The following is a 52287-nucleotide window of genomic DNA, read 5'->3' as shown; positions in this document are numbered from 1 at the left end:
AAGCAGGAAGCAAACAGGATCCCGGCTGGCATTGTGAAAGCAAACACCATAAATCTGAGGAAGTGCTGTGATTGCTGTTTTAGGCACTGGGGAGCTTGGCTTCTGGTCCCCAAAGCTATTTTATTTTCTCTCTGAACAAAAAGAAAAAACCCCAAAAACCAAACCAAAACAAAACAAAACAAAAAAAACCAAAAAAAAACCCAAAACAAACAAAAAAAAAATCCACAACCCCAGTTTATCACTGGACAAAACTCCTTTGGTGCTGCAATGGACCCTGAAGCAGCTCTGGGATGTGGGCACTTTTCCTTGCCCAGCACCTTGAGGATGTTTCAAGCACCAGGGCAGGCGCAGGTAGATGCCGGCTCTGCGTGATGACCATGAATGCTCACTGCTCACTGTGAGCAGGGAGAGGTGAGCAGAGGGGTGAGGAAGAGATAGGCAGTCAGGAGCTGGGGAGGGAAGACAAAGAGCTAGCCAGCTGGTTCATGGCATCCTTCATCCCACAGCTGGCAAGCCAGATGGGACAGCTCACAGAGTCTGGAGTACAGCCCCACCAGCAATGAGACTGTTGCTCCAAAAAGGGGACAAAATAGAAAGGATGTGAGAAAAAAATTGATGTCACCTTACTCTGCAGACTGGCTGCCTGTGGGATGAAGCTCAGTGCCAGTGGAAAAGCATGGGCTGCAAGGCATGCTGGTATGCCTTGTGTCTTCCATGGGTGTTCCTGGCCTCAGCACCCTGACCCTCCTTGCAGGAAGAGTATTCTGACCCTAGAGGCTAGGCACAGCATTTCCCAGGGGGTCTACAACCCTGGTTGGAGGGGTTGTGTTGGTTCCCTGCCATGGGGCAGGACCTGCTGTGGGATGGTGTCTGCAGGTCCCCAGTCAATGGGTGGGCTCTTTGTCCTGGGCAGTCCCATGCTGGAGCTCACTCGGGCTCTCGTGCCCTCTTGCCCTCTCTCACATGGTCTCATCCTCCCTTGCTCATGCCCATGTTCCATTCCTTTGGGACTTTCCCAGGTCATTTGTCATAGCTCTGGCTGCTCTGCATCAGGCCAGGTTTTGGTATCAGTGAGTTTGCCACGCATTCCTGCTACCCTCAGCCCTGGCAGGGTGCTGGCACCTACCCTGGCTCTCCAGCACCCTGGGTATCCCAGCATGGGTGTGCTGCAGCCTGTGGCTCTGCCTGAGCTCCCCTCAAAGAAATGTGCCAGGAGGTCACGGGGTGTTTAGGAAAACAGGCCTTGGCACTTGCTGGCCATACCAGGAAAATAAAAACATCAGGGCAGGCAGCCGCACAGTGACTGCGAGAGGCCGGCACTCCATAAATCCCCTGGAGCAGGTGCTTTGTAGTCGGCACAAGGAAATGAGCATATTATTCAGCTTGGCTTAAACCCTGAAATGTTTCCTGCCCTGTGAGTCAGAAATAACCCTAGGAGATCATTCCTAGGCCACGCAGAAACCGCACCAGCCAAAAAATGCCAGGCAGTTGTTGGCCTGAGGACTTGCTGGGGAGGTCAATGGTCCAGGCCCCTCATTTTGGAGAAGACTTTGCCGTGGCAGTGTCATGGCACCAGCACTGACCTCAGCATATAAATGGCCTGGAACATGATGAGGATCCACAGGGGACTCCCAGACTGGTCCTGGGCACACAGCTTCATTGGGATGCAAGGGCGGGGAGAGCTCCAGCAGACCCTGAGGCTTTCTGTGTCCCAGGTGGATCCTGCAGATCTCTGGCCTCACTGTGGTATTCGAAAGAGGGATCCCCCTGCACAGTGCATTGGCTGTTTTACTGCCACCCACAGGGCCATGCTGTGGTGATACCCGGCTCTAGGGACACTCTACAGGAAAAGCCATGAATGGCTGGTGGCTTCATGGTGGAGGAAATTACCTAGGTATGGGACTGAGACCCCACATACTCAGCCTGGGGGTGCCAGAGAAGTTGGAGGGGAAAGCACTGTAGGAGCTGTCTCTGGCTTGGCACAGGCAGCACCCACCTGAAGGGGTTAATGGGTGACACTTCCTGTCCTGGTGCTCTGAAAGGACACTGCTAGGATCCTGTCATGGGTCTGGGGCACAGAGAGGTGTGGCTTCTAGGGACTCTCCCCACAGACACACAGTGACAACCCTTGTCCTCAACCAGGGAGGTGACACAGCTGTCACATTCATCCACAACTGTCCCTTTAAAATATTTGCCTTTGCTCTATTTTTTCCATTACTGGCACACAAACTTCAAATCTGAACAAGGAGCCCTTCAGGCTCTCTGGACAGCAGCTTCCTGCAGCACAGGAGGGCCATATGTGAAAAGGTCACCCCATATATCTGCACCAGTCCTGGGTGCTTTGTGCCCACCTGGTCAAAGCCTCTCTGACCTTCTGAAGGTGTTTCCCTCCCATCTGGGATGGGGTGGCAATGTGAGCCCTGGCAATAGAGACCCCATCAGAAGCCTCACCCGCACTCAAGTAGGAATGTGAGTCCTCGGCGGTGCCTTCTCCATCCCTGCCCTCTATCCACACAGCCTCCAGCAGGAAGGGGCTGTTGCCATCCCTGCCAGCCCTCGCCGTGCCCCAGCGCTGTTTGTGCCCTGGCACAGCAGTGTCTGCACGGCTCCTCCTGGCCCTGGCAGTGACAACTGTGCTGCAGGCACTCTCTTATGGTGCCTGCCACACTCTTTTCAGTCATCTCTTGAGGCTGGCAGGCTTCTGGCTCCACTTTCAGCACAGAGGTGAAGGAGCTTGGCAAGGCCCATGGCCATGTTCTGCTGCATGCCAGGAAGTGGAAAACAATTGTCATCTCTGGGGACCAGGGGCTTGGTTATGCTTGCCAGGGGAACATGGAAAAGAAGACTGGAATCTCAGGGGCATGAGCCCCCTAGGGCAGAGAAGTATAGCTGTGCCCTTGGTGCCCATCATGATCTGGTGCAGTCCTAGGACCAGCTGTATGTCAGGAACGTGTGTTTGAAATCACTGGCAAAAGTATCAGCAAAAACCAAATTTAATATTAAGTGGCAGCACATCAAAGTTCATTGGCAAGATTCATTTACTAGACAGTTAAGGCGCATTGAGGAGAAAAAAAAGGAACAACAAACAAAATCCAGGCAATCAAAACAGACATGAACCAAGAGCCATCTAGGGTTGTGTTTGTGCATATGTTTGTGTGTGTGTGTCTCTGTGTCTGTGTGTGTGTGTGTTTAGGTGTATGTGACAAAGGGCCAATGAGGGCAAGGAAAAAAAGAATATGCCCTAAAAGCTTTCACACTTAACACTACTTAACTTGTAACTTAACAATTTAAGAGAGGAATAACATTTAACAGCATCTAACCGATGTAACTTAACAATTTAGCAAAAGAACAACACTTTAGCAGCCTTTACCTTAGCTTATAACTTATGACTTAACCTTACTTACAGGCCTAAGTTACTTAGATCTGAGGTAGTTAAACAACTAAGAGAACAGCATTTCTCCCAGATTTGCTACAGTCTGTGCACAGGGGCATGCACACAGACAGAATGACGGTGCAAGCAAGGTACCTGTGAAAAATTCCCCTCAGAGGTCAGGGAAATGCTTGCTTTGGATGCCTTTGCATCCCCTCAACAGGCAAAGGGCTGAGCCTCATGGAGTGAGGGTATCAGCCCAGGATCCATCATCATTCAGTGATCCTCAAGTACAGCAGACTTGAGTTTGCTGGCTCTGGGAAGCCCCACTCAGAGAGAAGTGCTAGCCACAACCTGCTGTGGTCCAGGGCAGCTCAAAGGGTCTCATTTTGGACCACTGCTAATAGGTGGCAAGAGAGTGGGCTTTAGTTGTAACAATGTTTCATCCTTGTCACAGTTTCAGACTGCACTTTCTTTGGATATCTGAGAACCACGAGGTTCCCTGTTCAGGGAAGAAAAACAGTTGCCAACACCCAGGAGCTCTGTGAGACAGCGGTGGTTCCTGGAAGCAGGGCGTATTTCTGATAAGCTGAAGAGGAGCTGAGCCCAAGTGCTGTTTTTCAAGGCTCAGGCCTAAGGACCATTTATCAGATCGCAGTGCAGCCTGGAGAAAGGGGATGCATCACCACAGTGTGCCACCCTGGAGCGCCAGGGGTAGCCATGCACCACTGCAGGCCACCAGGAGCAGGGTGCTGGGTGCAGCCCGGTGCAAGGGAAGAATGTCATCCCAAGGTGTGGGATGCCAGTAAAATTAGTGTGAGACCATGGGACAGGGAATGGGCAATGGAGCTAGAAAAACTAAGGTATGGTAAGTCTGTGTGTATGGTGTGTGTATGGTGTGTGTATGGTGTGTGTACGGGGTGTGTATGGTGTTTGTATGGTGTCTGTACGGGGTGTATATGGTGCGTGTATGGGGTGTATATAGGGTGTGTACAGTGTGTGTACGGTGTGTGTATGGTGTGTGTATGGTCCGTGTGCGGTGTCGATGCTGTGTCCCCGCAGTGTCCCCGCGCTGTCCCCGCGGCGGTGGCCGGGCCCCCTCTGGTGGTTCACAAACGCACACCCGGGGTGTCGCCGCACCCACATTCCCCGTCACGGGCATCTCACGCACCCCATCGCTCCATAAGCGAATTCCCACCGGCTTCTCCCTGGTCCCCTCCACCCCCTCTGCTTTCCTCCCCCATATCTCTATTTCGTTTTACTATAATCGTTCCTCCGCTGGCGGCATCCCGCCTGCCGCAGGTCCTGCGGGAGCAGCACCACCTCCCGGAGAGGTCGCTACGGAGGTTTTTCCTACTCAGTCTGTCGTCAGCCCCGCTGTGTCCCCTTTGCCGCGGCCTGTGCCTCAGGACAGGAGCCACGGGGCTGCTCTGGGGGCACCTGCAGGGTACAAGGCCACCATCTGTGCCCCGTGAGCAGGGGTGATTTCACTGACACTGTGCTCTCCAGTGGGAGAGCACACCCCACCATGTCCAGCCCCACAATCCATGGGGAAGCTCTTCCAGATCTTTCCAGCTTCTCATTTCTGGGCAATATTTCTGGATGTAATTGCTGTCGGTTGGATTTCACTGTCCTTCGGCTCAGGCTCCGCTGACAGCTCTGTACCACACCGGACCAAGATATTTATAGCCGGCAATGCAATCTCTTTGTCTCGAGTTGTGCCGAGCTGGGGGAGCCGAGCTCTGTGACCCCACGATCATCTCTGTTGGCGGCGACACCTGCAGTGTGAATGGTAGGGACAGCGAGAGGGACTGTGATTCCCGGCAACCCCAGAGGTGGAAGCACCCATGAGGGGGCATCTGAACCACACAGGACCTTGAAGGGCCAGTGGCACCGGCAAGACCTGCGGGGCCACCGTGCAACCAGTGCGCTCCCCCGTGCTCCCACACACAAGCATCCCACCCCACACAGCTCTGAGCAGTGGGGAAGGGGCTGGCACCACCCCCAACACCCCCCTCCAGTTTCTATCGCCCCCCACCCCCGCCCGTTGGGAGCAAGCAGCAGGCTGGGAATGCCAGGAATGCACCACAGGCATGCTGCCTCCGCCGAGCCCCCCTTGCCCCACCGAAGCGCCTTGCAAACAAACGCACGGCACCTCTGTGTCCCCCCTGGCTAGACGGCCCCCCATGGCAGCTCATAACCCGTGACATCCCCTTAGGTCCTTCCCAAATCCCCGGGAGGACCGGCAGCCTCGCTTTTCCCGCGTTATCCCAGTCCCACGGCGCCGTGGGGGCTTGTGCATGATTCACTGTGCCCCGAGCGCTCCCCTATGTTCCACTCATATGCGTCCACCCTCCTACCCACCAGCCCACAGGCCTGTATCCCACAGCAGAGGGGCTGAAGACCGAAAAGCTGCAGTGACAGCTGCGGTGACATGCCTGTGGCATCCAGCCTCCTGCCATCCCCTGCCCTCAGCTCCCCCTGCCCTGTCAGAGCTCCTGTCGGCCAGATCCCTGTGGCACGAGTTCTAGTGCACCCTCCACTGCTGGGCAAACACACTGGGTCTTGGGGACGTCTGGTTCCCCAGGGCATCCCAGTTCTCAGGGTCCAACTCCCCAAGTGCCTCCCTGCATCTCAAATCCCCGAGGACATCTCCAACCTCCTACCCTTCCCCCAGTGGAGATACCCACGGCCAAAGCACTGTAAGCCCCCACAAGGGAGGCAGCCAGACCCCTGACAGCCCCTCCTCAGAGCCTGATTCCTCCTTTATCTGATAATTTAAGACCTCCAAAAAATCCCCTGTGAGGACACTCACACCCAGGATATTCCCTCCCCTTCCAGCTGGCTGTACCCCACAGCCGTGTATCCCATCACATCTTCACACCCCTCCCCAGAGTACCCCTTTGCCCCATCATGCACATCCCCCACCCCCCAATGACTTCCCCAAACCCTGGGGACCCCCAGCGTGAGACATCCCCTCCCCAGTCCCCAGACATTGGGGTACCCTAGAACCTGGATGCTCTCTCACTGCAGCTCCCCAAACCCAAGTACCTCTTTCTCAACCCCCCATCCGGTGAGGACACCCCAAACCCTAATGCTCCCTCCCCAATTCCCCTCACGGACCCTAGATCCCACGTACCCCTTCTTCAATCCCTGCCTTCTAAGAGCCGCCGGCTCTGGGGACTTCCCTCCCTTAATCCCCAGATGGGACTCTCGAGCCCGCCCCCAACCCCTCCACCAGAAGACGAGCACCCCAGTCCCTTGCCCCAAACCGATGCCCTCTTCTCCAATTCCCCCTCACTGCACCTCAGCAGAGCCAAAGCACACCTCCCTCGCTCCTCCACCCACTGGGGACACCCCGAACGCGAATGCCCCTCCCTGCCTCCCTCCCGGACCCCCTAAAACACGGGCACCCCCTCCCTCAGTCCCTGCCTTCTAGGGGACGCCGGACATGGGGGCCGCTGTCTGTAACCCCCCGCTGGGGATCCCGTAGCACTTCGCCAGCCTGGAAGCCAGAGACGCCGAACGCCCGGCCATCCCCCCGCCACCCCAACCAGCGCCCCGCTCCCCGCTGGCCCCACCCCTGGCCCCCCTCTCCGGGGACACCGCCCCCCGCCCCGTCGCGGTGCCGCCCATCCCCGTGCCCGTCCGGCCGGGCGGGGACCGGCGGCGCCGCCCCCCCGGGGGAGGGCGGTCGGTGGCGGTCGGCGGGGCGGGGGCGCGGCGGGGGCGCCGGAGCGGCGGGCGGCGGCCGGGGCGGAGGAGCCAGCGCGGCCCATGGCTCCGCCGCTGCCGCTGCCGCTGCTGGCGCTGCTGCTGCTGCCGGTACCGACGGGTGCGGGGCGGCGGGCGGCGACCCCCGACGGGGCGCCCGCCAACTTGACGGTGGCGGTGGTGCTGCCGGAGCGCAACGTGAGCTACGCGTGGGCTTGGCCGCGCGTGGGTCCGGCGCTCAGCCTGGCGCTGGAAGCGCTGGAGCGGGGCGAGCCGCCGCTGCTGCCGCGGCCCTTCTCGGTGCGCGTCGAGTTCATGAGCTCGGAGCTGGAGGGCGCCTGCTCCGAGTACGTGGCACCGCTCAACGCCGTGGACCTGAAGCTCTACCACGACCCCGACGTGCTGTTCGGGCCGGGCTGCGTGTACCCCGCCGCGTCCGTGGGGCGCTTCGCCTCTCACTGGCGGCTGCCCCTCATCACCGGCGGGGCGGTGGCCGCGGGTTTCAGCCGCAAACGGGAGCACTACAGCACGACGGTGCGCACCGGGCCCTCGGCACCCAAACTGGGCGCCTTCGTCTCCCACCTCCACGCGCACTTCAACTGGAGCGCCCGCGCCGTGCTCCTCTACGTGGACCGCAAGACCGACGACCGACCCTACTACTTCACCGTCGAGGGTGTCTACCAGGAGCTGCAGGATGGCAACAACCTCACCGTCACCGTCCACATCTACTCTCCCGAGGAGGGCGGCCCCGACACCGCCGTTCACTTCATCAAAGCCAACGGGCGCGGTGCGTGGGGTGGCGCGGCGTGGGGTGCGGGGGGGACGCCGTGACCACGGGCGGGATCGGGCTGAGTGCCCGCGGAGCGGGGGCGGCGGTGTGGGAGTGGGAGGAGGAAGAGAGAGCGGAGGGGGCTCCCCTCGGGAGATCTGCGTAGGGCTTCGAGGGGGGGAGTTAAAATCCTCCGCGGGGCACAGCGAGGGGCTGAGGATGAGATGGGATCTGTGGGGGGGACGGTGGGGGGCATTGGACCCATCTGGGGCACAGCAGGGGGAAGGATGGGGTGCAGCAAAGGCACTGGGGGACCATGGATGACATGTAGGGTACAGCAAGGGGTTAAGGGAGCAGCAGGACACATCTGGGGCACAGAGAGGGGATGGGGATACAGCGGGACCGCTGCAGGACACAGCAAAGGACTGGGAATACAGTGGGATGCATGTGTGGCAAAAAAGGGACCAGGGGTGTCAGTGGGACCTATTTGGGGCACACCAAGGGATTAAGGGGCAGTAGAGATCCACATAGAGCACAGCAAGTGTCCGAGAGGGCAGTGAGACAACATGAGGGGCGCAGAGAGAGGATAGGAACAGAGTGTGATCGTGTGGGGTGCAGCAACAGTCCAAGGAGACAGTGGCACTTTTGTGGGGCACCATGAGGATCTGAGGACACAGTGGGACTTGTGAGGGGTCAAGAGCAAAATGGCGCCCATGTGGGGCATGGCAAGGCAACAGGGACCTGGTGGGACTCATGTGGGGTGCAGTAGGGAGTGGGCAGAGTGACACCTATGGTAGGGCATGGCAATGGGCCAAAGGAAGAGTGGGACCCCTGTGGAGCACAAGAAGGGGTAGGAGGCACAGTGGGACCCATGTGGGACACAGGGAGGGGTGGGCAAAATGGTCGCTGTGTGGGATGCAGTGAGGATTGAGCACATTTTGTCACACTGGGGCTGGAGGAGCAGCAGGACCTGCACAGGAGGTGAGTTCACAGGGGACAAGACAGAACCTGAGCTCCCTCCCAGACCATACCCTGTGTCAGTGGAGGGGCCAGCATGCAGCAGGAGGAGGGGGCATAGTGTCTCCCTCCCAGACCCCCAGTCCAGTCAACCTCTGCCAGCAAGAGCTGGGACAGACCCCCAGCTCTTGGGACATGTGCTGCGAGGGGCACCCTGTGGGACCACCCCACCCTCTGTGTTAGCAGGATCGGGGTGACCCAGGCATGTCCTTGGAGGCTGAAGGTGATGGAGGGGATGTGGCTCTCTGGAGGACAGCATCAGCTGTGGTTACATACCTAGGTGGCTGTGCCGTGCTCAGGCAGAGCCCCCCAGAGTGACACCTAGGCACCCCAGGCTGTCTCTTGTCCCTGCTGCACCCGCAGGATGGGGCTGTGATTGCCCCACCCTGCTGATGGAGGGATAAATCAATTTGGTGCCTTGTGAGTGCCCCAGGAGAGCAGCTATATTGGGAGCAGGAGGAAATGGAGGGGCTTACAGAGGCAGCTGGAGAGCAAGGGCAGCCTGATGCTCTTTCATTATTGATGAGCAGGGTGTATCAATCCTAGAGTCAGCCACTCCGCAATGCTTCTTAATGGATTCTGAGATGCTGTGTCATTAGGAAGGACATCTAGCCCGGATAAGTGGAGCCAGATGGGCCAGCAGGACTTGTGTCCAAGGCTGGGCAGGACCAGGCTGCAGGGGGAGGTGCTTTGGGGTGCTGGACTGGGTTCCCATCAGGATTGAGACCAGTGAGGCTGAGTCCATGGAGTGAGCATCCCATGGCTGCCCCACTGGGATGGGAGCTCTTGCCTGTGCCATCACCAGCTATGGTGTTTGGAGCTTATTATGGGATGAAGGCAAAGGACTCTGCAGGGAGAAGGGCTGAAAACAGTGATTCCTGTCAACATTTCCATCTTGGTGCTGTAAATCACTCCAGTGGCAATCAATCCCTCCTGGTGCAGGCAGGGGGTCATGGCTGCTGGGGAAGAAGGCCAGGCATGGGCAGAGACCCAAGGGCTTTCTAAGCTGGGGTCATAGTAACACAGAACCATGGAAAGGCTTGGGTTGAAAGGGACATTAAAGATTATTTAGTTCCATTCCCCTGCCATGGGCAGGGATGTTGAGAAGGTCTGGGCCTCTCTGGCCATGGCTCGGAGATGGTGCCAGAGCGTGGGGCTGAGTGCTTAACCTCACAGAGGTGGGTGCTCAGGGCTGCAGAGCTGGTTGTAGGTCCTTTCCTAGCCCAGGTGTGTGGGACTGGGAATGGAGACTTGCGGGGCTGTCCCAGGGGTTGGGGCTCCTGCATGGAATGGTGGGGAGATAGAAGCAGGGTCTCCAGCTGCATCCATGTCCATCACCTGCAATAACACCATGTATCACTCCTCTTGGCATCACCTTCCTTCTCCCAAGTCATGGGCAGGAGTTTGGTGAACGTTTCCTAGAGAAAGCTGCGTCCCTGCCCCTCTGTGCATCACTAGCACTGCTGGTCTTGACATTCACAGGTCTAATGAACGGGCAGGAGGAGGGGTGGGATTTCCCCTCTCACCAGTGCCCGGGAGACGTGCAGAGGTCCACGTCTCTCCTGCCATTTGCAAAAGCACTGATATAATTAGAGCTGTGGTTGAGAGAATTACCGGAGCATCTGCTGCAAAAAGCTCAGGTGCCCTGCCTGGGGAGATGGCTGGGCGGTGCTGCTGGAGAGGAGTGCATTTGGTCTTCACCTCTACGCTCCCCCTGGGCCAGGGCCGTGGTCTCTGCTCTGCAGTGCCCTGTGCTGGTGGAACTGCTTGAAACTGGGATTTTCTGCCTGAACCTGGGATTTGCCCTCATTTCAGGGTTATTTTCCACCATACAGGGGCCAAGCAGTGTTCTGCCACCTCACCACAAGGGGCTTGTGGTCTTGCCCCTTCCCTGGGACCAGGCACTCTGCCCCTATGCCGGACACACCCCCTAAATAAATGCCAGGGGTCTGGGTGCACTCCAGCCTTGCAGAACTTCATTCCCCTTGTCCTGGGTGATCCTGAGGCTGCCTTTGGCCACTTGCCGGCCTCTGGGGGTGCCTGAGACCCCTAAGGCGCTGCTGGCCGTGCAGGAAGCTGCCAGCTGGAGGCAGCTGCCTGCCTCAGGGAGAGCCCCAAGCATTGACCCTTCCTTCTGCGCAGCTCATGCAGCCTGTCCCCAGGGAGCCATCTAGGCGCCGTCCATCCCCTTGCTTGGTGGCCTTTGACCAGGCAGGCTTTTGCTGCCGCCACAGGGGCTGGCTGCCTGCAGTGTCCCACCATCTGCCACCAGCTGTTGTGGCTCCCTAGCCCCTGTGGCTCCCTTTTCTTGGTGCCTGCAGTGGGATGGGGAGAGTCCCATCTATGTCCCTGGGGGGAACCCTTGGGCTCTGGGTGTTGGAGGGGTGCTGAGGTGTCAACCCTGGATGAGAAATCTGGGGACATTTCTTGATGCAGGACTAGCAAAGTGGAGAAGCCAAGAGTGATTATTTGAAGTATTGCAGCATTCAGAGGGAACCATTTCAAACCCTGAAGCAGGCTGTTGCTCCCACACAGCCCACGGTGCTGCGATTTCTCCCTCCCCCATGCCCAGAAGCATCTCCCCACATTGCTGTGGATTCCCTGTGCCCAAGGTGGCTGGGTTTCTTCTCCCACATGGGGGCTTCCTCACTGCCCCCCTGGGTGATGCTGCCAGCCCTACTGCCCACATGGCTGGGTGCCTGCGTGGCTGGGTGCCCTCCAGCAGCAGAGACCCATTATCGGAGTGCGGCCCTTCCTTGCTGTCCCCATCGCCGCCTCTCCCCGGGTCCAGGCGGGGCTCTGGGCCCCATGCAGAGGAGCTGTGTGTCGGGGCCAGCGCCCAAGCGTGACATTCCTCCAGCACCCGCTGCCGCCGCCTCCTCCGTTGCTCAATCCCGGGTTCCCAGCCAGACTGGCTGGAGCGGGGGCCCTGGTTTTCCGGGGGGAGGGAGGAGGCAGTGTCAGGATCCTCAGCAAGGGCACGGAGGGCCCCTGCTCGGGGGGTTCGGACGCTTTCAGGCGCCCATCCCCACAGTCTGAGATGCCCTGTGCCAACGGCATGCCGGCCCCACACAGCCCTTGGGTGGGCATCCCATGGGGGCTGACAGAGCCCCCGGCAGAGGGTGGGGGCAGGTGGGACGTCCTGACGGGGCCCGGGCACCCCCTTGCCGTGTGGGTCACACCGGCGAGATGCTCTGTTTCCAATTAGCGGCCGCGGAAGGTGCTGGAATCTGGGAACCTGCGCATTCCTGCCGCACAGACAGCCGGCCACGAACCCAAACATGGGTTTGTCCCATTCCACAGCCCGGGTTCCCCAGGGGCCTCCGGCGCACGGCTCCAGTGCCTCTCCCAGCCCCCCTGATTCCGTGGCTAGGGCCAGCATGGAGCAGCCTGGAAGCTGATGCAGGGGGGAGACATCCTCTGGCTGGTTTTTGCTGGATCAGGGTGTGTGGGGTCTGTGCCTGGGGCATCCACCTCCTGATTTCCAGCAAGTTTTTCCCTGTTCTCCTGTCTCCCTTCAGTCTGAGGTGATTGATGGAGCAGGAGTGGGTCTGTGCTAGCAGGGGCTATGGGTCTGGCCATGGGTCACAGGGAGGTGGTGAGCCAAGCACTGCCCCATGTGCCTGCTCCATGTCCCCCCCGCAGCCTCCCGGTGCTCCCGGGGCTGCTCTGCCCCTCCTGCCCCATCCCTGGCTGTGTGCCTGGGGTGCAGTGGGGTGTCCCTACCTCGCTGAAGCCCCTGCCTCTCTCTGGCAGTGGTGTATCTCTGTGGGCCGCCAGAGATGCTGCGGCAGATCATGCAGCTAGCGCAACAGGAGAACCTCACTAACGGCGACTACGTCTTCTTCTACCTGGATGTCTTCGGGGAGAGCCTGCGGGGTGACTCTGCCCGTGACCCCTTCAAGCCCTGGCAGGAGAGCCCAGGCCAGGACTCAAGACTGCGTGAGGCTTTCCAGGTGAGCTGTGCCCACCTGCCTGGGGACAGAAATGTCTCCAGCCTGGCCCCAGTGTGTGAACCAGGGCGCTGTGCTTGGTTGCAGATGGTGCTGGTGATCACCTACTACGAGCCCCAAAATCCTGAGTACCAGCATTTTCAAACCCAGCTCATCCTCCGAGCTAAGCAGAAATTTGGGGTGCAGCTCAACTACTCCCTGGTGAGTGAGTCCCCCTGTATGCTGGGGTGGTGGGGTCTGAGGCACCTCACCAGAATGCAGAGGGTGGGGCACAGCCACAGACAGTCCCAGAGGGATCATCCCTGGTGGGAACAGCCGCAGGCGCTGCTATCCCTGCAGGGTGCATGTTGGCCCCAGTGTGGATATGGGGCGGTGGGTGGGTGTGTGGTGCTGGTGTGAAGGTTCTGGGATGCTCCTGTGTGCGTGGCTGTGGGTGTGCTCAGATTCCCCCTGGCAGATGAACCTGGTGGCGGGGTGTTTCTATGATGGGATGCTGCTGTACGCCATGGTGCTGAATGAGACTCTGCGTGAGGGCGGCTCCAAGAAAAACGCCACCCACATCATCGAGAAGATGCGGGACCGCAAGTTCCAGGGTAACACTGGGATGGGGGCAGTGGGGTTGTAGGTGCTGTGGGGGTGGTGGAACTCAGTCCCCATCCCACCTGCATCTTAATTTTCCCACAGGTGTCACAGGGCTTGTGAGCATGGACAGCAACAATGACCGGGACACTGACTTCAACCTATGGGCCATGAGTGACCCCAAGACTGGGCAGTATGAGGTGGGGAGAGGTTCCCCCTGGCTGGGATTTGGGGATGGGATGGTGGGGTCTGGAGGTGGCCTCATCTCTCTCTGCCTGCCTTAGGTGGTGGGACACTACTCGGGTGTGGAGAAGCAAATCCACTGGCTGGGACGACCCATTCCCTGGGTGAAGGGGGCTCCCCCCTTGGACAACCCTCCCTGTGTCTTTGATGTGGACGACCCCTCCTGTGATAAAAGTGGGTGTCCTGGGTCCCCACATCCTTTGGACCCCAGCAAACTTTCATACGGGTGCATGTCAGGCTGGCTGTCATAGCCAGCTGGACCACCCTGACATATCCTCTCCTGCCTGCAGCCCCCCTCTCTATGCTGGCCATCGTGGCTTTGGGCACTGGCCTCACCTTTGTCATGTTTGGCATCTCCAGCTTCCTCATCTTCAGGTCAGGACTAGGGAACCTCTGTCTGATGGGTGGGCGGGCAGGCAGGGCAGAGGAAATGGGGGCCTGACCCCTTGTGTGTCCCCCCAGGAAGCTGATGCTGGAGAAGGAGCTTGCCAGCATGCTCTGGAGGATCCGCTGGGATGAGCTGCAGTTTGGAAGTCCCGAGCGGTACCACAAGACAGCGGGCAGCCGGCTCACCTTGTCCTTGGTAAGAGGAGCCATACCTGAGGCACCACCCCGCCCCTGTGCTGCCCTCCCTCCCTTTCTTCATGACACCCTTCCTGTTGATCCCTTTTGTGACCCTCTGTTTCCTACAGAGCCATAGCCCCACTGAATCTCTCCTCAACACAACCCTTCATCCTTATATAGCTCTCCATTCCCTCTGGAGACTTAATTCCATCCATCCCTGGCATGACTTTCCTTCCCCTGCAGAGCAACAGTAGATCCTTTCTCTACACAGCCCTGAATCTTCTATGTAGCACCATACTTCATGAAGCCCCTATGCTGCCCTCCATCCCCTATAGACATACCTTGTCAATGTCCTACACTGTGCAGTGCCTCATCCTGGAGCCTTCTCCTTTCCTACAGAGCATGCAGCGCTTGTCCTGACCCTTAGAGACCATCCTGCACCATCCCCTGCACACCTTGGATGTCCCTGCCCTGCTCCATTGGTGCAGGTCGTCCCTCCATCCCAGGGTTCCTTTCCCTAATCCCCTCCTTCCCACAGCGTGGCTCCAGCTATGGCTCCCTGATGACCACCCATGGCAAATACCAGATCTTCGCCAACACCGGCCACTTCAAGGTCAGTGCAGCAGGCAGGGAGCTGAGCCCTCCCCCTGAAATGCCCCAGCTCTGTTGTGCTCCCACTTGGCTGCACCCCCATCCCACAGGGTGTTGGCACTTTCCTCCCCTTCACAAATTCATCCAGTGGACATTGACCTTTTCCCCTTCCCAAACACCCCAGGGCAATGTTGTGGCCATTAAGCACATCAACAAGAAGCGCATCGAGTTGACGCGGCAGGTGCTCTTCGAGCTAAAGCATGTAGGTTTGGGGTCCGGGCTAGGGTAGGCAACCTGCTTGGGAGTGCAGGGATTGGTCCTGGGCATGTGGGAGGGTAGCAGGGGCAGCATCTCATGCCCTTTGACCTCAAGACTATCTTGGGTCCACTTCCACCTGCAGATGCGAGACATCCAGTTCAACCACCTGACCCGCTTCATCGGGGCGTGCATCGATCCCCCCAACATCTGCATCATCACGGAGTACTGCCCACGGGGCAGCTTGCAGGTAGCGGGCCTTGGGGACACTGCAGGTGACACTTAGACATTCCTGCTGACCCAGCTGGGCTGCGTGTTGTGGACAGGGCTGTGGATGCTGGTGGCCACCTGAGCCCTCCCAATAGTGCTCACAGCTGAGCTGCCCAAGCAGGTGTCAGAGGCCAGTGGAGGGGTGAGGGTGGGTGCTGCAGACCCCTGAGCTGGGGACTTGGTGAGGCTGCCATTACCATGACCTGGGTGCTTGGTGGGGTCCACTCAATGTGCTACTGCAGGATGTCCTGGAGAATGAGAGCATCAATCTGGACTGGATGTTTCGCTACTCCCTCATCAATGACATTGTCAAGGTATTCACCTGAGGGGTGTGAGGGGATGGGGAGAGATGCTTGAGAGATATGAGCTTCACCGTGTCCATCTGTCCCAGGGAATGGCCTTCCTGCACAACAGCATCATTGGCCATCACGGCAGCCTCAAATCATCCAACTGCGTGGTGGACAGCCGCTTCGTGCTGAAGATCACTGACTATGGCCTGGCCAGCTTCCGCTCACCCAGCGACAATGAGGACACACATGCACTCTATGCCAGTGAGTGCCTACCTGGGAGGACCAGGAGGATGAGGTGGCTCTGTCTCACTGCTCCATTTCTTTGTCCCATCAGAGAAGCTGTGGACAGCCCCAGAGTTGCTGCAGAAGGGACACCTCCCTACCCCGGGCATGCAGAAAGCTGACGTCTACAGCTTCGGCATCATTGTGCAGGAGGTTGCTTTGCGCAATGGCCCCTTCTACATCGAGGGCATGGACCTGAGCCCTAAAGGTGAGGATGGAGAGCATGTGTGTGGAGTTCCTGCCCCGCCATGCAAGTCTGGTGTTCACTGTTGGCCACACCCCGGCAGAGATCGTGCAGAAGGTGCGTAACAGCCAGAAGCCCTTCTTCCGCCCCTCCATCGACATCGGGGTGCACAGCGAGGAGCTGGCAGTGCTGATGGAACGCTGCTGGGCACAGGAGCCAGCCGAGCGCCCTGACTTCAGTCAGATCAAGATCTTCATCCGTAGATTCAACAAGTGGGTGGTTGGCACACGGGTATGGTGGCCCTGGGTGGAAGCGGGGACAGCCATGGTGGTGGTGGCTGGGGGGCACCTCTTCCCGCAGTGCCAACTGACTGCACCCTGCCAGGGAGGGAAGCACCAGCATCCTGGACAACCTGCTGTCACGCATGGAACAGTATGCCAACAACCTGGAGAAGTTGGTGGAAGAGAGGACACAGGCCTACCTGGAGGAGAAGCGCAAGGCAGAGAACCTCCTCTACCAGATTCTGCCCCAGTGAGAGGGGGACACAAGGGGGTGTGTGGGTCTGAGGGTTGGCGTGGGTTAGGCATGCACCTGCTGCTGTGCAAGTATGGGGTCCCTTGCCAGCTTTCCATGCTGGTGTGGGGCAAGGGTTGCAGGAGGAACAGTGGGTTTGGAGTGGAGCTCACCAGTATTCTTGCCAGTTCTGTGGCAGAGCAGCTGAAGCGTGGAGAGACAGTGCGGGCTGAGGCTTTCGACAGTGTCACCATCTACTTCAGTGACATCGTGGGCTTCACTGCCCTCTCGGCAGAGAGCACTCCCATGCAGGTGAGAGGAGGACTTGGGGGGCAGCACCTCTGTGGGGCTGGTGGAGATCTCACATCCTGGCAGTGCCGTCCCTGGGGTTGGGGGGACATGTCCTCTGCCTGATGCACACACACCCTTTTTCCATCCAGGTCGTGATGCTGCTGAATGATCTCTACACTTGCTTTGATGCCATTATCGATAATTTTGATGTCTACAAGGTGAGTGTTGTGGTGAGCAAGCACAGCCCCCAGAGTGAGGCAGACAGCAAGGAGTGTAGGTTGTACCTGCCCCCCCTGCCCCCACAGGTGGAGACCATCGGGGATGCCTACATGGTGGTCTCAGGGCTGCCGGTGCGCAATGGGAAGCTGCATGCTCGTGAGATTGTCCGTATGGCCCTGGCCCTGCTCGAGGCTGTCAAAACCTTCAAGATCCGTCACCGTCCCAATGACCAGCTCCACCTGCGCATCGGCATACACACCGGTGAGCCCCCATGCCAGCCAGCTGGGGGGTGCTTGCCCACCCATCTGCCAGCCCTGCAGCATCCCTGAATGCCTCTGTGCCTGCAGGTCCCGTGTGTGCCGGAGTGGTGGGTCTGAAGATGCCGCGGTACTGCCTCTTTGGGGACACGGTGAACACCGCATCCCGCATGGAGTCCAACGGCCAGGGTAAGCCAGAGCAGCTGAAGTCCAGAGCCACGAGATGTGTCCTGTTCCCGTGGCACCTAGCCATGTCTCTCTTGCTCCTCTGTGCTACTCAGCCCTGAAGATCCATGTCTCATCTGCCACCAAAGAAGTCCTGGATGAGTTTGGCTGCTTTGAGCTGGAGCTGCGTGGTGATGTAGAAATGAAGGTGAGGGCACAGCGATGCCGCTGGGATACCAGCCCTTCCAACCACAGGGAAATATGATGGGGAGGTGGGTTGAGGCTGGGACCCCTTGTTGCTATCAGTGCTGGGGATGACACCCAAGAAGCAGCTCCAGGGGCAGGCAAGGTCTAACTTGCTCACCTCTACCTCCAGGGCAAGGGAAAGATGCGGACATACTGGCTGCTGGGTGAGAGGAAAGACCCCTAAGTCATTTGAGCCCAGTGGCTGTGGCAGAGTCCCAAGCTCAAAGGGGTCACCAATGCTTTCCGGTGCCCCAGGATGCACCGGCACCCCCCCATCACTGCATCCACCTGACTCTGCAGCCCCCCGGCTTCAGCAAGGCCTGGGGAAGGTGGGGCAGCGGCCACAGCACCGTCTGCTCCCCTCCATCAGCACCAGCAAAGCCCACCTTCCCCACAGCCTCTGCTGGAGTGGGGTAACCAGCCCTCATTCAGCCCAAGAGACCTTGTATTCCCCCCACCCTCTGAGGTCTGCCACCCCTGCCCTCTCCTCTGTGGCTCAGCTGGCTCTGAGCTTCTCCGGGGCCTGGCTGCCCCGCAGGGCACTTTGCCGTCTCTTTTCAGTACCTGGCCCCCAGCAGAAGTTGTGCCCATGTCAACCCCTCCCTGGGGTGGGGGGAAATGGGGATTCCTGCCAAGACTGACTCCTTGGCCAGGTCAGGCTTCAATGCCGCAGCTCCCCCCCTCCCCAGTCTCCTCTTCCCCTGTATATAACCCCACTGGGTCATGTAAATACCCATCCCTCCTCCAGGTGTAAATATAGGACTCACTGCAACAACTTTGTTGAAATACAAACTTCCCCAGACCCATCTGTCCTGTGGCCTCTATTTCGCTCTGCCCCAGCATGCCAAGTGGGGAGGGAGGCCGGGGGAACGCCAGTATGGAACTCAGCCTGGGCTGGCGACAGCTGCCTGAAACATCCCAAGAGATCCTATCCCAGGGGTCTGTCTGCGGTACAGGGCAGGAGTGTGGGCATGGGGAGCCAGTGCTGGGCGGTCGCAGCAATGGCTGTTGAGGGCTTGGGCGGTGCTGGGAAGGCAGGGCTGCCGTGGGTTTGCTTTGGCGTGAGGGCTGCAGTGCGTTCCTCTGAGCTCATGCTCTGGCCGCCCCGCTGCCGCCTCTTACTGGAACACACCTGTGCCTGGGGACTGGAACAACGACTGCCTGTCACCCACTGCATGCACAAGGAGGGGACGTGTCCCAGGGGATGGGGCTGTGCCAGGGGCTCTGCCTCCATGCTTAAGGAGGAAGTCTTGGGACCACAGTGTGTTTTGGGTCAACAGTGACTTGCAACAGGGCTGAAGGGTTTTCCATTTTGCTTCATGCTCTCACAGGATTTGAGATCCCAGGGACACAGTGCTCCCCCTCCCAATATCCAGCTTGAGGACAGCCTTGGAGTAGGCAAGGATGCTGGGACCACCTATGTCCCCTTGTGTTTTATTACTTGTGGGACTGGAGCTGTCTGCTCAGGAGTCATAGGGGTCACAGAGGTTGAAGGGCTCGGGATGCCCTAAGTACATAGTAATGGGAGTGGAGAAGTCTGCATTCCTCTTGAAGGGAATGTTTCTGCCGAAGAGGGCAGTGACACCCTGAAGAGGAGAGAATTGGAGAGATCTCCTGTCAGCAGCTGAGACTCACAGAATACTGGCAGGACAGGGTGGTGCAGGCCTTACCGGCTGTCCACGGGCTTGCTCCAGCCAGAAGCTGGTTGGCTGCTCCGTTAAGTAATTGTGACGCTGGAGTGGAAACAAAATGTGAGCCGGAGGGGATGGCATGCTCAGCAGGACAAGAGGCTTGCTGCCTCCCTGGAGGCTGCTGCAAGCTTGTGGGGGATGCCTACTGCCTGTACCTGGGTGGTGGGTTGGGGTGTGGACTGGAAACCCATGGCACGGTAGTCGTGGTGCGTGGTGGAGATAGATTCCATGGGCCTTGGGCGGGGACGGATCTCTTCCTCTGTCTCCTTACTGCAGTCAGAGCAGACCCCGCACCTCTCAGCTCTGGCATCCCTGCCTCCCCAGGTCCCGCCTCTGGGGCATAGCCCCAAGGGTGGGTCTCATGAGGGAGTGCAGGCTTGCCTGTATTTCTCGTAGAGCATGGATGCCAATGTGGCCTTCCGCTGCCCTGCAGAGGGGAAGGTGCCATCAGCCTCCCAGCTAAGATTCCCCTGCGGCCTTTTCAGGGTGCACATGGCTTGTTGGGGTCAGCCTCACCTTGCCCCAGCAGCACAGCCCTGAGGGGTGGGCAGTCCTTTGGGGGGGAGCTGTCAGTGAGTGAGGAGAGAAACTGGTGGATTGGCAGTCCATCGTAGCCACGCTGTAAGTCCTCACTGCACAAATCCTTCCGTGGCCTAGAGTCCAGGGGATCCACGACTACCTAGGGATGGACAGTGGGGGCTGTGGAAGGAGGCAGGAGCCCATGCTGCCCTTCCCCACGCCCGCTCCTGGCTTTTAGACTTTTGATAGCCCTAGAGGCATAAGCTGTAAAGAGATGTTACCATCTTTCTGGCCAGAAGCCTGGGAAAACTGGAGCAGGGACACAGCTTGGGCAGGGCTGACCTGTACTGCCTGGTGGAGGTCAGCCAGCCTTGTATGGCAGTCCCAAGCACCTGGGTGCCCAGACTGACCCTGGGCAAGTGCTCTTTTGGCACTTAAACAACCCATGGAGTCCCCGGGCTGTGGCACAGATTGGTCCATCAGGTGCTCCCCAGCTTGGCTTGCCCAAGCAGGCATCCCCACATCACTGTGCTGAGCTGTGACACACAGTCCCTGCTTCCCAGCAGCGAGATTCCAGCTCCCCTCCTGCCTTACTGTTACTCCCCACATGCCTGCCTGCGCCTTTTGTGCTATTGAGTTTCATCCCTTTTCTATCCTGCTGGGCTCAAGGTCGTCCGGGTGGCTATTTAAAGAGATGTGTCTTGTGAAGCAGGGAGCTTCACAAGATCAGCATGTGGGACACGATGGGGCCAACTTTGAGGGGCATTTTCCCTTATGGAGTTACCTCCTTCTGCCAGTCATGGGTCATGCGGCTCTGCTGGGGCACCGACTGAATGGGCTTCTCTACTGGCGTGGGTGGGGTGGGGGGCAGCGCCGGCAGCGTGGTGAGGGACTCCTCCTCGGGGCTGGTCCCCCACTTTCCAAGCCAGGGAGGTAGCTTGGTCCCAGAGAGATCCTTCCGAGTCTCTGGGGATGGCACCCTGCTGGGCACGACTGGTAGGGCCACAGTAGGCTGCTCATCTGTGTCTGCTATCTCCTGGGGCGGCTTGGCTATCTCTGACATCTCCTGGAGCCTCTTGGCGGTGGTTGTAAGCGTCTCCTCGCGGCAGGAGGGCCTCTCCACGGGCACCTCAGGCAGGGGCTCATCACCCTGGACCCCGAACGGTGGCCTCTCCCCATGGCATCTGGGACCCACACGGCTTCTCAGAGCGCCCCTGCAGGTGGGAACAGACCCTCAAGAAAGGCAGCGCGGCGCATACGCCATTGCCAACCACGTCCCCAGCCCCCACCAGCACAGGCCGGGTCCTCTGCAGTGTCACCTCCACAGTGGGGCAAAGGATTCCTCTCCTTTTGGGGGACAGAAACAGTGCCTGCTGCTGGGCCTGTCATCTCGAGGCGTCTCCCCCTCCGTAACTCCCTTCTCTCCCCTTGACCTCCAGCACGCTTCCCACCCCCTGCTTGGGCTCAGCCCCCTCCCCGCGGCGACCTCCCCACAGACCGCACCCACCACCCTGTCATTCCCCCCTGGCCCGTAGTGCTCCACAGGCCCTGCCCCTGGCTCTCCCCGCCGGGGTTACCCCAGGGGGTCTCGCTGCCCGCAGCCTGGGCCGGGCTCCATTGCGCGTGCGCGCGGCCGGACGCGCCTCTCTCCATGGAGACAGTGCACGGCGGCCGCGAGCCCGGTGGGGGGGAGCCGGGCGCGTGCGCGCCTCCCATTGGCGGAGAGGCACGTAGGGGGCGTGGCCGTACCCCAAGACGGGCGGGTCAAGAGGAGTCGTTAAACGGATAATGGGCGTGGTCTCGAAGGAGTGGGCGGGGCGGGGCGCGGTCGGCGTAAGGGGGTGGGGTGAGGGGAGACGGGGCTGTGTGGGGCACAGGGATCAGGGACACGGGGGGACGGGGGTGCGGAGCACGGCAGCGCGGAGGGATGGCAATGTCGGGGGATGGGGGCGCGGGGCTGCAGGGACACAATGGTGCCTGCGCTGCACCACAGGATCAAGGCTGTCCCCACCTCTGGGGTGCATGTACCCCGTGCCGTCTTGTCCCAGCGCCCTGGGGCCACCGCTTAGGGCAAAGCTAGCCGCAGGGGCTCTCGGGGGTGCACTGTACCTGGGCAGAGCCAGCGCCACCCCACTGGGGCAGCAGGAGGGACATGCCCAGGGCTCCTGAGGACACACTGCTCCCCACGGCTTGACCCAAGTGACTGCCACACTGCTTGGGCCTAGCACTGGAATATGCCTGCCTGCCCCAGGGACACCCAGCTGCCCTAGGGTGATGGGGCGGGATGTGCCCGGCGCCTGGCTGGGTGCAGCCCGTGTCCGCTGGTGTGGAGCAGCAGCCTCCTCTCTCCACCAGCCCTCGATGGGCCCCTGGCCCCATCCCCGCAGAGGCCTAGCAGAAGAAGGGCCCTTTGATAGCAGGCGGGAGGCTCGGGAGCGAGGGCTGTTATTCCAGTGCTTTGTGGTGTGTGCCGATGGGGCACCGTGCGCTCCGCGCTGGGGCCTCTGTTTTTCCTGGCTGGGGATATGCTCGGTCCTTCTGGCCTCAGCAGGCCGGGGGGGCCCCCATTGGGGACTGCTCCTCCCTGCGGGCCCTCAGCCCCGTGACAAGCAGGGGCTCCTCCAAGCCCGTCTGTTGCACAGCTGTGGGGAGGAGGGAGAAATGGGAGACGTGTCCCAAGCTCATCTCATGGCTTCCCCGTGCTGGGGCCACATCAGCCCTGCTGCCCCTGGCGAGGGGTTGGTGCCAGGGTGCTCCCAGGGCTGGCAGCTTGCTGTGAGGGTTCTGACCTGCATGCTGCTGGTTGTGCCCCCATGCTCAGCTACAGGCCCTGTGGCTGTCCCTGAGGTGTACCCCTCTGCCAACTCATGCTGAAGGGATGGCAGCTTGGGGATCCTGCCCCAGCTTGCATCCCTTGGTGGTCTGCCTAGGAGCATCCCCAGATTCCCCACCAAACAACCTTAGGCTTACCCATGGCTAGGCACCATGGGTGCCCGAGGGATACTGAAGGGACACCAACAGCACCAAAGTGCACTGTGGGACAGGGAGCCTGGCGATGGCACCCTGGGTGTGTGCACCCACTGTGGGGCAAACCACCTTGGTGGGGTCTATAGGGCATCCCTGTGGGGCTGTGATCTGGCTGCAGCAGCTTGGGGCAGCAGCCCTGGAGCTGCTGGAGCACATCTGGCTGCCTCTCGCTGCCGGCTGACACATCCCTCGCAGCCCCCCCGCCCGGCTCTTTTGGGAACGTGCGTCATTTGTGATCCTCTCCGGCTGAGGAACCAAAACAGCCATTGGGCCCCGTTCCCCCCCCACCCCCGCCTCGGCCCCATGGGGCCGTGCCCACTGTCCTGCCCTGCCGCTGCTCGGGGACTGACAAAATAAACCTGGCACAGGAAGAAACACGATGGCAGGCGACTGGTCTTGACCTCGCGTGCCAGCCTGTGCCCTGTGCCTAGTACAGCACTCCCTGTGAGACTGCTCTGGGTGAGCCCTGGGGGATAATCTCCTGGGGATCCCTGGCACCTCTTTAGCGTCCCCACCACACCAGGGACACCCAACTCTCTTTGGGGTATATATCCCAAAGGCTGAACTCCGGGCTGTCCTGAGTTCAAGAGTGGCCTCAGCCCACACTGAGCCTCAGAGGCAGGAAGCAGCAGTATCAACAATTTTAAGGCTCATTTACACCCCGAAAACATTCCCCATACTATACTGGGTGTGTATGTGTGGGAAGTGACTGGGCTCTGCCACAGCCCCACACAGCTCCCAGGGGCCCCCCGCCGCCAGCGCCACCGAGCCGGGGGATGAACAGAGCCGTCATTCTCCCCGGCGGGCTGCGGTCCCCTGCGCGGCGGCTGGCGGGGGCCCAGGCGGTCCCGACGGCGGTGCCAGGTGGGCCGTGCACCGTGCCAGCACCGGCCCCTGCCACTAAATATAGCCAAGGCACCCGGCCACGGAGCAGCGGGCGCGGGAGGCACGCGGCAGGGAGCGGCGGCCGCATGCGCCGAGCCCCGCGTGTGCTCCCCTCACGGGGCCGGCGCCGACACGTGCGGGCCCGAGACCGGGTCAAGGTCTGTAAACAGCGCCGTGCTTGCTCAGAGCCGGCGGGGCTTTGTGTGCAGGGGGCTCCGGCGTGTGCATCTTCCCTCGGTGCTTCACGGTTGTGGGCTCCGGAGGAAAGGGTACAATGTGTTTTCCTCAGTGTGTGCTTGCGGGGGGGGAGGGGGCCGGGGTCATTAATACAATGAGTGTCCCTCGGAGGTGGGTAGCTGGGGGTTCTGGGGTGAGCAGTGCAGTTGAGTTTTGCATGGCCGTGCACACACAAGCAGTACAGTGGCTGCAGTACGGGGGAGTACACGGCTATGTGTACATGGAGGGGGCAGCTGGTCCACCCACCACACAGCCTGTCCTGCCCTGTGCTCTGCTCAGGGTTATGATCCTCCTGGGAGCTCCCAGAGAGGCCCGTCTGGGGTGGAGAAGAAGTACGCATGCAATCAACAAGCCTGCTCTGAGGGCATTTAGATAAATCTAGTGCAATTAACTGGTTTTGAAAAGCAGGGAAACATCAGTGTCCAGTGCAGGGCTCTGGTGGCAACACGGGGCTGGGGCTGGGGGGGGGCTGGCAGGGGGGCAACCTGAGGCAGAGCAGGGGCATTCAGGGATGCTGGGGCTGCGTGGTGGCAGGGGGGGCTGGGTGGGCAGCCCTGGACATGGTGCACTACTGACACCCCTAGGATGTTCCGCACCTTGGGGACAACCTTGTGGCACCCAGCCTGCTCTCCCAGCCTACCACCAAGATGAGTCTTTTGCCTGTGAGCAGCCCCACAAAACCCTTCTTCTTCAACTGTGGGGCTGGTACATGAGGAGCCCAGATCCTCTGCAAAAAGCAGGGTACCAAGTCTACTGCTCTGATAATGGAGGCCAGCCCTGCCCTGCTCAGGCCAGCCACCTCCACCCCCAAAAAAGCTACTCCGACGCAGAGCCACTGAAGTCACCACCAAGGAGATGCTTTATTGGGGAGCAAGTGGGTAGTGGGCATTAGCCAGGGGGCCAGCCCATCTGCCGCCCCCCCAGCACATGGAGGTGCAGGTGGTAGACAGACTGTGCGCCATGCTTCCCATCGTTGATTACTGTCAGGAGAGGTACAAGGGTCAGGCCACCCCCTTTGTCCCCAGCCCCCCACAACGACCAGTGAGGATCCTGCCCCACGGCACGGTAGGGGATACCAACTCACCAAGGCGGTAGCCATCAGCCAGCCCCTCTGCCTGTGCCGTGCGTGCCGCCACCACCATCAAGTGCCCCAGCAGCTGAAGGAGGGGGAAGTGGCAGGGTCAGCACTGTATGACCCCTGCCACCAATGTCCCAGGGACCTCTCTAGACTCACCTCAGTGTCCTGGGGACCCACACGGCTGATCCGGGGGATGGGGCGCTTGGGGATCACCAGGAAGTGCACGGGGGCTTGTGGGGCCACATCACGGAAGACAAGGCACTACCAGGGAGAGCAGGGTCAGCCCCACACCAGGGGGTTCTGCCCCCCTGCCCCAGTGGGGACATAGGTGCTGCTGTCCCAGCTACCTTGTCATCCTCATAGAGAATGGTGGCAGGGATGGTGCGGTCGATGATCTTGCTGAAGATGGTGGGCTGCCCTCCTGCCTCCTCGCCAGCCGCTGCTGCCTGCTGCGCCTTGCCCACCTCCCCGTCCTGCCTGCCGGGCGCTGACGCGTACCGCTGGGGCTGAGGGGCATACCTGGCTTACAGCCTGTGCCCGCGGGGACAAGGACACCGCCGTGGGGGTGGGTGGGGGCATGTGGGGGAACACGTGTGCAAGGTGATGGAGGGGAAGCACATCGTGGTAATGGTGGGAATCACGTGGGGAGATGCATGCACATGGGGCTGACATGGAGTGCAGGGTGGGATATGGTTAAGGGATACATGTGAGGGTGATGCAGGATACACCTGGGGGGATCAGACGAAAGCATGGGGTGATGGTGGATATGATGGGGGATGCATGTGGAAAGTGGTGGAATTCATACAGGGGTCCTGGGGGTGTCCACAGGGGTGATGGTGGGGTGCACACGGGAGTGATGCTTAGCTGTGACAGGGGGCACCACATGGGGCAACAGGGAGGTGCCCACGGGGGTAACACTCATAGGGGTAAGAGGGGCAGATGACCAGGGGACTGGTAGTGGACTGTGCTGACAGGGATGACAGGTGACTCTCCACAGCGTGGACAGCAGGCTGTGCTCACTAGGCTAACAGGGGACTGTCCACGGGCCTGACAGAGATTTGTGCCCACGGGGGCGCAGGCCGGGGTGGGAGTGGATACCCACGGGTGCTCCGAGGCCCCGGGCCGTGGCCTAGGGGTGCGCGGGCCGGCGCTCATGCCGGCCGCGGACTTTGCCCGAAGGCGGAAGTAATGGCGAGCATGGTGCGGACCCGTTCCGTTGCCCCTGTTACCCCGCACACCCCGGTGTGTCCCCCTTATCCCGGGGTCCCCCCATCCCCGCGTCTCCCCGCGTCCCCCCGCGCCCACCTGCGCCGGTCGCAGCGCGCACCGCACCAGCCCGCGCGCAAGCACCGCCGCCATGGCCGCCGCTCCCGCCCCCGTCACTTCACCCGCCCCACTCCACGCCCCCTTAAAGCGCCCGCCCGCCTGCCACCACGCCTGCCATGGGGGCAACCTTCGCTCTGGAGCATGCCGGCGGGGACCCTCCGACCGGGGAAGAAGGTCACTCCCATCCCGCGGGAGTTCCAACTCCGGGCGTTCCGCCCGACCTCCCCTGCCGCTAAGGGTGAGGCCAAACAATTGACCAAACAATTGAGGACCCCGGGAGGAAGGCTGTACCAGGCAGGTTTATTTACACTCAGAAGCCCATTCGAGGGCGCTTGCGGCGGGGCTGCGAGGCGGAGGACAGCTGGCTCTGTGAAGAAGGGAAGCACAGCTGGCTGGCCTGGCTGCCAGGGGGCTCTGGGGGCTCTGGGGGCCCATCGGCCCACACGGACAAGTAATCCCGCAGTGTTTTCCGCCTCTCCTTTGGGATGCCGCGGCAGCGCAGGCTCTGTGAAGACAGCAGAGCTTCATCGGGCGCTGGTGAGGGTGGGGGGCTACGAACTGGGGGGCTGCCTGCTGATGGTGAGCCCTCCTGGGAGAGAAGGGGTGGGCGGCCGGGGGAGAGCAGCGAGGGGCCCACATCACTCAGCTCAGACAGCTCAGACTGGTATGTGAGGGAGGAGGTGAAGCTGGCCGAAAGGCTGCGGCGGCCCTGGGCTCGCTTCTGCCGCCGCCGCCGCTCCCGCAGTGCCCGCTGTCTCTGAGCCACACTGAAGCTCGTCCTCTCCTCCCACCACTGGTCCCAGTCCCCAGCCCAAGCTGTTGTCAGACGGTTACTCAGGGCGTCCAGGCCCCCTGCCAGGTCCAGGGTCTGTGGCAGGGGAGGGGGCTGGAGGGCCAAAGGCTCCCAGCGCTGGATGCGGCCCCCATCCTGCATGGCTTGGCGCAGCCGCTGGTGCATCTGCTTCTGCAGGCTGCTGGGGCCTGCCCGCCCCTCCAGATCTCTGCGGGTGAAGAGGCGCCTCTGGCTGAGGCTGGGGGGCCAGGTGTGTTGGGGAGGCTCCCTCCAAGCCCTGGAAAGGGCCCTCAGCCAGCGGCGGTACCGCAGGGCTGCAGCTGGGCTGGGCACCACTGGGGAGGGCTGGGGGCTGTCACAGGGCTCCTGCAGTAGTTCAGCTTCCTCCAGAGCTGCTGGTGTGCCCATGTCCTCCTCCTCCTCCTCATGGATAATCACCTCCAGGTTGGGCAAGTAGAATGTTTGCTCTTCCTCCTCTTCTCCCACACTGCCCAAGCCATGTGGGCTGCTGGCTGGAGCGTCGAAGAGGGGGGAAGAGCCAGGGGCTGTTGTGGCCTCATCCCTCGATGGGGGTGCAGGGGGCTGTTCTGCTTTGTGGATCAGCCTCTGGCAGAAGACATCCCCAGCCTCAGAGAGCTGGAAAATCAACATGGACTTGTGTGGTCCATCCTCCTGCAGTGTGGCAGCCAGCCCTGCAGGAACAGGAAAGGCACTGTCACCAGGGTTCCAGTCCTAGGACTATTTCAGGGCCCTGGCCAGCAGTGGGGGCTGCCTCCACTCCTCAGTGGGCACCCTCACTGCTGGCTCCTGCCCTGCCTGTACATCTTTTGCTTTGTCATTAATCATTTCGGCAGCATTGTTCAAGACTTTGCTTTTGCTTTTTCAGCCACCCCACAGCGAGGCCACGACAAAGGCTACACTTCCACTGCATTCCACCTTCTCTCCCACCAGGACCTGCAGCCTTGGGCAGAGTGGGACACTCACCTGCTGCTGGGGCCGAGAGGCGCTGCTGGAGCAGGTGGTGGCGGTGTGGGAGCTGGGTGGGCAGGTGCTGCAGGCACCCTGCGATACTGTGCAGCTTCTGTGGAGTCCCTGCCAGCTGACAGGCCGATTGGCTGCCCCCTGAGAAAACACCCCAAAAACTGTCTGGTGAGCACAGATGCCAGAGCAGCAGCTGATCCCAGCAGCAAAGAGGCTAGGATGTGGGCACAGAGGAGCCCTGGCTCTGCAGCTTGGAGCTTGATGTCTTACCCCGGTATTGCAAAAGCAGCAGCTCCTGCGTGCGGGATGCACCAAGCAGCACCTTGTGGCTCCTCCCGGGTTTCCCTGGCATCAGGTGCGCAAAGAGTGGAGGAGCCTTCATCATGTGTGCCCACTTCAGAACAGGCACCAATGGCAATCGCTCGTCCAGCACATACATGGAGAACTAGGACAGAAGGTCTTGGCTCAGACAGGACACAGCCCAACATACCACAGCAACTCCCCTCAAATGGAAGATCCTCATGCCCCATAGGCACTGGGAGACACAGCTATGTGGCATGTCTTCCCCAGCTCCCAGCTGTGGTGGGACTCACCTGGGTGGTGACAAGGTACTGTGAGGGGTGAGCCCTGCCCAGGTACATGGGCAGCACCACACGCTCGCCCTGCTGGCAGCCAGCTTCCTCGCCCACCTTGAACAAGTCGAAGTGGCATCTCTTGGGGGCCTGCAGCAGTAGAACAGGGCACAGTCAGCACTTTGGGCCATGGAACCCTCTTCCCTGCCTGCCCCAAGCCCCATGCCCACTCTCCCAAGCTCACCCGGGCATCCAGGCACTGCAGGCCCGTGCGGTCAGCACAGCTGAGCACACGTGGGTGGGCAGTGAAGTCACTCCAGCGCCAGGGTGAATGGTCCCGAAAAAACATGGTCTGGGGGTCATGGCGCAGCTGCTGCAGCCTGTGGGGAGACAGTAGTATTGGCATGATGGAGGGCTATCCCAGTCACTTGGGCCTCCCACCCCCTGGGACTCCACTGTCTGCAAGAGTCCCTAGACAGTCCTGAGTGCCCTCTCTCACCCAGTCTCAACGCTCCAGAGGTAGACGGTCCCACTCTGGGTGCAGACAGACAGCTCCCCGGGAAGGTGAGGGCTGCAGGACAGGGGGCACAGCATCACCATGGGGCAACAGAACCCGCCACACACAGCAGGGCTGCACCAGCAGAGCTCCCTCCTCGCACAACCCCTTCCTCCTGCACCTACCTGACAGTGAGGCAGGAGGCAGGCATATCAGTGCGGATCACCTGCAGTGGGGTGGGAGCTGCCCCTGTCTTGCCCGGCACCTTCCAAACACCACAGTGATAGTCTGAGCGAACCCCAACAAAATCTGTCACAGGGAAGGAGGTGACATATGATCTGGCAGCATCCCAGGGGCCCCCTGTTGCCTCTCCTCCCTCCATTCTGTCTGCCTCAAGATGTGGATCCTGGGCATGGCTCACCTTGCCCATTCACACGGGCTGCAGCCACTTGCCGAATGCGCCCGCTGAGCTCAAACTGCGCTGGGGAGCCCCGGGTGTGGGGCAGCTCCTCCAGCACCACTTCCTGGAAATCTGAGGTGCTGACTAAGGGCAGTGCAACACAACCCCCACTTCCCGCCCCAGGAATACCCCATGGGGAAGGATACAGAGGTGGTTCATGGCCTGCCCTCCAGGGTGCACCAGGAGGCCCGCAGGTGTCTCCCCGTCTTCAGGGGGCAACCAGGCCAGTGCCCCTCCAGTGAGGCTGTCATCAAAGAGCAGGTTGGACCACTGCTGTGCCAGCTCCTCATGCAGGCAGTCTGCCAGCAGCCCCAGCGGCACCTCGAAGAGCCAGTCACGACAGAGGTGGGAGAACCAGCGCAGGCGGGAGGCCAAGTGCTGCCGGGGGCAGCCACTGAAGGGCATGGAGAGCATCAGGTGGAGGAACAGAGCAGGAGTCTCCCTAGACCTCTGCAGGGCAGGGGACAGAGGGACACTCACCGTCGGGCCTCCAGGCGGTTGATGTCCTCCACTAGGGCCGTCATCCGGATGGTGCTATTCCGGGCTGGTCTCTACAGGAGTAGGGGGCAGAGTTTGAGACTAGCAAGGGGAAGGGTGGGGAACAGCACTGTTATCCCTGGACAGTGACCTTCAGCTTGGCATTTCCCAGGTAGAAGTTCTTGTGCAGCAGACGCCCCAGGGAGCCAAAAGCATCTTCTGGGTGATCCACAAAGAAATGGCCTAGCTGTGTGGGAAAGGAAAGGGTCAGTGCATGCTAAGGTCACACACTACCCCCCAGGTCCTTGCCAGGATGCAATGCCTCAAATCCCACCTGCCTGGCGAAGTCCAGAGTAGCTCCAGACTTGCCTGCACGGAGCTTCCTGCACAGGCCGCTGCGGTACAGGATGTCCTGAGGAGCAGGCGAGGGGATCCAGCAGCCTGTGAGGAGAAGGCAGAGACGCTTGGCATCACACGAGCACAGAAACACCGCTCAGTACGGCGGGGCAGCGGCAGCGATAGAAGCGGAAGGCATGTTCCCCCCAGCCCCCGTGCAGCGAGCTCCCTCCCGCTCCCGCGGCTCTCACCCGCACTGGGCGGCAGCACCGGCACGGCCGCAGCGTCAGCGGCTTCCCACCTTTCGCCCGTCGCGCCGCGGCGGGGCACGAACGCCGGCTGCGCCTGTGGGGAGCGAAGGGGGAGAGTCAGAGCGTCCCCTGAGCGTCCTGCCGGTTCCCTCGGCCGGCCCGAACCCCCGGCAGGGTCTCACCTGGCGGCGGCCGGGGCCAGCCTCCAGCACCTGCCCGTGCTCGCCCCAGCCGGCGACCGGCGCGGGGCCACCCTCTTCCCGCGGCGGGCCGGCGGTGAAGTATGCGGGGAAGAGCGCGGCCGGGAACTCCATGGCCGCGGTACCGGACACAGCGGCAGCACGCGGCCACGCCGGCGCCCCCGCGACTGGTGGGCACGGCGCGGTCACCGCCAATGGCGTCACAGCCGCGCTGCTGCCGCTGGACACCAATCAGCGCCCGGGAACAGCGCGGGACGGAGCGCCGCCGGTGGCACAGCCACGCGGGGCCCTACCGCCCCCTAGCGGCCGGAGGGTAGAAGCGTACGGCCGGCGGGGGGAGAAGGACGGGATCTGGATGGGAACGGGAACGGGAACGGGAACGGGAACGGGAACGGGAACGGGAACGGGAACGGGAACGGGAACGGGAACGGGAACGGGAACGGGAACGGGAACGGGAAGGGAACGGGAACGGGAACGTGCGAAGAAAGCGGCGGGACCGGGATGGGAACGAGACGGGAACGGGAAGGGGAACGGGAAGCGATGGGAAAGGGATGGGAACAAGAACGGGAGGGGAAGTGGTGGGACCGGGATGAGAACGGGAACAGGAACGGGAACGGGAGGGGAAGCAGTGGGACCGAGATGGAAACGGAACGGGATGGGCAGGGGAAGCGGTGGAACTGGGACAGGACCGGGCACAGGGAACAGTGGGATAGGGCCGGACCAGGACCGGCCCTGGAGAATCATCAGGACAGGACCCCGCCGGGGCACGGGCAGGAGAATGGGCATTGTTTCCCTCTGCTCACCTCAAGAGCAGTGAAAGCCCCCTGTGAGTCCTGCCAAGGGCACACCTGGTTTTCCATGACTCCGGTTGTGTGGCCATGGGGCACCCCACACTCCAGTGGGGTGTGTGGGGTCATGGGACAGTCTCAAACATCTGGGGCTTGTAGAGTTGAAGTGCAGCTCCTGGCAGGCTGAGGATGTGCCAGTTCCCAGTCCCATCCTGCCCTTCCTTGCCCCTGCTTGACCTCAGTGAACCCATTCCCACCCCAGCTCTGTGCTCCTTCCTCCCCCAGGGTGGTTACTGGGTCCCCATGAGGGACCCACCTGGCCTCAGGCCCCCATGGAAACCCACACAGAGTTCAGGTTAGTCCCACGGGGCGCTGATGAAACCCTGGAGTTTTTGGAGAGTATCTGTAAGGGAGACAAGTTCCCCTGTCCATTTCCCAAGGAGAGCATGACCAGCTTTCTCCTCGATGGTCCTTGTACATCCCTGTGCCAGAGGCCACTGGCCCCAGAGCTGTGCCGATGTGGTCTGCACTGGAGAGGGAACCCCCAGCCATGCCTGGAGGGGGTCTGTGCTCTGGGAAGGGTTGCTGGGCAGTCGGGCTGGGACACCGTGGGATGGCTGCTCCTGCTGCAGCTCCCAGGGTGCCCTGTGGGGAGCACAGGATAGGAGAGGAACATTCCCATGAGTAGTAGCATTCCCTGCAGCCTCCATTATGGCCAAAGAGGATGGTGATGTCAGGGGAGTCTGGGGATGATGTCAGGGGAATTTGGAATTTGGGAAAGTGTGATGAGATCGTTTCCAGTCAAGTTGCCTTCATCCCTGCAGGCGGTGCCTAGACCACCTCTGAGGGACACCTCCTCCCTAAGATACATGTTACAATTTGCTTTAAGAAGGTGGTAGCCTCTGGTAGAAAACCACCTGACCCCCTTACACAGCCTCCTGGGACAGGTAGCCCTTACCACCTTCAGCTCCATAGGTAGCCCGCATTCCCTCCCATCCATTTCCCTGATTCCAGGGCATGCCAACAGCTCCAGGTCGCTCTCCATTGTATATTTCTGAGGCCAGGGCATATTCCTGTTCCCAGGCCCTTATCTCTATCCTCTAGACCTGCATCATTGCCCCCTGTCATTGTTTCTGTCCCAGCCCCATGTCCTTCTCCCCCAATCTATGTCCCTGCCTGCAGCCCCATGTTCCTGCCCCTCAGCCCCATTTCTCTGTTCCCAGCCTATTTCCTTGTCCCCAGCACCGTGTCCCTGTCCCAAGTCCTGTGACCCCATTCCTGGCCCATATCTCGGTTCTAGGGACATGTCCCTGCCCACAGCCCAGTGACCCCATTACTGGCCCGTATCTCAGTTCCAGCACCATGTTCCTGCCCTCAGCGCCTTGTTCCTGGCCTCAGCCCGTGTCCCTGCCCCAGACGGTGATTCTGTGCCCTGTGCCCCCGTTCCTGGCTCATATCTCCGTTCCAGCCCCATGTCCCTGTCCCCAGCACAGTGTCCCTGTCCCCAGCCCTGTGCCCCAATTCCCGGCCCATATCTCGCGTTCTAGCCCGGTGTCCCTTTCCCGCAGCCTCCCATGTCCATTCCCATGTAGCTGTCCCCCCGTGCCCCGGTCAGCGCCGGGTCCGTCCCGGGGGGAATGGGGGGGAGAATTGTCTCTCGGGGCAGGCGGGGCGTGGCGCGGGCGCCAGTGATTGACTTGACAAGGGGCCAATGGCTGCGCGGGAGGCTGTCCCAGTGGGCGGGGCGGGTGACGTCAGGGCCGCCGGTGCGCGGCGGGGCGGCCGGAGGCGCGCGCCCCACGGCAGCCGCGGCGGCGGCGGCGGCGATGGCCCGGCGGGGCGGCGGGGGCGGCGGGCAGCGCCTCCCGCTGCCGCTCCCGCTGCTGCTCCTGCCGCTCCTGCTCCTGCCGCCGCCCGCCGCCGGTGAGAGCCGCCGGGAGACCGGGGCGGGGGGCGCGGATGTGGGGCGGCGGGGCGAGCGCGGGACGGGGCGCGGGAGCGCACGTCGAGGGTGCCGGCGCGGCGGGGGCGAGGCGGTACCGCGGAGGACCCGTGTGCGGTGGGTGGGAGAGGCGGCGGAGCGGAGAGCGGGGCTCCGTGCGGCGGGACGCGGGGGATGAGCTCGGGATGGATGTGAGGTGCGGGAGCCGTGGGGTGTGGGGGGTGCGCGCAGTGGGGCGGGGGGCGGCTGTGGGCGGAACACGAGGCTGTGTGCGCCTGGGCAGGAGCTGTGGGGCGCGGGGGTGCGTGCGGCGGGACGCAGGGGATGAACTTGGGATGGGTGTGAGGTACGGGAGCCATGGGATGTGGGGTGTGCGCGCAGTGCGGGGGTGGGATTGGAGCGCGGGGATGTGTGCGGTGGGCAGGGATATGTAGGCACGGGGTACGGGGTCCGTGCGGCGGAGCACAGGACAGCGTGCCGTGGGGCAGCGGGATGAGCGTGTAGTGGGCATGAGGTAGACGAGCAATGGGATGTGGGGTGTGCACACAGTGGGGCGGGGGCCAGGTGGGAATGGAGCACGGGGGTGTGCGCGGTGGGCAGGAGGGCTGGAGGTGTGAGTCATGGGGCTCCGTGAGGAGCAGTGGGGCAGAGCGATGTGCTTGGGATGGGTGTGAAGTACACGAACAATGGGATGCGGGGTGTGCATGCAGTGGGGCAGGGAGTGGGTGAGATGCGGTGGGCAGAAGGGCTGCCGGTGTGGGTTTGGGGCGCCGTGTGGTGGGGGTGAGAAGATGCGCTTGGAATGCGTAGCTTGGGATGAGCTACATGAGCAATGGGATGTGAGGTTTGCATGCAGTGGGGCAGGGTGCGGGTGAGAATAGAGCCCAAGGGCACAGCTGTGGGGGGATGGCATCCTGGGATGTGGGGTGCACCTGTGATGGAACACGGTGAGTGTGGCACAAGGGATGGGGCCAGCATACAGTGGGGTTTGGGGCAGATATGCTGCAGAGTACAGAGGTGTCCCCAGTTGGGTGTGGGGTGTCATGGAACACAGGGTACACCTACACTGGGACATGAGGTGGGTGCGATGGGTGCAGAGATGTGTGTGCAGGGGGATGTTTGCATAATGGGCTACAGGGATGCCTGCGTAGAGGGTACTGGATGTCGGTGGAATGGGATGCATGGATGTGCGTGCAGTGGGGCAGGGTGTACCCATGCGATGGGGCGTGGAGACCGATGAGCGGTGGGGTGCAGAGTTGTAAGTGTGAGGAGGACGCAGGCAGTGCACAGGCAGTGGAACACCCTGGGACGGACGCGTGTGCGTGGGCAGTGAGTGGGCCCGGGGGGTTGCAGAGGCAGGGCAGAAGGCTTTGTGCGTGCAGGGGGCAGCGGAGATGGACAGCCTGCAGAAACAGGGGGGTGTGTCCAGCGGGGTGTCAGGATGTGCAGGGGATACATCAACGACAGTATGAGACCAGGAGCAGGCTGTGGGGCAGGGAGCTGGCTTAGTGACCGAGATGCAGAAGGATACTTGGAGGCTTCGACGGGGCATCCCCCGGGAAGGAGGGAAGCTGGCCGGGGGCTGCCGGTGCCGGGGTGCGGCGGTGTGGCGGCAGCGGGAGCTGTGCGCGGTGCTGACCGCCGGCCGCGGAGCTGTCCGCGGTGCTGACCGGCAGCTGCGACCTGAGGCTGTAGCAGTGGGGCTGCGGGGTTCAGGGGTCCTGCGGCTCAGGCCGCTTGCCGGCCTGAAGCAGAGGGGCCTTGGCTTTTCTCCTTCCATCCACTCCGCTTCCATGGATAGTAGTCCCGCTCCATCCTCCAGCACCTCTCCCGTGCTCTGGCTGCACTGCCATGCCACCTCAGACTGACCCTCTGCTTCAACCAGTTCCCTCACCTTGCCCTGGGTGAGGGAGCGTGGTGGGGGGGGGGTGTGCTCTGGGACTGGGTAGCTCCGGGTCCTTCCCCCAGTTCCCCTTCTGGAGTTGTTTTCAACACCCTCCCTGAGGTCCCCTGCCAGGTCACTGTCCCCACGTGCGGCTGTGGAGTGACCAGGTGGTTCCTGGTGGAGAAATTGGGATTGGATGCTCTTGCATTGAGGAGACAGGTGTTTCATGCCTGGCTTGTGCCGGCTGGGAGGGAAGGGGAGGGGGAGCTGCCTTTGTTCCAGACAAGGGAGCAGATGCATGTCAGTGTACAGCCTGCTGGGGCTGCACACACGCAGCACAAACACACGTGCATACAAGCACATGCGCACGCTCCCAGCCAAGAACATGTGGTGCAAAGCAGACCCTCTTCTCAGCTATCCCACTTCATGCTGGACAAGTCCTCCTGGGCACAGACCTGCTCCCAGCCCACCCTCTGCTGGCTTCCCCCTTTCCAGCAGCTTGTGAAGAGGGGTATCTCATTCTTGCTGTGCCTCTAGAGAAAAATGGATGGGTCTCCCAGGCTGGCACTGGTGTAGCGTGGTAATGGTAGGTGAAGTTATGGCTGCTGTCTCAAGTCCTTCTCTCCCTTGTGACAAAGAAGTGCCTGTCTCCCTGATGCTGGGGTTCCTGGAAACCCCTGAAAATCGACCTGTCAGGCAGTTGGTCAGGGGGAGGTGGCCCCCATCTGTGCCGTGGGCTTACGGGAAGTGTCTTTCAGACATAGGGCTGTGCAGAGGCACACACCCCCATGGGCGTGGGTTTGCAGGCCTCCACTCTGCCGTGCATGCAGACAGCACCCACGTGTGCATATGTGCACACATATGTGCACCGTTCCGCCTCCACAAACCATGGGAGAGCTGAGAGGCAGTGCAGGAAGTGCTCTGCTTGCTCCTTCTTCTTGTGGCTCGAGGATGAAACTCTGCACTTTATGATGGGCTCGGTGTTGAGCCTCCTCAGCAGGCAGATGAGGGGGAAGGTGTGTTCCTGTGGGAGCTTACCTGCTAGGGCATAGCTGAAGCTATGAAGAATGTCCCTTTACTATTACAGGTAAAATGCAGGGAGCAGAGCATGAGCAGCCAGGGCCATGGGCTCCTCAGGCTACTGGCCATCAGTGCCCCCAGCTTGGTGAACTGGACTTAAGGCTGTGCTGAACCAGGAATGATGCACTGTGCCAGGGCTGGGTGACACGGCTGGGGACCGCTGACATCAGCCCTGGGGATTCACTGAAATGGCACTGTCCCAGCCCCTCCTGCCTCCAGGCGGCTGGAAACTTGTGACATAATCAGAGCCTGGGTGGTGAACCTGCTCTGGGGGGGTGGTCCGCAACCCCCTCCCCAATCCTTTGCCCTACTGAGAGCCACTTGGGTGTCCTTTGCAGACGGGCTCTTTGTGACCGACTACTTCACCCGCACACCACGCAAGCTCAGCCCCTTCCGCTCCTTTGCCAGCATCGAGCTCTTCCACTTCCATATTCCCGAGGACACAGTCATCGCCGTCTGGAACCTCATCACCTTCAAGGAGCAAGGTGGCACCTTTGGGGATCAATGCCCAGACCGCAGCATCACCGTGTGAGTAAGCAGCCTAGCCTGCCTGTATCCTTCCTGCCTGCCTCTGCTGCTCCTGCCTTGATTTGCCCCACAGCTTGCCTGCTCTTGCCTTCTTCTTTCCTTGCACAAGCATGTGTACCTATAGAGTCAAAGAGTCATAGAACTGCAGAATCCTTTGGGTAGGAAAGGACATTAAAGATCATCCTGTTCCAACCTGCTACCATGGGACATGTTCCACTAGAGCAGGTTGCCAACTGAGTACCACGCAGCTGCTCGCTCATCCCCCTGCTGCTCCCCCAGTGGGGAGGAGAATCATGGAAAAAAAGTAAAACTCGTGGGTTGAGATAAAGACAGTTAACTAATCAAAATAAATATGCCAATATCACTAATTATAAAACAGCTACAAAAATAATAATAATAATAACAACAGTAACAAAAAGGAGAGACATAAATAAAACCCAAGAAAGATAAGTGATTCATCACACAGTTGCTCACCACATGCTGACTGATACCCAACCTGTCCCCCAGCAGTGATTGGTGGCTCCATGCCAACTCTCCCAAGTTTATACACTGGGCAGGAGGCTCTATATGGAGCAGAATGGTGTTCTGTATGGTATGGAATATTACTTTGGTCAGTTTGGGTCAGCTCTCCAGGCCATGCTCCCTTATAGCATCTTGTGCACCCGCTCTCTGGCGGCGCATGAGACGCTGAAAAGGGCTTTAGGGTAAGCGCTGCTGAGCAACAACTGAAACGTCAGTGTGTTTTCAACATTATTCTCATACTAAATCCAAAACACAGCGCTGTACCAGCCACTCAGAAGAAAATGAACCCTATCCCAGTCAAAACCCAGACAACATGTACGCTTTCTCCCCATGATTCATCTTCCCAGGACCAATGCAGGCTCCACTCTTCTGTGCATCTCATAGATGAACTGTTTTGCTTGAACACCCACTCAGGAAAGCTCAGTCTCCAGAAAGGTCCCAGCTTCCATGATGTCTTTAAGCATAGAAGAAGACACCCACATGTAGGACATACTGGCCCTGCCACGATGCCCAGCCTACACCCTGCTGACTGCTGTCTCTCCTGCAGGTATTTCCGCTCAGGGGCTCCCTCTGTCATTAACCCGCTGCACACGCACTTCCCCAGGGACACGGCGGTCCCTGGCTCCTTCGCACTGACCCTCACCTGGACCCTGCCCAACCGCACCACAGGCGTGTTCAATGTCACCAGCCCACTGCCCGGGGACTGGTTCCTGGCTGCCCACCTGCCCAAAGATGAGGGCAAGATCTCCGTTAAGGTGAAGGGCCTGGATGGGGGGGCATGGCTGTGGTCTGACTGCTCTGGGCTGACAGTGCCCAGGGCAGGTGTCCCAAGTGAGGGCAGTGCCCTGTGCCCCTTGCCCTGTGCTGACTCTCCTCTGCTGCAGGGGCTCTACGAGGAGTGCCAGTATCTCTTCCAGCCACAGCTCATCGTGCAGCGCCTGGTGAACATCGCTGTGCTGTACCCCGGTCATGTCACTGAGCAGAGCATGGCCCCCCACAACCGCTCCTGCCTCTACAAGTGAGTGTGAGAAGGTCACCTAAGGAGGGGGCATTCTCATGGTGGGGAGATTAGGGTGTCCCATCCCTCTGGCTTCCCTCCCCAGCCCTGTTAGTCCATAGTGATGGGCACAACCTGGCACTGCTGTCCCTCAGGGTCTTTGTGCCCAGCTACACATCGCGAGTGCTCGTGGAGGTGTTGCACTGCCGTAGCACTGAGGGCTGCCCACTCTGGCTGCGTGTACGTGCCAAGGCTCCCCCCCTGCACAACTCCACAACCCTGGACTGCCGGGAACACACTCCCTGCCAGCTGTCACAGGATCTGCCCTTCTGGCAGCACTGGTACTACGTGTTGGTGGAGAAACACCCTGGGGTGCCAGGCACTGTCTCCTTCCAGGTCACCGTGCAGCTCACAGGTGAGGGTGCATGGGGAGGTGTGGGTGGAGGCATGGTCTTGACTCTGCTTTGGTGTGGGGACTGAAGGATGCCCACAGGATCTGTCCACAGCTGGGCACGGGGTTATACCCACCTCTGCTGGGATGGGAATGCTGTGAGGTGTTGGGGCTGGGTTGCAAATGGAGATGAATGGCGGGCAAGAAGGGAAGGTGGGAACTAAGAGGGGGCTGGGGCTGTGTGGTGCCCAGGCTGATGGCTCTGTCCCTCCAGACTGTTCGCGACCCAGCCTGGCCCGGCCACCCTTCCTGCCCTCCAGCGCCTCCATGAACATGCCCCATTCCTTCGGATCGGCGGGTGGGCTGGCGCTGGGGGACAGCCCTCCGCCCACCAGCCCCAACGACACGAAGCACCCGGTCCCCATCCCTGTCACCTTGCACACCGAAGAGCGGTGCTGGCCCGTCCGGCCCACGCTGCGCAACGAGCTGGACACCTTCTCTGTCCACTTCTACATCTTCTTTGGGCCCAACGTGTCAGTGCCGCCTGACCGCCCCGCTGTCTTCGTCATCAACCTCCTGCCAGTGCTGGACAGTGGTGGGGTGCTCAACCTGGAGCTGCGGCTCAACGTGGTGAGGTGGCCATATACACCCTGAGTGGGACCAGGGTACCTTAGGATGGGGGGCAGGATGGGAGATGGGTGTTGTCAAGGCTGCAGCAGGGCAGAGAAGAGGATTTGGAGTCACAGACAGTGGTTGTGAAGTTTTTGGGTGATGGAGAATGGATTAGGGTGCTCCAAGGCTCAGGTTCGGGGTGTTCTTGGGTGAAGGACAGTGGGTTAGGGCACTGCTAGTTCGTGTGCTGTGATCCAAGTGCTGTCAGAGCAGGGGACATCCCTGGCACTGGTTTAAGGCCATCTCCTCTACCGTCAGAGCTCCCTGTGTGGTGAGAATGTGACAGTGTTTGGATGTCTAAACCATGGAGTCCCACTGACGTCTGGTGACAACACCTCGGTCACCTGTGAGACAGGTAGGCTGGGCTGTGCATGTCCATCCTGCCATGTCCATGGGGTCACAAGCCCTGTGTCTGGCAAGAGGCTGGGTGGGGGAAGGCTGCAGAGACCATGGGGGCATGTCGCCCTGGAGCCTGGCACAGGGTACTCTGTTCCAGCTCTGTCCAGGGCAGGGGGCTGCACCTTGCTCTGCTCACCCAGAGCTCTTCTGGCCCACAGAGTCTCTGGCAGGCTTCCTGCTCTCCGTTAATGCCACGGCCAGCCTCAGCCGCCTGCGGATCCCCTACCCTCAGACAGGCAGCTGGTACCTGAGCCTGCGCTCGCTCTGTGCCACGGAGCACGGGTAAGAGCCCCAGCACATCCCCCCTGTGCCCCGCGGGGGATGTCCTCACCGTGACCTGTGCCTGTGCGGTCTGTGGGTGCGCCCGTTCCCCGCGGCATATCTCCGCTCATTGTGTGCGCACGTGGCTTTGCGGGCCGTGTGTCACCGTGTGAGTGCTGCGTGGGCACGGATGGCTCCAGCTCGCGTCTGCCTGACCATCTGCGGGTCCCCGCGGCTCTTCCCTCTGTCTCGCGGTTAGGAAGTGCTTGTCAGCTCGCGAACGCCGGGCATCTGTCAGTGCCTCTCCGCCCCCGCGGGAGGGCCCATCTGTACCCGTGCCTGGGAAGGGACGGGGCTGTTGCTGGGAGGACAGGGCTCTGCTCTGCTAGTGAGGGGGCATCTCTGGTCAGGCTGGGGCTCTGCTCAGCATCTCCAGGGACTGCTGTGGCTCTGTTCCTGGTCTCTGTGTCTGCCTGGAGCCTTGTGGAAGAGTGAGGCTGTTGTGTGTGTATGTGTGTGCGTCTGTATGTGCAAGGATACACGACTGTGGATGGTGCTGAATGCATTGGGTGCATATGTGCAGCCAGCTCTGTGTGCATATTCTGGTTTGCACAAGCAGTCAGGGCTTTGCTGAAGCAGCCAGGGCTGTGTATGTTCTGCACACACACATGTGCAGATTAGGCTGTGTGAGGACATAGTCAGTGGAGAGTAGACACACATGCAGCTGGCACTGTGTGCATACCTGTGCATGTTGGGGTGCCTGTGTGTGTGCCCAGCCAGCAGCTGGTACATGCTGTTGGTCTGTGGAGCTGCCTGTTCTCCTGGTGTGCTGGAGCTGAGGAGGTGCTGGCAGTGCCCAGAGTCTTGTGCAGCGGCAGTCCAGGGCAGTGGGGGTGGTGTGCCTGCTCTGACTCCTCCTCTGTGTTTCTAATTCACGCTGAGTTGCCAGTCACAGTCAGTCCTTCCCTGATGGGTTCACACATGGCCATTGCAGGGCCGGGCATAGAGTTTGCACAGCAAAATCCAATGAAATAGGAACCAGATGAGTATGCTGCTAAAGGCAGAGGGGCTTTAAGCGTGGCCACGTTCCTCCTGCTCACTTAGGCTGGCACAAACAATTGAAGCACACAGGATCCTTGGGGACCAGCTCTCAGCTACCCGTGCAGCACCAAAGAATCTCATTCTTAAGCTTGCCCAGTCTCTGGGTCTCCCATAACCTGCCAAGTCTGGGTGAGACAGGTGGCTCTGGTAGAGGCAGGAGCTCTTTGAGGGCACAGGGTGAGGGCTGACCCCTTTCTCCCACCCCACAGGTTTGAGCCCTGCACCAACGTGACAGCTGAGGTATACCTGCGCGCCTACCTCTCACCCTGCATCAACGACTGCGGCATCTACGGCCAGTGCAAGCTGCTGCGCACCAACAACTACCTGTACGCTGCCTGCGAGTGCAAGGCTGGTGAGAGCTGAGCCCGGCACCCACGGACCCCTGCCTCCTTCCCCTTCCCCTTGGATACCACTTGTGTCCCAGTAGTCCATTCATGCCAGGTCTCTGCAGGGTGTTGGGAAAGGGGGTTCCCTGCTCACCCCCCCAGACCCTGTGAGGGCTGCAGTGGTGATGGCAGCTCTCCCTGGTCACAGGCTGGAACGGCTGGGGCTGCACGGACAACGCTGAGGCTTTCTCCTACGGCTTCCAACTCCTCTCCACGCTGCTGCTGTGCCTCAGCAATGTCATGTTTGTGCCTCCCGTGGCCATTGCTGTCCGCAGCCACTACCTCCTAGAAGCTGCTGTCTACATCTTCACCATGTTCTTCTCCACTGTGAGTGTGCGTGGGGCAGCTGAGGGGCAGGTGAAGGGCTGGGGCTGTGCAGGGCAGCTCTCACACCCTTTCCCTGCTACCCCAGTTTTACCATGCCTGTGACCAGCCTGGCATCGTGGTATTCTGCATCATGGAGTATGATGTGCTGCAGTTTTGTGACTTCTTGGGCTCTCTCATGTCTGTCTGGGTCACTGTCATCGCCATGGCCCGGCTCCAGCCCATAGTCAAGCAGGCAAGTGTGGGGAGGGAACATGCAGGGCGGGCATGGAAGAGATTTATCCTGATGAGTGCCCCACTGCCCCACAGGTGCTGTACCTGCTGGGGGCCATGCTCCTGTCCATGGCTCTGCAGATGGACCGTCACGGGCTCTGGAACCTTCTGGGGCCCAGCCTTTTCGCTTTGGGGATAATGGCCGTCGCCTGGGTAAGATGATGTCCCTTATGTCCCCATCCTGGCTACGCTCAGCATCCTGCCCCTGCCAGCACCTCCCCTCTGCTGCCCTCACCCTTCCCCATGAACCCCTCTCCCTGGCTCCTGAGGGGTGTGTCACCATGGCACAGAGGTCGTGCCGGTCCCAGGCTGGGTTCCAGCCTGTCCTTTTCCCACCACAGACGGCTCGCACCATCCGTCGCCGCCACTGCTACCCTCCGACCTGGAAGCGCTGGGCTTTCTACCTGTGCCCGGGAGCGCTGATCGCAGCGGCGGCCGTGCTGCTCTACGCCTTCGTGGAGACAGAGGAGAACTACTTCTACATCCACAGCATCTGGCACCTGCTCATTGCTGGCAGCGTTGGCTTTCTGCTGCCGCCCCGTGCCAAGCCCAGCCGGCGCCTGGGGCCCCTGCCCCGGCGCAAGGGATGTGGGTACCAGCTCTGTGTCAATGAGCAGGAGGAGCTGGGGCTCGTTGACCCAGCTGTGGCCTCCATCAACAGTATTTGTACCAGCTGATGGTGACGCCAGCTCAGACTCCTCTGTCGTGGACAGCAGCCCTGTGGGGCTTGGCACCCACTCTCTTTGCTGGCCACCCATCTCTGGGGGTGCCAGGACTCCTCTGGACAGGCACACAGTCACCTGTGCCAACCTGTTCTTCCAATTACAGCCTGATTGAACTTGTCTCCAGGGGTTGCTGTAGCTCAGTCTGGGGCAGAGCTGTGGGGTCTCAAGGCTGACCTAGGTCACATTCCTCTCTTTGCCAGGCCATGGAGTTGCCGAGGGGATATGGTTCGGTGTAGAGGGGAGGAATGGCAACAGTCTCAGCAATCAGCTCAGTCAGAGCTGCCACTTTGTGGTGGCTGCTCTAGAGCTGATGCAGCTCCAACAGAGCAAAGTGGCTGGCAGGAGGTTGGGAGCAGAGACTGTAGTGTTTTGGCTCCTGTCATGACAGGTTGCAAGGCTGGGATGTCTTTGTTGGGGCACTGTGCTCTCACAGGATGGCTGTCCAATGGGGCCTGGTACAGCAAAGCTGCTCCTGGCCCCACAGCACAGGAGCAGCTGTGCTGTACCAGGGCATCCAGGATCCTCTCCAAGCCTGCAGGACTGTGGTGAGCCCATAGCTGTGGGGGTAGTTGCCATTGGGTGCTGCTGCTGCCTGCCATGGCAATGCTGAGCTCTGAGAGGCCTCTGCCTTCAAAGGCCACATCCCCAGGAGCCCACAGCCTGTTAGTGTCACCCCACTGCCTGGGACAGCCTGCCTCAACACCCCACATGTCACTATCACCCAGACTAGTGACCCTGTGTCCCTGCTGTTGCCACCAGCGCTGTCTCTGCAGGGCACTGGGCTCCAGTGGGAGGGGAATTGCATGGGCTGCACTCTGTCACCCGGCTGGGACAGCCCTTTCTCAGCCTGCACCCTTTCTCAGCCCTTTCTCAGCCCTGCTCCTTGTCTGGCTTACGGTCAGACCTGTGGGCTCAGCACCTACTGCAGCCACTGGGGACCATGGTGTGGTGACAGACACTTGGGCTGTGTGTGTACCTCAAGGACAGGGGGGTTTCACTCTGCTTCAGCAGCTCAGAGGGTCCAGGGAGGATAGGGAAAGTTTCACTGACACTTCTCACCCCTCTGGGAACTTCCCCAATCTCCTGAGAATTTCTCAGCCCTGCAGGGGTCTTCATGGTGGAATCCTGAGGCAAAGCTCTGCATCCTACCAGCCACATCCTAGCTGAGCAGAGCCCACCCGCCAGCAGCCCCCCTCCCTGTACCCCTGGGGACAGAGCCCGGCACAGGGAGATTTACTGGATGCTTAACAGGATTAGCAACTGCAGGCAGGCAGGCAGCTATGTAATAGGATTGCAATCTAATTAAAACTGCTTCTTGGGAGCTGGGCCCCAGCTGGCCAGAGCAGGGTGGGCTTGGGGGTTTGTGGGGGCAGCTGGGGAGGACTGTGGGTATGGGATTGGCCGAGCAGGAGGAGGGATGAGCTGGTGATGACCATGGCAGTGCTGGTGAGTTCAGGGGTTTGCTGCCTCTGTCTCTGGGCCTTGGTGTGGGCTATGCCCATGGGGACCCAGCCTGGTGTAGAAGTGTGCTGGGCAGCCTGGGCAGGAGCCCCAGTCTTTGTACAAGGACTGGGGAACCTGCATCTGCCACTTTCCTTCCCCCCCTGAGCTCACCCTCCAGCCCTCTCTCTGCCATACAGAATGTCCTGTCTGGCCAGGTGACAGATAAAGGATTAATTTTTTAATTAAGTCCAATTGCACCCCACTGGCAGTAGCAGCCCCAAGAGGATGAGGAGCTCAGCTTTAGCTTTCACATCAGCAAGAGGGTGGAGTGGAGTGCACACTGGGCACAAGCTTGTCCTACACCAATGCACCCCAGTTTCATGGAGGCATCAGGGCTGCATGCAGCACCCTTACCCATCCCTCATCCCTTGTCTCACTGCTGCAGGGCTGAAGTGCAAACCTGCTGCTTGTCAAATTTGTGAAGACTCTACAATAACAGAGCCAGTGGTGGGATGAACTATCCCTGTGCAAGCAGCTGCCCCTGGCCTGCCCTGCATCATACACCATGGGGGTGACACATGTGGGACTGGACCCTTGAGGAGTCCTGGAAGAGGTGGGCAAGGACTTTAGCCAGGAGAGCTGCCCAGGGAAGCCTGGAGGATCCACATGCCAGCTCTGCTAGACTCTGCTTTTCTGGGCAGCTGGTGCAGCTCAGAGCTCCCTCTCCTTTTAATTAAACCAGCAACTGCATTTTTCATCTCAAGGACAGGCCACGCATCTGACCGCACTGCCCAGGAGGGAGCTCAGCCAAGCAGCACTGGAGGGAATCCAGGCACTCTTTGCCAGCCCAGCTCGTCCCTAGGGGCCCATGGGCTGCCTGCTGAGAGCTGGGAATCCCCATTCTCACCTCATCTCCCAGTCCCAGGGTGGGCGAAACCCATTCCCCTGCCTAGCTCAGGATGCACCTCAGTGCATTGCAAGTGCAGAACACACAGTACTGCTGGACAGGAAGGGGTTTTGCTCACTGCTCCAGGCACCAAGCACGGAGAAGCAGGTCTCTCCTGTGGGACACCCAGCACAAGGGGTGTGTGTGCCTCTCCCGCCTCTCCCTGGGACACACCATGAAGGACTCCAGCTCCCCTCAGTCACCTCCCTTTTGTTGCAAGGTCAAGAGCACCAGTGTGTCCATGCCTGTGGGTCTAGTGCACTTTTCTGTCACAGTTCCCCATAGCCTCCAGCCCCTGCCCCATAAGGATGCACTTGGGGTGAAGGCTGGATTCTTCCACCTTCCCTCCATGCTCAGAGAGTTGGGGTCTCTGTAAGTCCCACCCTCCCAGTGTAAACAGCTTTCCCGATGTTCCATCCCTGCCTCTGCCAGGCACAGCAACCACATAACCATGGCAACAGTATCCCTATAACAGCCAGGTACATCTGACATCCCCATGGCAACCAACTCTCGGAACAGCCGATGAAGAGCTTTGCTTCCTCAGTGCTGGAGAGGGATGGGGGGGATTCGAGCCATACCAGGTCAGGTGATGGCAGGGACCTGGGGACAGACACAGCTGGGTAGAGTTTTTGACTCGTGTGTGTGGCTGCATAAATCTCTACAGCCTCTGTCCTGACAGGTAGGGTGCAGTGGACACAGGGGATGCATAAGAAGGCGGCAGCCCCGGGAGCAGTATCACCCTGATTGCTGCATCCCTGCTCCATCCTGCCTGGGCTGTCAGCGCCATTGGGCCAGCGTTCCCTGCTCCAACACAAGTTTCTTGGAAATGTGCATCTCAAACACCGGTATTGTGCTGCCTGCCACAACCTCCTCCCACCCCAGACCCCACTAAAGAGGTGCTCCGCCTGTTGCCCTCACTCTGCCCTCCTCGGGGGCTGCTGGACCCTCCCACCACTGCCCGCCCAATGACTCCTGTCCAAGCTCACCCAGCAGCCCTGACGCAGTCTGTCGTTGCAGATGGCAATTGCATGCCATGCAACTTTAATGTGTCAGGCCTGAATTATTGAGCCCTGCAGCAGACTGCGTGCACGCAGGCAGCACCCAGCATCCCTCCTCCTCTCCCTGCCCACGTGTGCCTGACCAGGAAGCAGCGGGTGGGGGCTGGTGAGAGATCCAAGGTTTTGGGGTCTGTCTGGATGCACAAGGGTGCTGTGCCCCTTGCTAACCACCGTGGCTGGGAGGTGTGAATGGAAGGGCGGCTGGACGTGTCACCAGGTTGGTCACCTGGGGTTGGTGAGTCCCCAGGCAGGTCCAGGGAGGGACGTATAACCCTGCTGTCCCCGCCTCAGCATTTTCTCCCTGCATCCTCATGAAACCCTGGGTCAAGAGGCACAGATCTCCTAGAGCTGCCCTGGGAGTCCTCAGCCCTCCTGCTCACTGTGCTGCCAGATCCAGGGAGGCAAAGCCTTTCCACCCCAGTCAATGTAAATCCCATGGTGGATACAGACAGAGCTTGCTCCCTGGCTGGACATGGTTGTCACTGTGCTACTCTGGGGATGATGAAGGGCTCAGAGAATGCCCTGGCTGCTCTCTTATTTTTGCAGTTTGCCTGAAGCACCCTGCAGCCACTCGATGATTTTCTCATCAGAGTAGCAAGGCTTGACTGCCCTCCCCACACAGACCCATCCATCACCCATGGCTGGCACCACCGTGCAGCTCACAGGCACTGGACCTGCCTGCCCTACTCGGTCCCTGGCTGTCCCTCAGCCCTGTAGGCAGTGCCTGCACCATGGGCAGCCTGAGGGAGCAGCTCTGTCCATGCAAAGGGACCCTGTTTTCCCTGGGGCAACCTAGGGTGAGCCTGCTTGCTCACCCCTCCTTCTCCCCAGTGCCCTAGCTCCAGGTCTCATCCTCCCTGCTGCCATCCCCACCCTTCAGGGGGAGATCAGGGACCCCTCAAAGCTTCAGCCCCAGTCTGCTGCATGCTGGGTGAAGAGCAGCTGGGAGCCAGGCACTCACGGGTGGGAGATAGCTACATTTGGAGAAAGCCCAGCTCCAGTGCCATGGGGCAGCTCCCTAGGGCCCTGTTCCTGGGAAACACCCTGCCATAGGTACCGTCCCACAGAACTGAGACAGAGCTGAGCATGACAAAGTCAGCCCAGAGCAGGGACAAGGGGGTATCAGGGGGACCCAGGGCACCAAGAGCCAGCACTGTCCCAGCAGCACATCATGTCACAACACCTGAAGAAGTGAGGAAACACAAGGGTGGCGTGGCATACCCAGTTTGGCATGAGGGTAGGGGTGCGTAGGCATGAGGGGAGAGGAGGGACAAAAGGCTTGGCTGTACCCACAGGGACCAGAGCATTGCAGGGGGAATGTGTCAAGGGACAAACAGCAGCTGCCATGGTCACGTGGCTGGAAGGGAGCAGCAGACAGGAAAGGGGGACACTGAGACATAGGAAATCGGGAAAATGTGCTGGTGATGCAAAGCATCACGATTTTCTGCTGCTGCTAATTGAGTTTCTTGGAGAGGTTGGTGGGGAAACCTGTGGGGAGGCTGGACTCAGGACTTTATCCTGGCAATTTAGAAGAGGGTTGTCGAAGACCTGCTCTGTTGAGCGGAAAAACCACTTGAGTCGTGCTTAACTTCATCAAGGGAACTGCATAGAAATCAGGGAGCTTGCTAAGAGAAATTAATAGAGCGGCCAGGGGGGAAGACTGCCTGCAGACAGCATGAGAACTGCTCAGATCCGCATGCTGGAGACTTCCAGTAAATGAACACGTCCTTTAACAAGATTTGCAAGGCCAGCATGGCCAAGGAGCGGAGTGAGTAAATGGGTGGGAAAGGTCATTCCTCAAGGAAGGGAGCTGTGCCAAAATGAAGAGCACATGAAAGGGGGGGAAGGTTATATGAAAAACCAGAGCAAAACAACCCACAGGGAGCCTTTGAGGAAGATCTTGGCAACAGTTTAAAATTGCAAATAATTCTGCAGTGCTAAATTTGCTAAATTGTTGCCATAGCAATGAGAGTTTGGGGATGTCTGGGGTGCATCAGAGTGCTGCAGCTTCGATTTACCCCTTTTGGATGAATCTTGGGGTAGGATCTGGGAGTCCTGCAAGCTATTTCTGTTAGGACAAGGAAGCCTAGTGTTTCTATCCCTGAAGCAGACATCTACGGCCCACAGAGGGGTGATGCTGGAAGAGCAGCCTTGGCACATCCTGGCTGGTGAGCAGAGGAAGGGCTGGGATTGCAAGGACAAAGTCTACGAGTACAAAATGCAGCTGCACTTGCTGTCAACTGGTAGGAAATTAAGGCAGTTGCTCTTGTGAGAAATCAGCCTTGCACCAACAGAAATCAAGCTGTTACACCAAATGCAATCCTGGATAAATTTATCTTAAGAAGCAAGCCTGCAGAGGAAGATAAAATCATGTTAGCAGAGGCTGAGAACACTGTCCATAGGACGAAAAGCCACTGTTCCCTTTATGGCTTGCAGATTAAAGTTTCCCCTTAAAAATCATTTCCCCCCACTCAAACACTACCACTAAGATTTCCCTTGAGCCCCAAGTGCTAGGCAATATGTTGTTATGTGTGAGCAGAGCTCTCAATGGAGCCTGCATTAAAGAAATCATATTGAAGCTTCCTGTTGGACCGTGAGAGGTGCCTACAATGAGAGGAATATTACAGATTATTCTTACTTTACATAAATATGCTTCATCACCTCCACAGCTAAAACACAAGGCTCTGCATTTTGAAGAGGAATGTTTTTGGCTAAAATTAAATGGGCTTGGAACAAGTGCAATCCAGAGGCTCCTGGCTCAGCAAGGAGGGAGGTAAGTCCCTGAGGGCTCCGTGTGCCAAGTCCTCCTGAGAAGCTTTGCCCCAGGGCTTGCCTGCAGTCAGCAAATCTCCCGCCAGCACAACTACAAATCCCAGATGAGCCCACGAGGATTGTTGTTCTAATTAACTAATGAAGTAGTCTCCTGTTGGGAAAATGGATAATCTGAGCTGGAGGCTTCCTCCCTGTTGTGGGGGAGGACCTGGAGCAACACCCACCTCCTCTCAAGGGACCTCATAAATGTCTGTACACCCCGAGGTTGTACGTGCTACAGGGAGGTGCCAAGTGCTGCCAGGCACAGCATCTCCCTGCACCCTGCCTTCAACCTGCCTTCAAAAATCTGTCTGACCCTGTCCTCTGTCTGGCAGGTCCAAAGGCAGCTTGGCTGCTCTTATCCCTGAGTTTTCACTTTGGTCTCATAGTTTTCAGGCAAATCACAAGAGAAAAAATAACATTTGAGGAGGGGGAAGTCTGTGCAGGATCTCCCTGAGCTGCAGCCATGCACAGCACAGGAGGATCCACTTCAAAGGGAGGAGCCACTTCATTAAAAAAGAGAACTGGGGCTTTTGATATCAAGATAAACATCCTGATACACATCAAAGCAGCTTCCTCTCCCTGTCCTTAGACACCCTCTCCTGCTTCATTTGAGTTCTGGATTTTGGAATTATACCTCTGCCTAATCCATGCTGTGCTGCATCTCATCTGGATGGCTGTTTGGTGGGGGAGATTCTGGGCGCTGCTTTCTGGTGTGTGAGACCTTCAGGTCATGTCCATGAGCCTAAACACTCTGTCATTGCCTTCTGAAGAACTAAGAGCTGCTGGTGAAAGTGATTCCATTTCCATTTAAAAACATCATGTTTTTAAAATAAAATGCAGTAGAGAAGGGGCCAAAGGCCAGCTGGGTTGCCTGAGAACCCAGTGGCATCCAACCCTCCAGACACCCCTCCCTGAGTGGCTGCAGGCCCATCCGTGGCAGCAGGCTGGGCACCCAGCAGCCTGGGAGAGAGCACTGAGGTGTGAACACTGACCACTGGCACAGGGAGAGGCGTGAGCAAGATGTGCACAGGGTGCTGGTAGGAGTCACACCCACCATGCCAAACCTCTCCTTCAATATTTGGAGATTATGAGAAGGATTTCTTAAGGCTCAAGAGCCTTGTCCTGCTCCTAATGCCAATACCTCGTGCTTTTGCTGTGGCCAGGGGCTTTATCAGGGTGGCCATTGGAGCTGGGCTGCTGGGTGAGCTGTGGCCAGCAGTTCTGTGCACCCCTCACCAGGTCACCCCAGACCCTGGGGCACTCTTTGGGACAGGAAAGAGAAGTGGCTGATGCAGTGGGGAAGACACAGGACTGAGCATTCAACTATTAGCAGACAACTACAGACACAGCCCAACGCTGCTCTCAGGGCAGTCATTTGGGTCACACTAGCTGTACCCCAGGATTTGGAGATGGGACTGGGCTCAAGTGGGCACAGAGCATCACCTCCAGATTACAGTGTGCTGGCTGGGAGCGAGGTACAAGGGCAAAGAGCTTGCTGCCACTGGCAGTTAACAGCTTTATTATTTCAATTTTTCTAGACATTAAACATAGGCTCTGGACATGAGGCAGGCCATGCAGGAAGGATAGGATCAGGAGAGTGGTACAGCTTTGACTTTCTCCAGAATGGGTTAAAAACACGGAAAAATCCTTCCCCCAAGCCACCGCTACCCCAGGGATCCATTCGAGCTGCCCTGACAGTTGGCTGTTTTGTTTCAGCTGTCCTGTTGCAAGTTGTTGTATGCGACAGAGGCAGAAGGAGTCGTATGCCCAGGCTGCCTAGAGCAGCATCCTCCAGGCCCCATGGCCACTAAACAGCAACACTGAAATCCCGCTGAGACATGCTGGTGCTTTCACTTGTATTTCTAGCCTGGAGAAGATCTTGCATGCTCCAGAAGAAGCATACCCTTTTCTCCCTGTGTTCCTCCAGCTGTCACTCCAGCCCTCAAGTGCAGACACATTGCATGTGCCTGGAGGGGGAGGGTCTCACCAGGCAGGGCTTGTCTATCCCAGACCCTTCCACACCGGCATGCCCTTGTGCCAGCCCGATAGGCTGGCTGGAACGGCCGCCTGCACTGCACCGCAGCACTGGGGGCTCGCTGGGAAGAGACTGGGGCCCAGCCCTGCCCCACCACTCTCCGGCACCGCCCTGAGCCCCAGCTGGAGGGGAGCAGCGGGCACGGGAAGCCTGGGGCATGGGGTGCTTTGCAGGCAGAGGCTGGAGCACAGGGTGCCGAGAGTGCCCCAGCCTGGTCCCGGCAGGAGAGCCCCGCCTGGCCAGCAGCCCGCAGGAGGCGGGCAGTGAGCCCACAGGAGGCGGTGGGGCAGCCCCTTGGCATGGGTACACCATGCGGGCGGCGATGCCCCAGCCCCGGCGGGTCGGGCCGGGCTCCGGACCCTCCCGCAGGAGCCCCGGGGCTGCCCCGCCCTGCCCCGCCCCGCCCCGCCCCGCCCCGCCCGACCGGGAATGCCCCGCCCATGACGTCATGAAGCCACGCCCCGCCCCGTCACGGCCTCTGCGATTGGGTGGCATGCCGGCCAGGGCACGCCCACCCTCTCCTTTCTGAGTTTCTGTTGGCCGCTGAGCTGTCACTCCAGTCAGGCCACGCCCCGCACGGGCAGGCGGGGAGCTGACGCCCAGAGACGGCGATCCG

At 60.0% G+C, this 52287-nt stretch overlaps 5 protein-coding genes across 7 annotated transcripts; 2 read left to right on the top strand and 3 right to left on the bottom strand.

Annotated features, from left to right (window-relative positions):
- The first annotated feature begins 7121 nt into the window (after positions 1–7121).
- On the top strand, positions 7122–18559 carry NPR2 (natriuretic peptide receptor 2). Of its 2 annotated transcripts, XM_084225164.1 has the most exons (22): positions 7122–7871; positions 12627–12826; positions 12911–13024; positions 13281–13416; positions 13508–13602; positions 13687–13819; positions 13936–14020; positions 14108–14228; positions 14748–14822; positions 14985–15062; positions 15201–15305; positions 15568–15639; positions 15717–15876; positions 15950–16105; positions 16185–16353; positions 16466–16612; positions 16783–16906; positions 17035–17103; positions 17191–17365; positions 17452–17550; positions 17643–17734; positions 17903–18559. In XM_084225164.1, the coding sequence occupies exons 1-22, from the start codon at positions 7148–7150 to the stop codon at positions 17954–17956; spliced, it is 3183 nt and encodes a 1060-aa protein (XP_084081290.1). In that variant the 5' UTR covers positions 7122–7147; the 3' UTR covers positions 17957–18559. The 2 variants fall into 2 exon arrangements, with proteins under 2 accessions (XP_084081290.1, XP_084081289.1); XM_084225163.1 differs by having other exon boundaries at positions 14748–15062.
- A 662-nt stretch (positions 18560–19221) lies between these two features.
- SPAG8 (sperm associated antigen 8) lies at positions 19222–21626 on the bottom strand. The gene is made up of 7 exons (XM_084224821.1): positions 21560–21626; positions 20767–21196; positions 19980–20142; positions 19845–19890; positions 19619–19733; positions 19443–19505; positions 19222–19358 (listed from the first exon to the last, which is right to left on the bottom strand). Exons 1-7 carry the CDS (start codon positions 21598–21600, stop codon positions 19236–19238), a joined length of 981 nt encoding a protein of 326 aa, XP_084080947.1. The 5' UTR covers positions 21601–21626; the 3' UTR covers positions 19222–19235.
- Positions 21627–24967: 3341 nt separating this feature from the next.
- On the bottom strand, positions 24968–26589 carry HINT2 (histidine triad nucleotide binding protein 2). Its single transcript, XM_084224646.1, has 5 exons — positions 26515–26589; positions 25557–25715; positions 25366–25470; positions 25216–25288; positions 24968–25111 (listed from the first exon to the last, which is right to left on the bottom strand). Exons 1-5 carry the CDS (start codon positions 26566–26568, stop codon positions 25020–25022), a joined length of 483 nt encoding a protein of 160 aa, XP_084080772.1. The 5' UTR covers positions 26569–26589; the 3' UTR covers positions 24968–25019.
- Positions 26590–26835: 246 nt separating this feature from the next.
- On the bottom strand, positions 26836–31268 carry TAF1C (TATA-box binding protein associated factor, RNA polymerase I subunit C). Of its 2 annotated transcripts, none has more exons than XM_084224846.1 (14): positions 31084–31268; positions 30902–30995; positions 30649–30755; positions 30466–30561; positions 30318–30388; positions 29984–30231; positions 29799–29909; positions 29563–29686; positions 29381–29452; positions 29126–29261; positions 28903–29031; positions 28580–28754; positions 28313–28450; positions 26836–28020 (listed from the first exon to the last, which is right to left on the bottom strand). In XM_084224846.1, the coding sequence occupies exons 1-14, from the start codon at positions 31213–31215 to the stop codon at positions 26846–26848; spliced, it is 2808 nt and encodes a 935-aa protein (XP_084080972.1). In that variant the 5' UTR covers positions 31216–31268; the 3' UTR covers positions 26836–26845. The 2 variants fall into 2 exon arrangements, with proteins under 2 accessions (XP_084080972.1, XP_084080973.1); XM_084224847.1 differs by having other exon boundaries at positions 30466–30557; positions 30680–30755.
- A 4080-nt stretch (positions 31269–35348) lies between these two features.
- On the top strand, positions 35349–43327 carry TMEM8B (transmembrane protein 8B; the record flags this gene model as incomplete). Its single annotated transcript, XM_084225659.1, has 13 exons — positions 35349–35541; positions 37135–37324; positions 38394–38601; positions 38731–38864; positions 38999–39258; positions 39509–39864; positions 40165–40261; positions 40464–40587; positions 41877–42019; positions 42202–42380; positions 42466–42612; positions 42687–42803; positions 42992–43327. 13 exons carry the CDS (start codon positions 35349–35351, stop codon positions 43325–43327), a joined length of 2484 nt encoding a protein of 827 aa, XP_084081785.1.
- Positions 43328–52287: the final 8960 nt, after the last annotated feature.

Source organism: Fringilla coelebs, assembly GCF_963513975.1.
Source record: "Fringilla coelebs genome assembly, chromosome: Z".
NCBI classification, from domain to species: domain Eukaryota; kingdom Metazoa; phylum Chordata; class Aves; order Passeriformes; family Fringillidae; genus Fringilla; species Fringilla coelebs.
This window is presented reverse-complemented; position numbering and strand designations above follow the sequence as displayed.

Excerpts from the sequence above, each read along its gene's own strand:
- NPR2 (XM_084225163.1), top strand. The coding sequence starts at position 7,148 with ATGGCTCCGCCGCTGCCGCTGCCGCTGCTGGCGCTGCTGCTGCTGCCG. Across the intron at positions 13,025-13,280 it reads TGCAGCTCAACTACTCCCTG|ATGAACCTGGTGGCGGGGTG; the intron begins GTGAGTGAGTCC and ends TCCCCCTGGCAG. Across the intron at positions 15,306-15,567 it reads GCCCACGGGGCAGCTTGCAG|GATGTCCTGGAGAATGAGAG; the intron begins GTAGCGGGCCTT and ends GTGCTACTGCAG.
- SPAG8 (XM_084224821.1), bottom strand. The coding sequence starts at position 21,600 with ATGGAGCCCGGCCCAGGCTGCGGGCAGCGAGACCCCCTGGG. Across the intron at positions 19,506-19,618 it reads CACCCCAACCCACCACCCAG|CGTCACAATTACTTAACGGA; the intron begins GTACAGGCAGTA and ends TTTCCACTCCAG. Across the intron at positions 19,359-19,442 it reads AGCAAGCCCGTGGACAGCCG|GGTGTCACTGCCCTCTTCGG; the intron begins GTAAGGCCTGCA and ends TCTCCTCTTCAG.
- HINT2 (XM_084224646.1), bottom strand. The coding sequence starts at position 26,568 with ATGGCGGCGGTGCTTGCGCGCGGGCTGGTGCGGTGCGCGCTGCGACCG. Across the intron at positions 25,716-26,514 it reads GCGCGCTGCGACCGGCGCAG|CCCCAGCGGTACGCGTCAGC; the intron begins GTGGGCGCGGGG and ends TATGCCCCTCAG. Across the intron at positions 25,471-25,556 it reads TTCTCTATGAGGATGACAAG|TGCCTTGTCTTCCGTGATGT; the intron begins GTAGCTGGGACA and ends TCTCCCTGGTAG.
- TAF1C (XM_084224846.1), bottom strand. The coding sequence starts at position 31,215 with ATGGAGTTCCCGGCCGCGCTCTTCCCCGCATACTTCACCGCCGGCCCG. Across the intron at positions 30,756-30,901 it reads GGTGCTGCCGCCCAGTGCGG|GCTGCTGGATCCCCTCGCCT; the intron begins GTGAGAGCCGCG and ends TTCTCCTCACAG. Across the intron at positions 29,262-29,380 it reads CTCTGGAGCGTTGAGACTGG|GCTGCAGCAGCTGCGCCATG; the intron begins GTGAGAGAGGGC and ends GTCTCCCCACAG.